Source organism: Telopea speciosissima, chromosome 9, assembly GCF_018873765.1.
Source record: "Telopea speciosissima isolate NSW1024214 ecotype Mountain lineage chromosome 9, Tspe_v1, whole genome shotgun sequence".
Taxonomy (NCBI): domain Eukaryota; kingdom Viridiplantae; phylum Streptophyta; class Magnoliopsida; order Proteales; family Proteaceae; genus Telopea; species Telopea speciosissima.
This window is the reverse complement of record NC_057924.1, coordinates 40978601-41050689: the sequence shown is the minus strand read 5'-3', so window position 1 is coordinate 41050689 and position 72089 is coordinate 40978601. Positions and strand designations below refer to the sequence as shown.

Genomic DNA, 72089 nt, shown 5'->3' with positions numbered 1-72089 from the left:
GGGAATAATGACCTAACCACCCAACTTGGTCATATCCATTCTAACTCACTGGGGCATGTTCTACCCATTCGACCTTGGCTCCTCAATGTTTGACGAGCCTACACATGTAACAGGGATGTGAATAATACGCTTAGGTGGAATTAAGCAATAGGGTTTCAAAATAAATGTTTTTGCAAAATAAAATGTTTTTTCAAAAAAAAAAAAAAAAAAAAAAAAAGAGGAATAGAGAAAAGAAAAAAAATAAAAAAGTGTAAATCACAATCATGGAGAATGTTTGAGTGACTCCCAGATTGTCTAGGTTTTTGATGATGCCATCACAATTGTTCACTAACCTTTTGTGAAGAACATGTGTTGTGTAGTACAAAATGAAGGATATTTGGTAAGCATCTCTGATTGTATGTGATTGCATTTTCATTTGTCCATGTTTGCATCTGTAGACGTTGAATTTTGTCACCACCCACAGCGATGATGACAACCGGACAAGAAAGACTAGCAATGCCCGCTAAAACCCATCTTTTCCAAAGTATCCTCGGACGCTCCCTTTTTTTCTGCAAAAATTCCATCTTTAGTGCAACCCTGCACAGAAGTCACCTTTTCAGCAAAAAAAAAAAAATTCAAAAAAACCCTGAACTCGTTCCATAGCCCCGCGCACAGGGCCGTGGCGCCACACTGCAGCGGCCCCAGACGGTAGCGCCAAGTACAAGGCCGCAGCGCCCATGGCAGTGTCGCACGGCCACGACACTGCATGGTAGCATCGCACCCTGGAGAAAACCCTACTTGGTGGTGCCGCGTGGCAGCGCTGCCACACAAATTTTTTTTTCCTTGTTTGCGTCTCGCAACGCCATTAGACACAGATTTTGCCTATAAATACCCCCCTTCACCCCCTCATTTGCATAAGCTCCAGGTTGAGGAGAGGGGTCATCCCCAGAGCACCTCTGCCAAGTTTTTTGCTTTTTTCCTTGTTTTGGGATCTTTCTCCACCCGATTTTGGGTTTTCGAGCCTTCTAACCTTGTCCCCCTGTCCGAAGGCCGAGTCCCCACAACCCGCCTTCCAGCACTCATTTTGACCCAAAACCTAAAGTTTCCCATGGCCTGGCCACCTTGCCCGACATTCCTATACCATTATTCTGTCTGAGGTCCTAGTGCCCGACATTCCTACGTCGTTATTCTGTCTGAGGTCCTAGTGCCCGACACTCCTACGTTGTTATTCTGCCCGACATCTGGGTGATTATCATTCCGACGCAGTTACTCTGCCCGACATTTGGGTGACTACCCTATTGACACCATTATTCTGCCCATCGTAGGGCATAGCCAGTCTTTTGCTTCCACCTAAGCTGGGGGATGCGATCTGTCCCATATAATTGCATTGGATTGAATTATTCAAGTATTTATTTCTTTCATCGCATTTCAATTTAGCAAAAATGTAGACTTTAAATTGTTTCCGTATAGTGTACCGCATAATAGTTAATTTAAATTAGTTTACTTTCAAATTGTGTGTGCATCAATTTAGCCTTACATGTGGAAATAGGACATTTATGAAGGGAGAATATTCAAAAATCAACATCTAGTAGAAAGACTAGTTCATCCGGGCGAGGTGGGTGCCTAATACCTTCCCACTCTTGTAACCTGACCGCTTACCCCGAATCTCTAACCAGACCAAACAAAGTCTCGTAGCCCTTCACGGGGCTACACTAATGGGTTCCAAGCCCTAATCCTAGGTGGCGACTTCATTTCATTTAACTGTATGGCCCCCATCCCCTGATAGACATATCAACAACTGTTTTGGGAAGAGGTAATACTCTCTCCCATTTTTCTCCGAGTGAGGAGACCATTAACCCTCCGACCCGTGGGAAACCCCTCCCCCTAGGTTCCAGAATGGATCCTCACAGTGGCGACTTCACTGGGGAATAATGGTCAAGCTTTCAATAGTAGGTGCTACCATTGAACGCAAGAATATTCTCCCTCTGCATTGTGTGATTGATGACATGTTTGGCTAACCCCCTGTAATGTACTCACGGCATCATGCATCGTGTTCAAAGTGAAGTCAAACGATGAGGGTACTCCCTGTTGCGCCTCTACCCTCAGGGAGGTGAGGCACATCTTATGAAGTACACTGAGATCGGATGATACCCGCTTCTGCCACCACTATCATGCACACACCACTTCATGGAAACACACAGCCCCATGGTTAGTTATTCGCGATGAAGCCACAACTCTTGATATTTACTATACAAGTTTAGAAAGTCACCGACGAGGGTATTCACTAGTGTGCCATGGGGTACTCCGCTACTCAAAAAGGGCACTAGTTTCATTACTCTGAGATTGTGTGACCTCACTGACAAGGGTATTCACTAGTGTGCCGTGGGGTACTCCGCTACTAAAAAAGGGCACTAGTTTGAGTACTCTGAGATCGTGTGACCTATTCTCTAGGTACCTCAAAAGAACCACGTACTAACAATTCGAGCCCACGAGCGATAGGTATATTGGTTCTATTAAGGGTAGCCTTTTCTGTCCTATCAGCCCACCCTTTGCATGCATCATGTAGGAAAATAGACCATATATGATAAGGATACGCCACAAGCTAACATAGCAACCCTTTGGGGGGTCAAAAATGAGGTTCTTGGTAGTATATCCTTCTTAATGTAGTTTACCTGGCATGGGAAAGAGCTCCATTTGTCCCTCGATTGTCCCTTGATAGTCCCTCGGTAAAAGCAGCATCATTACCTGGGATAGTGTATCAAAAAAAATGTAGCTCGATAGTCCCTCGAAAAATGATGCACTACTTAGGATATTGTGTCAATAATGGAGTTTCGATCATCCCAAAATGAAAGGTACCCTATATTAATAGAAGGTAGACCATCAGAAATCCTTAATTAGGCCTCCCCGTAATGACTTGTAATTGACCTCCCAGAACCGTCAAATGACGGAGGATCTGTGGGAAGATTATATCGACTGTAGGGATCGTCTCGAAACTATCCCAGGTTCAGATATGTACCTTACCACCGACCACCTGAGTAAGATGGGACTAAGAGGTCAGAAGTGGATTGTTACGTTACCCAACCACTGTTTGTATATTTGATTTGTAAACCAATCCATAAATGTGTACGTATATATATAAAGAAAAGATAAAAAACATAAAAAAAGATAAAAAATGAAAATTTTGTTTGTTAATCAAAATTCTAAAATAATCTTTTGCCTTTGCAAGGCACAATTCCGAGACCGAAGAACTCCCCGTTGCCCGCTTGGGACCTTCAGGCAGGCCGATTGACTCTGGACGACCTCCGCCAGTCTCCATCTTCTTCGTTAATCAGAAGTCCTAGGCCATCGTCTAATCTAGAAAGGCATAGTCCAGTAAGGTCACCCCCTCTGACAAGCAACATAGATCCACCAGAGGTCGGTTCTTCAGAAGGAGCCTTGAGTCAAGAAATAATCAACATGCGTAGAGAGGTGGCTGAGATGAAGCAGTTAGTTACACAGATGGTTCAAGGGATGCGAGGTCATTCGCAAGAGGATTGCACATAAATCACTGGAGAACCTGGGGTGATACCAACCCCCAAAGTACAACCTAGAGTTATGCTAGAGGAGGAAGAGGTTGTAGTCATCAACACCCCACATGATCCCCCTAAAACTAAAAGAGAAAGACAGATGAGAGAGAAGGTTGAAAAATTGGAGGTTGCCGTGAAAGGAAAGGCTGTAACAAAGCCAGAGGATGATTTGATTTTCTTCCCAACTGGGAGGATACCCGAAGATTTCAAATGGAAACTTGACAAGTTCGACGAGACAGGGGACCCCAAAGCCCATCTAAAGATCTTCATTACTGTAGCCAAGTCATGGGACCTTACAAAAAATCAAATGGTTCAATCCTTCCTTTATTCATTAGATGGATCAGCCCTGAGGTGGTTCACTCAATTGGATCAGACTCAAACTCAAACCTAGTTGGCAGTGGTGAAGGAGTTCACCCAGCAGTATTCTTACAACACTGAGGTAGACATCACTCGGCGTGAGTTGGAAACCTTAAGGCAAGGAGCCGACGAAGGATTTTCTAACTTCATCATGAGGTTCCGTGAGAAGGCATCGAGGATGTGGAAGCGCCCAAACGAAGCGGAGCAAGTGGAAATGATATTGGAGAGTCTACATGGAGAGTACCATGATCGCCTCTATTGTCAGCACATCAAAACCTTCAAAGCACTCATAGCTATGGGTAGGCGGATTGAGGACAAGCTTTTCAAGGGAAAGCAAGCCCAAGATTTGACTAAGGAGACCTCCGGATCTTATCCTACTAGGAACAATAAAGTAGGAAGAGGGAAGGGTACCAAAGTGAACGCGGTCACCACTGTCCAGTACACCGAGAAGAAGACTTCACCAGTAGCCTCTACGCCGTTGGTCATCTAGACAGAACCGTCACCTCCTCCTAGATAGTTTACTTTTGGCAATATTACCCCTGCTCATCTTTTCTTCAAGCTCAAGAAGGAGGGACTGTTGGATGTTGTGCCACCAAGACATCTAGATTTGGCTAATCCACCTCCATGGTATAGGCTAGAATGGGACTGCTACAATCACAATCAGAAAGGTCATCAGACCAACAGATGCATACACCTCAATCATGCCATACAAGACTTGATCGACGCAGGGAAGATAGCATTGAATGAGGGACCATAGCCCAATGTGACTACTAATCCATTGCCGAATCATGGAGTGAACATGATACAAGAGGATGTTTCCTTTAAGGATCCAACCATCTTGATTGAACCCGTGAAGCAAGGACGGGGGCTAATGGACGCTCGAGTTTATAGGGCTACCCTAACAACTCAGGCTAAGGAGAGTGAAAAGAAGAGGAAAGAATTGGAGGCATTGAGACAGAAGCCGAATGAAGGATTCTCCGACTTTGTCATAAGATTCTGTGAAGAAGCTGAGCACGTACAACCCCACTTAACGGATGAGGAGCAAGTAGGGATAATCCTAGAGAACCTACATGGAATGTATCATGAATATCTTCACCCTCAGCGGCATGAGATACTGGAAGCATTCGCCACCCTGAACGGGTTGCTTGATGAAGATGAACTTGGTTCCCCAAGATCATCCTTAGAATCTGTGAATGTTTTGGAAGAGGGACAACGGGATTGAACCCAACAACTCTAATTCGACCCACAAGAGGTCACTTGAAGGAATTGAAGGAAATTTGGAGGGTCAAGGTGCGTCTCATGTGGCAGATGGATCTCCCAGCAGAAGCCAGGACCAATGTTTGAGTTAAAATAATACCGCAAGCGTATGGGTCAATCATAGCTACGGGTCGAACATGAGGAGATATACGCCACTCTATTTAACTAACTTAAAAGTAATGCAAAGTGAACCAAATTAAAGTGTTAAATTAAACTAATTAAATTAATGAAAATTAATGCATCCTAACTCATAAGCATCTAACAAAATTAAGGGATTAAATTGGCGTCCTAACACATGAGCATCTAACCTATCAAACTAAAGCGAATTGAAAGAAATAACAAAAACGCAGCCACACTTTATAATCACATAAAAAGAAATAAGGGAATAAAAGTGTATCCACATACCACAACCATATAAAAAAAATAAAAGAAATAGAGGGAGAAGAAGAAGAAGATAGAGAGAGATAGAGGAAAGGGAGAATGAGATTGAGAGTTTAGATAGTAAAACCTAGATGTGCTTGCATGAATGTAATTGAAAAGCTTGAATACTTGCATAAACTTACCATGGCCTCCTCTTCTAAATCTTCAAGTCTTGTCATCAACTTAAGAACTTAGACTAGAAGGCTTAAAACCTAAACTAGAATTAAGAAATTACAACCCAATTGAAGACTTAAATTGAAATTAAAGCATAAACTAAACCTATTACAACCATAAAATAAAAATAAAAAAGCAAACTAGAACTTATAAAAGCCAAAAATCACAACTTAGAAGGAGAAGAAGAAAAGAAGTTTTACTAAGTGAATGAACTAAAAATTACACTAAAAACTGAATTAAAATTGAACTAGAAACTAACTAAAAACTGAACTAAAAAACTAACTTCTTACAACCCAAAGGGCAAGGGGTATTTATAGGGGGAAGAGAAGAGAAGGGAGAAGAGGGAAGTGTAGGAGAAATATTCCCTAAGAAAAGAGAATATTCTCTTCTCCTTCCTCTTTTACGATGCCTTGAATCCTAAGAAAAAAGAAAAAAATAGAAAGAAGAAGAAGAGAAGATTGTTTACATAGACCTTCTATTTCTAGAAAAGTAAACTTTCAATTCTAACAAGTGCTTCCTTTTCTTTGTAGATATCTTCTCCAAGTAATAAAATCAAAGCATCTTTGATTTTTCAACTTTCCATAGGTGAGAGAATATCTTTCAAAATAAGTCTATCCCAAGTAGAATACCAGAAGTGCCCTTGAGAAGTTGGAGGAAAGAGAGTAAGGGTGATGACTAGGATTCCTTCAAGAATAAATAAAATACCCATTCTGTCTTTCAGGAAACGTGGAGCATGGGGTGCTTATATAGGCCTCACTATTGTGTTCCTTGCAAAAAATCACCCAAAATAGACCCAAATTTCGTCCAATTTGGAGTTCGGGAGCCCAAGATATCTCAAGTTGAAGTTGGACTGTCCAGAGCCCTCCAAATGGAATCTTTCGGGTACAAGAAATGTAACTTCTAATAATTCTGTTAAGGCCCCTGCAATCTGAACTTTCGCTTCACTTTGTCCCCAGCCGACTGTCAATAATTACAAATAAACCCCTATAGACTAGGGGTGTCAATGTCAGCCCGCACCGGCAGACCCGACCGCACCCGACCGCTTAAAGACCGAACCGGCCCGACCTGATTAATAAACGTGTCGGGCTTCAGCCCGACCTGTTTATAAACGGTCGTTCCCGGTGCTGGAGGTGGCACCATCGGGTGCCCGACTGACCCGCCCGTTTAAAGCCCCGACCTAGCCCGAACCCTTTTGCCCCGTTTAAACCCGACCCCCTAAGCCCGATAATTATTACCTATTCTACCCCCAACCCCAAGGCACAGCCATGTTCAAACGGCCAAAAGAGAAAAGACCCAAACGCAAACGTTCCAACTTCCAACTCCCTAACGACCTAGGTAACCTAACCCTCCTAAATGACTAAGTAACCATTAACCTTAATTATTTACCAAAAAAAAAACCATTAACCCTAATTAACCTTCCAAATTCCACCTCTTTTTTTTCTTTTTTCTATTCAGTCTCGCAAAATCAAAATTTTAGTCTTTGAGTAATTGTTTGTGGATTCAATCTAACACGTTTCCTCATAGGATTTGTTTTATGATGGGGTCTTATAATCTAATGAGGATTACATTTGGAATTAAGGTGGCTTCTTTAATTAACTTCTACCAGAATCTAACAAGTGAATGAACCCAGACAGATTGGTATTTACGCTCGTGTTCAAGGCAGTTGTGCATTTTATTGCATTTGTAATATTTAAATTTGAGCAATGCTAGGAGGACATTATCTGCCCACACCGTTTAGTACCCGTTTAGTGCCCGTTTAGAGTTAAATAGGTCACTAGCCCGACCGAGGCCCGTTTAAGACCCGTTTACCTTGAATAAGGCTGCCCCGATTAAAGACCGAACACCGACCGACCGAAATTAAACAGTACCATGTCCGCCCAATGCAAGCCCGAACACCTAAACGGTCGGACATGGTGCAGCCTATAAAATTGGTGAGGCCCGTCTAGGCCCGACCGAGACCGACCGAACCCGACCGGTTGACACCCCTACTATAGACCATTTTCGTGCTTCGTTACGGAAACGGCCGTAACTTCTTCGTTTCAACTCGGAATCATGTGCCGTTTAAATCATTACGAAGCTGACTCGATGGGCTACGCATCCAAGCCATTAACACCTTTAAACACCTTAAAAAAATTTTCTTAGCATCATCTCCTCCATTTTCACAAGAATTCACCTAAAACCTGAAAAGCACAAGAAAGCACCGAGTAACTCTGTCCAATATGGTAAAATGTATGCTTTATGCCCTAAGATTTCACACATAAATGTGCTCATCAACCAACATTAGTAACTTCTTAAAAGATATGTACAAAGTGGAAATGATAGTAAGTTAACTGACACCATTTCGTGGCCGAAGCCAATACACTCGAAAAAGGAGAGCGAAAAGGATGATGGTATGTGCCTATTGTGCAAGAACCAACTGCAATGAAAAGTTCAGAGACGGTGGGCAACGATGCGATAGAGGCAAGGGTCTGATGTCTGACAATTGAATGATGAAATTGGAATATCTAGAGAATGGGCTAGATAGCCTTGAGCCTGATGCACAGCTGAGGAAGTTCGGGTTCACTGATTATGAGATCAACCATATGGCATATGTGGAGAATTCAGAGAATGAAGAAGAATGCACTGATTCAGTGGTCCACATCCAACCTATTGGGGAAGAGCCACCTGAGGATAACAAGGAAATCATTAAAGAGGTCACACCAGGTCTGATTCAAGCCATATCTGCACTAGCCATTGGTGAGACTCTCTCTGGAGATACTTTCCTTATTTAAATGGGAGGGAATACCGATGACATCGAAGAAGAGGACTTTGAGCCACAATCTGAAGATGAGTTCTCCGTTGAAGCTGAGATCAACAACATTGAAGCAGACAACGATGGGATAGACCCATCTAACTTCATTCATCCTATCTCTCCCAGGGATGAGGGAAATGATAATGGAGGACAAGGATCCCCTGAAAATTCGAGAAGAGCATGGTTCATCAAAGAAGAGGAATTCGACAGATGGGGCATGAGTGTCTTCTACCAAGTGCAACACATCCTTGAGCTAATATCCACTGCCCATGACGCCATGTACAAGGCTACTTCTAGCTTCCCGAACATGGCGTGCGGTCATTTGGTAAACTAAGCAGAAAAGATAGAGTTACCAACAAAAGAGGATATGCTTCAGAGAATGTTGCATGAGTTGACAAACATGGCTTGGCTAAATCTAGCCTTAACCAAGGACTTCTTTGGGAACCCTCCTCAAGATCCTATGTTACACTCAGATAACTTCCCTTATGCGGAACCGCCAAAGGAATGGGAAAATTGGGTCGGTAACATCAACACTAGAGATCCATATTTTGATTCAACAAGAGGAATTCGCCCTATTGATAGCAGTGGGGGAGAAGAGAGTGATCCAAGTAAGGAGACTACCGAAGCATAGTCAGATGAAGAAGCATCAGGAGAAGATCTGAATAATGAAGAGATGGGCAAAGGCGTTGACAGCGAAGAATCTGAGATGGAGGAAGAACCTATTGTCAACCAGTATGAGGAAATCAGTAGGCCAAGGGCTTGGTCTCTTCGGTTTGAAGCAAGGGGGATCCTTAGAATGGTCGATAAGATTCATCAAATGCTCCTCAAGTTGGTACCTTCAGACAAACGATACCAAGAGGAACTGAAATGACAATAGCCAGTGAATGAAAAATAGTCGTCACCTCAGGTCATGTAGGAGTTAGAAGAAGTGATCACCCTTATGTTCACTCTGGCAAGTGATTTGTGTGGAAGTCCTCTAGCATCTTCAGACCGTGGATGTCACACCCCAGATCGCCCCCTAGGAGGATTGGGTAGGTGACCCGAATTGCATAACAGCAATCCACCAAATCCCACGGATCTAGAAGCAGTGCTTACGATCATGGAACCACAACCATCTCTTTACTATAGGCAAGATCAGAGTGCAACAGATAAACTACAGTTAAATAATAAAAGGAAGCATAGCGATACGGGGAAACAGTGATAATATATACATATAAAATTTTTACATTTCCCATCAACCCACACATAAAGAAAACAAGGAAACAAAGCTGATAAGTACAGTACTATATACAAAGACATGTATAGGGCGAGCACACTCAACCCCAAAAAGGAAAAAGGAAAAACTACAACAACCAAGTCAGAACGGGGATAACTCCAAATAACCCAAAAGGAGTCCCTAAGTCAAAAAGCTATCACGAACACCCTTTAATGGTCTTCATCAATAACCATCGAAAATGTGCGTAGGATCGGTATGACCTCCGTTGGGGTCCACATCAATATCACCGTAACAACCACAAGTCTCCTCCTCAAAATGACCCGCCATGCCACAGTGGCATCCACCTGCAAAATCATCTAAGAAAAACATTGCATAACAGAGTGTGAGCCCCACTGAGTTCGTGAGCAAATAACATCAATCATGTATGCACATGCAATCATAATTCACAATTCATATGGTCCTACATGATATGCAATTCTAGTTTAATTATTAGCCACCTAGCAATACAACTAAGTCGGGTCTGTGCTACTACAATCCCCAATACATGTATCCCTGGTGCGGGCTTCTAACCCCTTCCCGCGATACACCCATTGAGTTGTCGGAGAGGACCAGTCAGCTCCTGTATTCGTTCACCAAGGTCAGCCCGGCCAGCCCTCTGTGATTAACCCGTGGGACAATCCCTTTCTTTCTTTCTTTTCTTTTTCTGGCTTAAAGCCCATGTGCACCATTCCAGTGTTCTATACATTCATGCACCATTCCGGTGTTCTATTCATTTCTTTTTCTCTTTTCTCTTTTTTTGATGGTCGCCCCCACAGGCATCCAACACCTTAACCCCTGTTGGTAAGGGTGCGTAACACGGGTAATGAAGCTCTAGCCCCATGTCTATACGACATCGTATGAGTCAGGTGGTGCCAACTGCATCCCATACTATGGGCTACCATGGGCCTCATTTCCAAGCCGACTACGACATCTAGTCTAACATTCACAATCATCATAGAAGAATTCATAGTGTTGATCAACAGACAGTCATTATGTAGTGATTTGAGTAATTGAACAGAAGTAAATAACACAGCAATTATATTCAATTTTTATTAGCCGGCATCAGATCATGATTACATTTTCACATATGATCGAATTATTTACTCACCTGCACTTGGCTCTAGGTATTCAGTCACAATCTCAGTTCCAGCAGTTGTCTGGTCATTGACCTCAAGCACGGAATCAGGTCTTAAATGTAAATCAAAAGTTGTTATGTTAAGTTATCAGCCTATCACTGGAAGTCCTAGGATTACCCTAAACTTACTGGATTGACCCGGCGTTTAGTTGGTTACACTTGGAATCACTGGGCCTTGCACTGGGCCTTAGGTTATGTCCCAGTGCATCAATCAATGTCAGTGGCTCAAAGGGGTAAAATAGTCATTTCAATGGTCATACCTGACCCTAGGCTAGGATATGCTTACAGTGCTGTCTACAGCTTGTCTGTGTTGTAGGACCTAGCACAGCAGGGTTACCTTTACCTGCGGGGCCCACTTGTGTTCGAAAACATTTCCATATAAGGACAGATGTGGGGAAGGGCTTTTTGGTAATTTTCTAGCCTTCCCACAGTGTCCAGGGGCCAATAGGTGAGAAACCCTAAGTTTTTCCATCAATATAGCAGGTTTTCAATGATTGGGCAATGGCTCTGGGCGTTGGGTGCATCGCCTAGTGTATCGCCCAGAGGCTGCAATCGACAACAGGGCTGAGATCCCAAGGTGGGGCTTATTAGGCTGGGCTTACACTTGATTCTTTGCATGTCAAGGGGGTTAGGTAGCCCCTGAGATGGTCTACCTATGGGTCCAAATGGATCATCCATCAAGTTCACCATCAGGCTGCCAGAGGCTGCCCAAACAACCCTAGTGAATAGTGTCATAGGGTTTTACCAAGCTTGGGAACCTGGTTTCAGCCACATGCAAGGCTGGAAACACCTGAGATTTGTTGTTCCATGGCTGCAAACATCAATGATTAGGGCTGTGCAACTAGGGTTCACATCCAGGGTTCCAAATCACAGGGTAATAAAGCCAACTGGCAGTGTAGGTGGGCACAGCCAGGTTTCGGCCACAAGAACAGTACAGCAGCCTTTTAAAATTCAACCAAAATTACAAATCTTCCATGCACAAGGTCTGCATGGCAGATCTGGACCAATGTTGGGCAAACCCTAACTGTTCAGGGCTGCCTAGAGAGCATAAACACAAAAAATCAGAGAAAAGAATAGAAACAACAGGCATATAGGGTGTCTTTGTACCTGCACAGGGCCAGGGAGTGCTCGGTTCCAGCTTAGATGGGTGGTGGCAGCGGCCCTTCTTCCTCCTTCCTTCTTCCTGCTTCTCCTTCTTCCTCTTTCTTTCTTCTTTCTCTCCTTTCTCTCCTACGGATTCTCCTAGAGCTGAAATCTCTAAATGAGTCCTAAGCCTCCCCTATTTATAGACCAAGACCAACTAAGGTCTGTTTGGTCACTAAGTCCCTTTTTAAAGATCAATTTTGAATTGATTTCGACTGATTCTGGGCTCACCGGTGGAGACCACAGTGAACTGAGGTCATGAGGTGGTCCCTCAGACTCCCCTCTATCAGTGGAGGGTACCCATGTTCATATTGGGTGGTCCTCATAAATAAAATCCATTAAAATATTCAAAATCAGTCACTAGGCAATGTGTCTGGGCCTTGCTGCATCGCCCAGAGAATTCCAGCAAGCTGAAATTCAATGGGGCTTGCATAGGGTTTGACCCTAAGTTAGGGTATTGTCCCCACAGCCCACTAGGGGATTTTACACACTTTTTCAAAGGTGCGTCCCACCATTATAAGGAGGAGAGAGATTACCTGGGATCCAAGTCATACATCAGGCTGTGAGCTGCACAGTTGCAGGGGTCTGCTATCCATCTTCTGACAGGTATATAGGGAAACCTGTTCAAAGTATTCTCATTAATCTTAGTGAGTGGAGTGATGCTCCACAGTGATCCTGGTTGCCTGGTCAGGGGTTCCTGCCCTTCAATAAAAAATCCAACTAGTTAGGAGCAGGGTTTGACATTTCTCCCCACCTTACAAAAATTTCATCCTCAAAATTTGCTTACCATGTAATCCAAAACTTGGGGATACTTCTCCTTCATTTCTTCTTCACGTTTCCATGAAGCTTCTTCTACTGGATTGTTTCCCCATCAAACTTTCACGAAAGCGACAGTGCGGTTACGAAGGTTATGCTCCTTTTTGTCCAATATCTCCGTGGGGTGTTCTTCATAGGTCATATCCACATCCAACTGTTCAGGTTCTGTTGACAGTACATGTGTCAGGTTGTTAATATACTTCCTCAGCATCGACATATGACAAACATCGTGGATGCCTAACAAGGATGGTGGTAGAGCCCGTCGGTATGCTACGGGTCCCACTTTGTTAAGAATTTCATATGGACCGATGAATCTTGGGCTCAACTTGCCTTTCTTGTTAAAACGTAGCAATCCCTTGGTTGGAGATACTCGAAGGAATACTTTTTCTCCGACCTCAAACTCAATATCTTTCCTTCGATTATCCGTATAACTTTTCTATCTTGACTGGGCTGTCTTGATCCTTTCTCTTATAATATCCACCTTGTCGCAGGTCGCTTGTATCATCTCAGGTCCGAGATATTTCCGCTTGCCAACTTCATCCCAATAAAGCGGAGTTCGGCACTTCCTGCCATAGAGTGCTTCGAACGGTGCCATGCCAATGGTGGAGTGGTAGCTATTATTGTATGCAAATTCCACCAGAGGTATGTGAGCATCCAACTGTCATTCATTTCCAAAACACAGGCTCGGAGCATGTCCTCCAAAGTCTGAATGGTTCTTTCTGATTGTCCGTCTATCTGCGGATGGAAAGTCGTCCTAAGATTTAGTTGAGATCCCAATGCCTTTTGCAAACTCCTCCAAAACCTTGAGGTGAATCGAGGGTCTATATCAGACACATTACTGATAGGCACGCCGTGTAAGCGGACTATGTTTTCAATGTATATCTGGGCAAGCTTCTCCATTGGATAACTTATTTTGATCGGTATAAAGTGTGCCGCCTTTGTTAGTCCGTCTATAATCACGTAAATTGTGTTCATGCCCTTCCTGGTGTTGGGCAAGTTTGTCACGAAATCCATAGTGATTCTTTCTCACTTCTACTCAGGTATGGGAAGTAGCTGTGACAATCCGTACGGTCGGTGTCTCTCTACTTTTATTTGTTGACAGGTGAGGCACTTGGACACGTATATTGCTATGGTTGCTTTCATCCCATCCACCAGTAATACTTCTTCAAATCTTTGTACATCTTTGTACTTCCGGGGTGGATTGTGTAGGGTGAGTTGTGCACCTCTTTAAGAATTCGATCTTGGATATTATAGTCATCTGGCACGCATAATCTATCTCAAAACTTCAATGTGCCATCTTGGGCCAAGGAAAAATTTGGGTCCTTATGGACACCTTGTTGAACTTCCCAAATTATTTTGGCCAGCTCGGGATCCAATGGTTATTTTGCAATTATTTCCTCTCGTATCGACGGCTGCAGGTTTATAGCTGCAAATTGCATAGCCATTCCTTCAATCACGAGTTCTAAATCAAACTTTCGAGCTTCCTCTATTAATTGCTCACTTACTACCAAAGATGCAAGGGACGCAGTCTGAGATTTCCTGCTTAATGCATCCGCAACAACGTTGGCCTTGCTGGGGTGGTACTGGATTTCACAGTCGTAGTCTTTCACCAATTCCAGCCATCACCTCTGTCTCATATTCAGTTCCTTTTGGGTGAAGAAATACTTCAGACTTTCGTGATCGTTGAAGATCTCGGTCTTTTCACCATATAGGTAATGTTGCCAGATTTTTAATGCAAAAACTACCGCTGCCAATGCTAAGTCATGAGTGGGGTAGTTTTTCTCGTGTTCTTTTAACTGCCTGGAGGCATAGGCGACCACCTTTCCTCTTTGCATCAAGATGCCACCCAATCCTATCCTGGATGCGTCGGTATATACTACCATTCCTCCATTTTCATCTGGGATGGTTAGGACTGGAGCTGATATTAATCGGTTCTTCAACTCCTGAAAGCTTTTCTCACACTCTTCATTCCATTCGAATTTGGTGCCTTGGATACCGGTGCTACTCCAGGAATCAAATCAATCGCGAATTCTATATCGCGGTCAAGTGGTAGCTGCGTCAGATCTTCTGGAAAAACATCAGGAAATTCTCTGACGACTTCTAGTTCCTCCAAGGGTTTTATCTTCGCCTTCATGTTTATCACAGTGGTCAAAAAGCCTTGGCATCCATCATCAAGCAACATTCACGCTCGGAGGGCTGATAAGGTTACTCTCCTGGATTTCTTCTTGGGTTCACTTTGATAAGTGAAAGTTGACCCATCTTTCAAATTGAACCTGATCTTCTTCTCCGCACACAAGATGTTTGCACTATAGGCCAACAACCAGTCCATTCCTAGGATTACGTCAAAATCATTTATATCCATCTTTATCAGTCGTGCGGTTAGTTTCTTCCCACAAATTTCAATCTGACAAGGGTTGTAGACCTTCTTCAAACTCACGACACTCCCTGTCGGTGTGCTAACTACTAGCTTGTGCCCGATGTCCCTTGGTTGATCTTTCATCTTGCTCGCAAAGGTTGAGGAGACGAAAGAGTGGGTCGCACCCAAGTCAAATAGTACTCATGCGGGTATGGTTGAGACACTCAGGGTACCTAGGGTTCTTAGGTAATTTAGATTACATGTAGTAAGCCAATTATTCCCTATAGTTAAGTAGTGTTCAGCAAATTACCTGTCAATACGTCGGGGTTTGCCTCAGCTTCTCCATTTGTTAAGGCATACACCTTTCCTTGCATCCAATTGTCCCATGGCTGAAATGGCCTAGAGTAGGGCTGGTTTGATGAGTTGTTGCCATACCCACGCGATCTGCAATCTCTAGCCATATGTCCTTCCTTGTTGTACAGATAGCACTTAAAGGGTGGAGCTCTAGGTGTTGAAGCTTTGCTCGCTTGATTTGTTGCTGGTTGAGCTGGCGAGGCTGCTGTCGTCGCTTGACCCATAGTAGGTTGAGCAGGTCGAGTAGATGTAGGGTGGAAAGAATTCTGACCCACGTTCGGCCTACGATATGGAGTCGAGACGGAGCCTGAGTTGGTTCTGCGGTAAGCTTTATTTGGCCAGCCAAAAGTTTGAAAATTATTTGACCTTCTGTTCCAACCAGTCGACGTCACAGTCTTTTCTTTCTCCTTTTCCTTAAACCTATCCTCCATTGTCTTCGCTTTCTCGACCATTTGAGCATAATCCCGAATATCCATGATTGACAGTATAGACCCAATTTCAATTTTGAGTCCCTTCTCAAATTTCTTGGCCTTACTAACTTCCCCTTTCAGGTGTTCTGGGGCAAAATGGAACAGATCTTCAAATCACTGTTGATAGTCTAGCACTGATTTAGTTCCTTGCACCAGTGTAATAAATTCTGCTTCTTTCCTGTCCTTAAAACTCTCAGGGAAATAGTTCTTGAAGAAAATCTCCTTGAACTGCGCCCACGTAGGATTTGGGTGAGCAACTTCCAAATTAGGCCTAGTTGCCTTCCACCAAGCTTTGGCTTCATTCTGCAACTGATAACCCGCACAAATAATCTTTTGTGCATCCGTGCACTTAAGTACTTCAAATGCCTTTTCTATGGCACTGATCCATCGTTCCTACTGCATTGCCTCAGAGGTTATTTTCAAAAATGCAGGCGGTTAAAGTTTCTTGAATCTCTCCATAACCTTGGCGATGGAATTTTCTGCTAAATGCTGAGGCACAGGTGGTGGAAACAGTACGGGTCGATTAGGTGGTGGTGCTGGTGCAGCGTGCTCATGCATCGTGGTTGCAAATTGAGTTGACATTTGACCAAGCAGTTCTTGTTGTTGTTGCATGATCCGCATCATCGTGGTCATGAATACAGTCACGTCGTCGGCTGCCACATTTGGCTGAGGTGCTGCTGCAGTAGCTTGTGCAGCTGCTGGTGCTCCTGATGAAGCAACCGATGCCTCAGAGTTTTGAGCCTCAATTTCATTAGGCAGCTCAACCTCCGGTACAACTCTAGGTTGTTTACTTTTACGACCTCCACGAGAACTTCTAGTGTTGACCATTGTCGCTTTTTTGAAAAGAGGAGCGTGTTCAATATTCCAATTTCATCTATATGGATCAACAACTGGTTTCTAGCTAAGCAGGTACAAATCCAGTCCACAGTTCCAATGAGTATCACGAGTCACACCAGTGAGGTGGATTGTTAGATTCACTGTCTTGGTTTATTTGGTGACGTGTCTTATTAATTGCTTTATGTTCCTCTTTCTTATGCATTTTATGTGTCAATATGCTATGGATGACACTAATAAAAAATTTCAGATTTTAAATAAAGACCTTTAATTATTTACCTGATCTAGCAGGCAAGCATGTCTAGCTTCTTCTCAGTCACAAACTCTATTGCCAGTAGAAATTCTATGTCAGCTCTTACCCCTCCAGCTAATCTCATTAAATATTCTCGTTCCTCGGGTCCACTAATGGCAGCGATGGCCAAGTAAAAGTCTAGTCGATTCTCAGCTCGGGGTAACACTAACTGTATCCGTCTCAGTCTCTCTCGTAGATGTCTAATATAAAGCATGATGCTGGGGTCTCCAGCCTTAGTCAAGATAGTGGGTCCTGTCACATAGAATGGTTCTAGACATTAGAGCATACTGAATTAAAACAAATTAAATACACAACTACTGAAACTGAAATAACTAAAGATCAATGAAACAAATTCTTAGGTTGGCTCGAGGTACCTTAGCGTCTAGGTGTTTGATTTACTACAAACCCTATTAGGTCTTATTCTCAGCTATCCTAGGCCTTGGTTAGGATGAGATCTACGCTCCCTGTACTTACTAATCCCTTATTACAACATACCTACATATCTAAGTTCTGTTTGCATAGCAGCACTCCAAGCAGTTCGTACATCACAATATTCAAACATGTGGTAATTAGATAGTACACACCAATCATTATACACATTTATCTATATATATTAAATATGTATCATAAGCACAACAACAAAGGTTTTTTTTGTCAAGCCCTATGTGCTCTATTCAACCCTCAAATAGAAATTTCACCCCTTTGGGTTTAAGAAGGTTGTGTCTGCATAATACCTAATTAATTTATTATTTTATTATTATTATTTATATTATTATTAGTTTATATATATATATATATATATTTTTAACCATCTGTGAAAGTTCATATTTTATGTTCATTAAGGATAATACGGCCAAAGCTTGAGTCCTTGTATGTAAATAACCCAAAAACAGCAAATCTGCACACACTGGGCAATGTCTCTGGGCGTTGCCACATCGCCCAGTGCCATCGCCCAGAGAATCGGGCGCAAGGTTTTTATATCCGAGAGGGGCCCATTTCTTTTCTATTCTCTTCTAAACTCTTGGGAAAGGTTCTTGCAAGGTGAGGGGACCACTTTTACACCAAATCTTTGCGATTCTCTGGGGTTTTCGCACATCTACACGTGTTTAGGTATGCTTTCTTGACACTTACCCTATTTTATCTCTTCCCTTTTGTTTCCTACTGTTTTGGTTAGGGTTTCTATTGTTTTCCTTGCCCTAACTCAGTTCTTCTTGCCATTCCTTGTAGGAAATGTCTACTAGTCGTCGCACTACATGGAAATCGGTATCCCAAAAGAGGCTTCGAGTCTAATTCGAGGAATCATCCTATTCTTTAGTACCACCATCGTCCCCTAGAGAAGATTCGCCTTCGAGGAACCAGATTTCGACCGCCATCTTTTCTCCAGGTATGAGTACGCTAAGGAGTGGAAGAATTTCATTTTCGTAAAGATAGTGAATGGCCGGTTGGTGCGAGTAGAGGACTTCCACCAATACAACCTCTTTGCCAGATTCAATGCCCTAGGTTGGGCATCGATGTTATCTCCTATCAAGCCTTGTTATCCCAACTTGGTTCGATACTTTTACTGTAACCTGGGGCCTTCTAGTACCCAGGAGTTTGGGGTGGAGAGTAAGGTGAAGGGAGTGGATATCAGGCTGACCACTACCCTATTAGCGGAGATCCTGGGTTTACCTGACACAGGAGAGAGGATTTACTATCAGCCTCGTATGGATATTTCGGATATGTTTTCTTTGGAGACCAGGAGGGCAGTCTTCGAGGCTTTGACAAGTTCTCCGAACACTCCCAAGTCCGAGACTTCTTACAAGCCCAGTGCTAGGGTGATTAGTAGGTGTGTAACCTACAATATTTACCCAAAGGGTGGGAACAAGGGCAGTATATCCATGATGAGAGCATACATTACCTACTACCTTTTGGGAGCTGGTCAGGGGGGTTTAGTCATCAACCTCCCATATCTGTTACTTCAGGTGATGCTTTATCGCGCTCGAAACCCAGCCGATGGGAACCTTCCCTATGGGAGATTTCTCACCTTGGCCTTTCGATATTTTGGGGTGCCATTGGAGGGCGAGTACATTGATAAGACCAGATCCAGGCCCATAGATAAGACTTCCATTCTGAAGATGAAATTGCCTGAAGAGGAACCACTAGAGGATGAGGGGCAGATGGGGATACAGTAGGGAGAGGAGCATGGAGTGGAGCATGGTGATGATGTACGCGATGAGGAGGTACAGGGGATGGAGCAGGGAGACACTCAGGGAGATACCCAGGGCATACATGTAGAGGAGCAGGGTATAGGTCCAGATGATCTCGAGGGCTTTGGTACTCAGTTTACAGACTTACCCATTTACGAGACGACCGGTGCTACTAGCTCACAGGTTCCAGGTCCTTTTGATTGGGCACAGATGATGACACACTTCCAGAGTCTTGGCACTCAGCTCTCTAGCTTGGCGACTAGAGTGGATCAAGGCTTTACTTCCTTAGAGACGAGAGTGGGGTTTGTGGAGCAGTGTCTAGATTTCTGGGATAGGTTCTACAGAGTTGACTCTTACCAGACTCAGCCTCCGCCTAGTGACGTACCTCCTTCTGAGTATTTCCAGCAGTTCCAGACCTTCTCTTGCTACGTGGTCATGATCATCTTAGTTATTTTTTTTTCTATGCTTATGTATTTTTCTTTCTTTGTTTTTAGTTTATGTACTTGTTGAATTGCAGTTATGCAATTAAACTTTTGTAATTATTGCTGAGTTAATGAAAATCTTGCATCTTTGCTTATTTGCATCTACCTCCCCTGTGGTTTTTAATTATTACATGTTTTACTGTTTAAGCTTCTTAGTCCTAGTCTGCAATCCATAATCGTAAGAAGAGCCTCACACCCTGATACCAAGCCTTGTCACACCCCAAACCGCCCCCTAGGAGGATTGGGTAGGTGACCCGAATTGCATAACAGCAATCCGCCAAATCCCACGGATCTAGAAGCAGTGCTTACGATCATGGAACCACAACCATCTCTTTACCATAAGCATGATCAGAGTGCAGCAGATAAACTATAGTTCAATAATAAAAGGAAGCATAGCGATACGAGGAAACAGTGATAATATATACATATAAAAGTTTTATATTTCCCATCAACCCACACATAAAGAAAACAAGGAAACAAAGATGATAAGTACAGTACTACATACAAAGACATGTACAGGGTGAGCATAATCAACCCCAAAAAGGAAAAAGGAAAAACTACAACAACCAAGTCAGAACGGGGATAACTCCAAATAATCCAAAAGGAGTCCCCAAGTCAAAAAGCTATCACGAACACACTTCAATGGTCTTCATCAACAACCACCGAAAATGTGTGCAGGATCGGTATGACCTCCATCGGGGTCCACACCAATATCATCCTAACAACCAAAAGTCTCCTCCTTGAAATGACCCACCATGCCACACTGGCATCCACTTGCAAAATCATCTAAGAAAAACATTGCATAACAGAGTGTGAGCCCCACTGAGCTCGTGAGCAAATAACATCAATCATGCATGCACATGCAATCACAATTCACAATTCATATGGTCCTACATGATATGCAAGTCCAGTTTAATTATTAGCCACCTAGCAATACAACTAAGTCGGGTCTATGCTACTACAATCCCCAATACATATATCCCTGGTGCGGGCTTCTAACCCCTTCCTGCATTACACCCATTGAGTTGTCGGAGAGGACCAGTCATCTCCCACATTCGTTCACCAAGGTCAGCCCGACCAGCCCTCTGTGATTAACCCATGGGACAATCCATTTCTTTCTTTCTTTTTTTTTTCTGGCTTAAAGCCCATGTGCACCATTCCGGTGTTGTATTCATTTCTTATTCTCTTTTCTCTTTTTCTGATGGTCGCCTCCACAGGCATCCAACACCTTAACCCCTGTTGGCAAGGGTGCGTAGCACGGGTGATGAAGCTCTAGCCCCATGTCTATATGGCATCATATGAGTCAGGTGGTGTCAATCGCATCCCATACTACGGGCTACCACGGGCCTCATTTCCAAGCCGACTACAGCATCTAGTCTAACATTCACAATCATCATAGAAGAATTCACAGTGTTGATCAATAGACAATCATTATGCAGTGATTTGAGTAATTGAACAGAAGTAAATAACACAGCAATTATATTCAATTCCTATTAGCTGGCATCAGATCATGATTACATTTACACATATGATAGAATTATTCACTCACCTGCACTTGGCTCTAGGTATTCAATCACAATCTCAGTTCCAGCAGTTGTCTGGTCGTTGACCTTGAGCACGGAATTAGGTCCTAAATGTATATCAAAAGTTGTTATGTTAAGTTATCAGTCTGTCACTGGAAGTCCTAGGGTTACCCTAAACTTACTGGGTTGACCCGGGGTTTAGTTGGTTACACTTGGAATCACTGGGCCTTGCACTAGGCCTTAGGTCATGTCCCGGTGCATCAACCAATGTCAGTGGCTCAAAGGGGTAAAATAGTCATTTCAATGGTTGTACCTGACCCTAGGCTAGGATATGCTTACAGTGCTGTCCACAGCTTGTCTGTGATGTAGGACCTAGCACAACAGGGTTACCTTTGCCTGCGGGGCCCATTAGGGTTCCAAAACATTTCTATATAAGGATAGATGTGGGGAAGGGCTTTTTGGTAATTTCCAGCCTTCCCACAGTGTCCAGGGGCCAATAGGTGAGAAACCCTAAGTTTTCCCACCAATACAGTAGGTTTTCAATCACTGGGCGATGGCTCTGGGCGTTGAGTGCATCGCCCAGAGGCTACAATCGACAGCAGGGCTGAGATCCCAAGGTGGGGCTTTTTAGGTTGGGCTTACACTTGATCCTTTGCGTGTCAAGGGGGTTAGGTAGCCCTTGAGATGGTCTACCTATGGGTCCAAATGGATAATCCATCAAGTTCACCATTAGGCTGCCAGAGGCTGCCTAAATAACCCTAGTGAATAGTGTCACAGGGTTTTACCAAGCTTGGTAACTTGGTTTCAGCCACATGCAAGGCTGGAAACACCTGAGATTTGATGTTCCATGGCTGCAAACATCGAGGTTTAGGGCTGTGCAGCCAGGGTTCACATCCAGGGTTCCAAATCATAGGGTAATAGAGCCAACTGGCAGTGCAGGTGGGCACAGCCAGGTTTCGGCCACAAGAATAGTACAACAGCCTTCTAAAATTCAACCAAAATTATAGATCTTCCATGCACAAGGTCTGCATGGCTGATCTGGACCAATACTGGGCAAACCCTAGTTGTTCAGGGCTGCCTAGAGAGCATAAACATAGAAAATCAGAGAAAAGAATAGAAAAAGCAGGCATATAGGGTGTCCTTATACCTGCATAGAGCTAGGGAGTGCTCGGTTCCAACCTAGATGGGTGGTGGCAGCAGCCCTTCTTCTTCCTTCCTTCTTCCTTCTTCTCCTTCTTCCTCTTACTTTCTTCTTTCTCTCCTTTCTCTCCTATGGATTGTCCTAGAGCTGAAATCTCTAAATGAGTCCTATGCCTCCCCTATTTATAGACCAAGACCAACTAAGGTCTGTTTGGTCACTAAGTCCCTTTTTAAAAATCAGTTTTTGAACTGATTGCGACTGATTCTGGGCTCACCGGTGGGGTCCACAGTGAACTGAGGTCATGAGGTGGTCCCTTAGACTCCCCTCTATCAGTGGAGGGTGCCCATGTTCATATTGGGTGGTTCCCATAAATAAAATCCATTAAAATTTTCAAAATCAGTCACTGGGCGATGTCTCTGGGCCTTGCTGCATCGTCCAGTGCCATCGCCCAGAGAATTCTAGCAAGCTGAAATTCAATGGGGCTTGCATAGGGTTTGACCCTAAGTCAGGCTATTATCCCCACATGCCCACTAGGGGATTTTACACACTTTTCAAAGGTGGGTCCCACCATTATAAGGAGGAGAGAGATTACTTGGGATCCAAGTCATACATCAGGCTGTGAGCTACACAGTTGGAGGGGTCTGCTATCCATCTTCTGACAGGTATATAGGGAAACCTATTCAAAGTATTCTCATTGATCTCAGTGAGTGGAGTGATGCTCCATAATGATCATGGTTGCCTGGTCAGGTGCTCTTGCCCTTCAATCAAAAATCCAACCAGTCAGGAGCAGGGTTTGACAGTGGAAGTGAAGAATATCATGAATGGGCACAAGCACATGATAGATTCTATCTTTACAACATCAATGAGAGTAACCAGATGGGAGATCCCACAAGGAACATTCATCCAATGATCTCTAGTGATGAAGAAACATCAGAAGATGAGGAGCATTTCGGATCCTTAGATGAGGCCATGAGGTTCCAAAATTTAGCTAGTGAAATCTTTGAGGTGTTCTAGCAGATGCTGCCGGTGGGACTGAGAAAACCAGAACATGGCCAACTTGTCAAGCATCTTTGTGGGAAGCAAGAAGCCTTATCCAAGATTCTTCGGAAGGCCCGAGGGACGATCACTACCTTGAAGGCGGAAAGCGAAGTCACTTGTCCAAGGAGGAAGAACCCGATAATAGGGACCCTTGTGATAACTGAAAGTGATCTGGAGGATGACGAGTTATGTCCGGTAGAACTCAATGTCAAAGGGAACGAATTTGACATACCAAAGACCCAGAGTGGGAGAAACTTCAAAGACAATGGTCTGATTATAGAGAAGACTTGTACGCCTGCCTTACCCCAGAGTAAGTATGAGCCGGAGATTCAAGTGTTGAATCAACTGAAGAAGATGCAGGCTAACATCTCTATCTGGGGGTTGTTGATGGCTTCTCTGCCACATCAGGAAGCAGTCCTGAAAGCACTCTGCAGGTGCCAATAGAAATGGGTCCAGAGGAACTATCTAACATCATGGGGGCCACCTATGCCACACATTCGCTCTCATTCTCTGACGATGATCTGCTGCCTGGAGGGAAGAATCATAATCGGGCTTTGCACATTATAGTGGAATGCAATGGAAACCGGGTCCCCCAAGTCTTGATAGATAACGAATTAGCTCTCAATGTCATACCTTTCAAGGCCACAAGTTACATAGGACTAGACCTCACCCGCATAAAGCCATCTGTTCAGATGATCCGAGCATGTGACAACACAAGAAGGAAGGTTCTGGGAGTTTTGACCATCGATATCTAAGTCAGACCTATCCAATTCATGGTAGAGTGTCAAGTGATTGACATTCAAGCATCATTCAACATACTGTTGGGATGACCTTGGCTTCATGTTGTGGGGGCAATGCCCTCAAGCCTACATCAGAAGATGAAGTTTATCCACAAAGGGAAGATGGTCACCATCTTTGGGGATCCAGAAGTAGTTCACACCTTGGAAAGCATTAAGCCAGGGGCAGAAATGCCAGAAGACACCTAGCTAGGGGGATTTGAGATTTGGGTAATCAGTGTGATGACCTCAGAGGTGAGTGGGGTAATCCCGCCTGGATATCCATCCACATGGGGTAAGATAACCCTAAAGATGATGAACAACATGGATTATTTCCCAAGATTTATTGGATACTACTGGATTTAGAGAAAAATAGGCCATGATCACGAGTGCCCTTGAGATACTATAAGATGCGCTTGACCATGGTCTAGTGAATCTCAGATGGAGTGTGCATGTATTGGCAAACCCGATTGACAGAGAAAGAGAAATTGGGGCGCGTGAGTGTCATATACTGTAGAGCGCCAACAATTAATCGATACAGGGTGAGGTCGGTCATGAGAGCACCCCCTAAAGCAGATGCTGAAGGTGTGGTGGCCATGGGAGTAGAGATGGGTTTGCAATCTGTTATGCCAGCGTGTTGTAAGAGATCAGATATATATCGGGACTGTGATAAGGGAACACCACCAAGTTGATATATAGTTTCAACACCAAGGAAGAAGCTGAGAGGGCCAAGATCTTTGATTGAGAATTCGGTGGCCAGCTTAGAGAGAAGAGTCATGACATGTGTCCCCTGGTTACCTGTAACCAAAATGTCATCAACATAAACTAATACATAAGTTGTAATGGCTCCTTGCACATAAATAAATAGGGAAGGGTAGGTTTGGGAGGACCGAAAACCAGAGGAAACGAGGAACTCCGATAGCCTTTAGAACCAAGCCCGAGGGGACTACTTAAGCCCATAAAGAGATTTATAAAGGCGAGAAACATGATTGGGGAGGGTTAAATCAGTGAAACCCTGTGGTTGAGTCATGTAAACCACTTCATCAAGTACACCATGCAAGAAAGCATTCTGAACATCCAGTTGACGAACCGACCACCCATTAGAAATCGCTAGTGATAGAACGGGGGCGAATGGTGGTAGGTTTAAGACAGGGCTAAAGGTTTCAGTATAGTTCAACCTAGGTTGTTGATGGAAGCCCTTTGCAATAAGATGGGCTTTATGTCGCTCAATCAAGCCATCAGCCTTGCGTTTGACTCTATAGACCCATTTATAGCCAATTAAATTCATAGATGCCTGATAGGGCACAATTGACCAAGTACCATTTCGTAACAAAGCATTAAACTTAGCAGCCATGGCCTAACGCCAGTGAGGGTACTTATTTTCCTGGGAGAAGCAGGTGGGCTCAATGGTGAGGTCAATGGGGGTAGAGGTGGTGTGAAGGACATTAGGCTGGGTAAGGGAGTTGGGGTCAGCACAAAGATCAAGGAGGGACCTAGTCTTCATGGGAAGGCTCGGTGGGGTTTCCAAGGGAGCCGTGGGGGAAGTGTTAGGGTTAGGGGAGTTGGGAAGAGGAGTTGGGGGTGTTGGGCGGGTGGGGGAAAGTTTTGGCTGGGAGGTGGAGATGTAGGATTCGGTGGGGGGTAATATTGGGTGCCATAGTCTAAGGAACAAGGGTAGCCATGTGGGGGGGGAGAGGAGGGAGGAGGGGGTTGTTGAGAAAAGGGGAGGACATTCTCATCAAAACGGACATGGCGGGAGATGTAGATATGATGGGTGAGGAGATCTGATGAGCACATTTATGTGTGAAATCTTAGGGCATAAATCATACATTTTACCACATTGGACAGAGTTACTCGGTGCTTTCTTGTGCTTTTCAGGTTTTAGGTGAATTCTTGTAAAAATGGAGGAGATGATGCTAAGAAAATGTTTTTAATCTTCTTAGAGGTGTTACTGGCTTGGATGCGTAGTCCATTGAGTCAGCTTCGCAACTGTTCAAACGGCACATGATTCCGAGTTGAAATGAAGAAGTTACGGACGTTTTCGTAATGAAGCACGAAATGGTCTATAGGGGTTTATTTATAATTATTGACAGTCGGCCGGAGACAAAGTGAAGCAAAAGTTCAGATTCTAGGGGCCTTAACGCAATAACCAGAAGTTATATTTCCTGTACCCGAAAGATTCTATTTGGAGGGCTCTGGACAGTGCAACATCAACTTGAGATATCTTAGGCTCCCGAACTCCAAATTGGACGAAATTTGGGTCTATTTTGGGTGATTTTTCGCAAAGAACACAATGGTGAGGCCTATATAACATCCCATGTTCCACGTTTTCTGAAGGATAGAATGGGTATTTTATTTATTCTTGAAGGAATCCTAGTCATCACCCTTACTCTCTCTCTCCTCCAACTTCTCAAAGGCACTTCTGGAATTCTACTTGGGATAGATTTATTTTGAAAGATATTCTCTCACCTATGGAAAGTTGAAAAGTCAAAGATGCTTTGATTTTATTGCTTGGAGAAGATATCTACAAAGAAAATGAAGCACTTGTTAGAATTGGAAGTTACTTTTCTAGAAATAGAAGGTCTATGTAAACAATCTTCTCTTCTTCTTCTTTCTATTTTTTTTCTTTTTTTCTTAGGATTTAAGGCATTGTAAAAGAGGAAGGAGAAGAGAATATTCTTTTTTCTTAGGGAATATTTCTCTTACACTTCCCTCTTCTCTCTTCTCCTCTCTTCCCCCTATAAATACCCCTTGCCCTTTAGGTTATAAGAAATTAGTTTTTTAGTTCAGTTTTTAGTTAGTTTCTAGTTCAATTTTAATTCAGTTTTTAGTGTAATTTTTAGTTCATTTCCTTAGTAAAATTTCTTTTCTTCTTCTCCTTCTAAATTGTGATTTTTGGCTTTTCTAAGTTCTAGTTTGCTTTTTGATTTTCATTTAATGGTTGTAATAGGTTTAGTTTATGCTTTAATTTCAATTTAAGTCTTCAATTGGGTTGTAATTTCTTAATTCTAGTTTAGGTTTTAAGCCGTCTAGTCCAAATTCTTAAATTGATGACAAGACTTGAAGATTTAGAAGAGGAGGCCATGGTAAGTTTATGAAGTATTCAAGCTTTTCAGTTACATTCATGCAAGCACATCCAGGTTTTACTATCTAAACTCTCAATCTCATTCTCCCTCTCCTCTATCTCTCTCTATCTTCTTCTTCTTCTCCCTCTATTTCTTTTATTTTTTTTATATGGTTGTGGTATGTGGATGCACTTTTATTCCCCTATTTCTTTTTATGTGATTATGAAGTGTGGCTGCATTTTTGTTATTCCTTTCAATTTGCTTTAGTTTGATAGGTTAGATGCTCATGTGTTAGGACGCCAATTTAATCCCTTAATTTTGTTAGATGCTTATGAGTTAGGATGCATTAATTTTCATTAGTTTAATTAGTTTAATTTAACACTTTAATTTGGTTCACTTTGCATTACTTTTAAGTTAATTAAATAGAGTGGCGAATATCTCCTCGTGTTCGACCCGTAGCTACGATTGACCCGTACGTTTGCGGTATTATTTTAACTCAAACAAGTTTTTGGCGTCGTTGCCAGGGAGATTATTGACCACTTTATTTTTTTGATTTTTAAGTAATTCGAAGTACTTTAGTTTCTTCTCTTTCTCTTCTTTCTTTTAAAAAAAAAAAAAAAATTTTGAAAACCTCCTCTTGTTTCTCTTCTGTTTCAAATAGTGTGCGCCCAATCTAAAGTCCTTCATATGCCCAAACCCAGCCAATCTTGGTGGCCCTTGATTCATTGGGTGGTTTGGATTGGCATGTGACTTATCTTTGGAGGTGACCACTCTTGATAATAGGAAAGTGACATAGTGAGAGCGTTGGAAACATAAACATATAGTAGTCCTCCACCCTACATCAGAATCCATTTGGAGTCGCCCGTAGGTGGCTCGTGAAGACTATACGGGTTCCCTTGCTGTCAACATATATGGCAACCTTATAGCTTTGGAACCATTGTTTCGATTTCTGAGGGATAGATGTACTATCTACCTTGGGCTCCCTCTTGTTTTTAGTATTTTTTTTTCTAGTCTTTTATTTTTCTTTAAATTTTTTTTTATGGGAGACCTCAATTTGGGATAGGTGGTTAATTTAGAATAATGGGAGATACACTTCCTTATAAGACTTTGGGGGAAAGATGGACCTATGCTAAGGCAACCATGATTTTGGAGGAAATATTTAAACAGGTTAGGGAAGCCAAAAGTAGCGAGATAGAGAACACTTTTGCACCACCCCAATACAATTTTGCTCCCCCCCCCCCCAACCCAACTATGGGCTTTCGGGAAATTTTGATTGGTCACATCCCCAGACTATCCATGTTATGGAAGGATGCCCTAATCTTTATGCGGGTAGCAATGGTGATGAGAATGTGAGTCCTCAATTTCAATATAATTCTTTTGGCACTTACAATCACGGGTGGAGTGATCATCCCTATTTCTCATGGGATCAATGGAATAACCAAGCTGGACCACCCAATTTCCAATATCATGGTCAGTATGGTCCTCCAATGCCCAACCCTCCATTGAATCTCAATGGGCCACCTCTCCTTGAACCATACCACCAACCCCCTGAATTTCAAAACATGGGTGAGGAGGCCAGACTGAATGAACTTGAGAAATACATAGATCTTCTCACAAAAAGTCAAAATACCATGGAGAAGCAACTCTCTCAACTGATCACCATGGTGCAGGAGGAGGAAATGGGTACATTACCTAGTCAGCCTGAACCTAGTCTATGTTACCAGATTTCTGTTCAGAATGAACCACTCCATCCCCAATTTAATGATATTGAAAGTCCACCACCCCAATTTGAGGTTAATGAGAGTCACTCCCAACAAGATGCTTTTCATGACAATTTATTTGTTGAGATTGAGTCTCCTAAAGATATTAGTGAAGCGAGGTTTGATGAGCTACCTGGGGAAGTCCACCTTTTGCCTGAAATTTTTGATTTTAGTGAGCCTAGTGAATTTATTGATTTAGAATCAGATTTTCATGATAACATAGAAAGCCAGGAAATTTGATCTCCCCCTCTCTCTTTGGAAAACTTAGATAATTGTCATTTTGAGGATTTCATTGTCTCACATATTGATTTATCCAAACCTCCTAGGTTTGACGATTTTATTGAGGAGGACAATGTCAGTCATAATGCCTTTCATGCATATTTCTATGATCCTTATTTGGCAAACCAAGTTATGCAAAGAGCGGATAGTTGTATTGCTAGGATTGATTTGAGTAAACCTCCAATTTTTTATGATTATTTAGATGAGGTTATTCATAATCCTTTTTATGCTTATTGTGATCCATTTTTGATTGATTTTTCAAAGAATGATAGGTGTTCTACATTGCAAACGAGAGAGGAGGGACGGATTTATGGCCTGAGTTTTAAGGCCTTTATTTTTCACTGTCCCATGAGGATAGATTCTCAGTTGTGCTTAACTTCCATATTATTTCTCACTTTACTAAAATTCATGGTCGAGTGTTTTCTGAGTCTGAAGCTATTTTTCCATTTACTGGCCATGGATTGAGATTTCTGTTGCTGCTCCTAGCACTTTTTGTAGAGCTCATCATTCTTCATGACCCTTTTTTTTTTATTATATCTGGTAAGCGCCTTCATCTACTCCCTTGTCCTTATTTTTTTCTTTTATGCATGCATTGAGGACACTGCATGAATTAAGTGTGGGGGGGGATGTTGGGCTTAATTGGTGAATTTTGATTGTGGTAATAGTTTGATTTTGTGCATATGTCTCTTTGATTGTAGAACGAGAGAGAGAGAGAATTAGGTGTCCTAGCATGCGAAATAATAAAAAATCCCTTTTCAAGGACGGTGGTTGGTTTGTATCTGGTGAGAGTGATTGAATTGGAAAATATGAACATTATTTCATTTGCTGGTTAGATTTCTCTATGTATTTTATGGACCCTTTGATCTTTTGGCTAGTAGTTGAGACCAATTTGTTTGTGGCAAGGCAAGGCATGAAAGTGAATGAAAGAAAAAAAAAGGAAGGTGAAATTCCTTGGGACTAGACAGGGCACTGTGCCTCATGAAGCAGAGTGACTTGATCGAAATTCCTTAGAAGGAAACTCAAAAAAAAAAACTCTTGCATCAATGTCTCAATGTCTTATGAATATATGTAAAAAACAAAACTACCAAGTATTTGGGTGTCTGGTGTATGCTCCACTATGTCATTCAGAGAACAGTAGTGGAGTAGAAATAGAGTTTGTGGTTGAGAAAAAAAAAACTTTTGCCTTAATGCCTGAAAAAAAAGAAAGTATGGTCAACAATACTCAATGCCTAAGTCTTTGGTTCCATCGATGCTATGGGGGGTTTACTTGAAGCTGAGTAGTGTTCAGAAAATATGAGGAGATCCCTTGAACTTGATGCATGCTTGTTACTTGAATTGATGTGGGGTGATAAAATTCAAGTGTGGAGGAACCTTTAGCTCCTTGATCTTTAGTTGAACACTTTTTGGGATTATGTGCACTGTCCTACTTATGCCATGATTAAAATTTACATCATTCATTTACAATTGAATTTTGGATGTATATTCACTACAAATACTCACGAGACACAACTCGTCCACTAGGAGTAACCTAGGGGTTTAAAGGCTTGTTGCACATACTAAGTGCAACCGTGATTCTTACGAAAGTGAGTTAGGATTTTCTGCATTCTGGGTTAGTTTTTTATTTTGCTTTACTTGAGAACACGTAACGTTCAAGTGTGGGGGAATCTGATGAGCATATTTATTTGTGAAATCTTAGGGCATAAAACATACATTTTACTACATTGGATAGAGTTCCTCGATGCTTTCTTGTGCTTTTCAGGTTTTAGGTGAATTCTTGTGAAAATGGAGGAGATGATGTTAAGGAAATGTTTTTAATTTGTTTAGAGGTGTTAATGGCTTAGATGCGTAGCCCATCGAGTCAGCTTCGCAACGGTTCAAACGGCACATGATTCCGAGTTGAAACGAAGAAGTTACGGCCGTTTCCGTAATGAAGCACGAAAATGGTCTATAGGGGTTTATTTATAATTATTGACAGTCGGCCGGGGACAAAGTGAAGCAAAAGTTTGGATTTCAGGGGCTTTAACGCAATAACTAGAAGTTATATTTCCTGTACCCGAAAGATTCCATTTGGAGGGCTCTGGACAGTCCAACTTCAACTTGAGATATCTTGGGCTCCCGAACTCCAAATTGGACGAAATTTGGGTCTATTTTGGGTGATTTTTCGCAAGAAACACAATGGTGAGGCCTATATAACATCCCATACTCCACGTTTTCTGAAGGACAGAATGGGTATTTTATTTATTCTTGAAGGAATCTTAGTCATCACCCTTACTCTCTCTCTCCTCCAACTTCTCAAAGGCACTTCTGCAATTCTACTTAGGATAGATTTATTTTGAAAGATATTCTCTCACCTATGGAAAATTGAAGAGTCAAAGATGCTTTGATTTTATTGCTTGGAGAAGATATCTACAAAGAAAAGGAAGCACTTGTTAAAATTGGAAGTTACTTTTTTAGAAATAGAAGGTCTATGTAAACAATCTTTTCTTCTTCTTCTTTCTATTCTTTTTCTTTTTTTCTTAGGATTCAAGGCATTGTAAAAGAGGAAGGAGAAGAGAATATTCTCTTTTCTTAGGGAATATTTTTCCTACACTTCCCTCTTCTCTCTTCTCCTCTCTTCCCCTTATAAATACCCCTTGCCCTTTAGGTTATAAGAAGTTAGTTTTTTAGTTCAGTTTTAGTTTCTAGTTCAATTTTAATTCAATTTTTAGTGTAATTTTTAGTTCATTCACTTAATAAAATTTCTTTTCTTCTTCTCCTTATAAGTTGTGCTTTTTGGCTTTTCTAAGTTCTAGTTTGCTTTTTGATTTTCATTTAATGGTTGTAATAGGTTTAGTTTATGCTTTAATTTCAATTTAAGTCTTCAATTGGGTTGTAATTTCTTAATTCTAGTTTAAGTTTTAAGCCTTCTAATCTAAGTTCTTAAGTTGATGACAAGACTTGAAGATTTAGAAGAGGAGGCCATGGTAAGTTTATGAAGTATTCAAGCTTTTCAGTTACATTCATGCAAGCACATCCAGGTTTTACTATCTAAACTCTCAATCTCATTCTCCCTCTCCTCTATCTCTCTCTATCTTATTTTTCTTCTCCCTCTATTTCTTTTATTTTTTTTATATGGTTGTGGTACGTGGATGAACTTTTATTCCCTTGTTTCATTTTATGTGATTATGAAGTGTGGCTGCATTTTTGTTATTCCTTTCAATTCGCTTTAGTTTGATAGGTTAGATGCTCATGTGTTAGGACGCCAATTTAATCCCTTAATTTTGTTAGATGCTTATGAGTTAGAATGCATTAATTTTCATTAGTTTAATTAGTTTAATTTAACACTTTAATTTGGTTCACTTTGCATTACTTTTAAGTTAATTAAATAGAGTGGCGTATATCTTCTCGTGTTCGACCCGTAGCTACGATTGACCCGTACGCTTGCGGTATTATTTTAACTCAAACAAGTTTTTGACGCCGTTGCCGGGGAGATTATTGACCACTTTATTTTTTTGATTTTTAAGTAATTCGAAGTGCTTTAGTTTCTTCTCTTTCTCCTCTTTCTTTTTTTTAAAAAAAAAAAAAAATTTTGAAAACCTCCTCTTGTTTCTCTTCTGTTTCAAATAATGTGTGCCCAATCTAAAGTCCTTCATATGCCCAAACCCAGCCAATCTTGGTGCCCCTTGATTCGTTGGATGGTTTGGATTGGCATGTGACTTATCTTTGGAGGTGACCACTCTTGATAACAGGAAAGCGACATAGTGAGAGCGTTGGAAACATAAACGTATAGTAGTCCTCCACCCTACATCAGAATCCATTTGGAGTCACCCGTAGGTGGCTCGTGAAGACTATACGGGTTCCCTTGCTGTCAACATATATGGCAACCTTATAGCTTTGGAACCATTGTTTCGATTTCTGAGGGATAGATGTACTATCTACCTTGGGCTCCCTCTTGTTTTTAGTATTTTTTTTTCTAGTCTTTTATTTTTCTTTAAATTTTTTTTATGGGAAACCTCAATTTGGGATAGGTGGTTAATTTAGAATAATGGGAGATACAATTCCTTATAAGACTTTGGGGGAAAGATGGACCTATGCTAAGGCAACCATGATTTTGGAGGAAATATTTAAACAGGTTAGGGAAGCCAAAAGTAGCGAGATAGAGAACAATTTTGCACCACCCCAGTACAATTTTGCTCCCCAACCCAACTATGGGCTTTCGGGAAATTTTGATTGGTCACATCCCCAGACTATCCATGTTATGGAAGGATGCCCTAATCTTTATGCGGGTAGCAATGGTGATGAGAATGTGAGTCCTCAATTTCAATATAATTCTTTTGGCACTTACAATCACGGGTGGAGTGATCATCCCTATTTCTCGTGGGATCAATGGAATAACCAAGCTGGACCACCCAATTTCCAATATCATGGTCAGTATGGTCCTCCAATGCCCAATCCTCCATTGAATCTCAATGGGCCACCTCTCCTTGAACCATACCACCAACCCCCTGAATTTCAGAACATGGGTGAGGAGGCCAGACTGAATGAACTTGAGAAATACATAGATCTTCTCACAATAAGTCAAAATACCATGTAGAAGCAACTCTCTCAACTAATCACCATGGTGCAGGAGGAGGAAATGGGTACATTACCTAGTCAGCCGAACCTAGTCTATGTTACCAGATTTCTGTTTAGAATGAACCACTCCATCCCCAATTTAATGATATTGAAAGTCCACCACCCCAATTTGAGGTTAATGAGAGCCACTCCCAACAAGATGCTTTTCATGACAATTTATTTGTTGAGATTGAGTCTCCTAAAGATATTAGTGAAGCGAGGTTTGATGAGCTACCTGGGGAAGTCCACCTTTTGCCTAAAATTTCTGATTTTAGTAAGCCTAGTGAATTTATTGATTTAGAATCAGATTTTCATGATAATATAGAAAGCCAGAAAATTCGATCTCCCCCTCTCTCTTTGGAAAACTTAGATAATTGTCATTTTGAGGATTTCATTGTCTCACATGTTGATTTGTCCAAACCTCCTAGGTTTAACGATTTTATTAAGGAGGATAATGTCAGTCATAATGCCTTTCAAGCATATTTCCATGATCCTTATTTGGCAAACCAAGTTATGCAAAGAGCGGATAGTTGTATTGCTAGGATTGATTTGAGTAAACCTCCAATTTTTTATGATTATTTAGATGAGGTTATTCATAATCCTTTTTATGCTTATTGTGATCCATTTTTGATTGGTTTTTCAAAGAATGATAGGTGTTCTACATTGCAAACGGGAGAGGAGGGACGGATTTATGGCCTGAGTTTTAATGCCTTCATTTTCCACTGTCCTATGAGGATAGATTTTTCTATTGGATATTTCTCAGTTGTGCTTAACTTCCATATTATTTCTCGCCTTACTAAAATTCATGGTCGAGTGTTTTCTGGGTCTGAAGCTATTTCTCCATTTACTGGCCATGGATTGAGATTTCTGTTGCTGCTCCTAGCACTTTTTGTAGAGCTCATCATTCTTCATGACCCTTTTTTTTTATTATATCTGGTAAGCTCCTTCATCTCCTCCCTTGTCCGTATTTTTTTCTTTTATGCATGCATTGAGGACACTGCATGAATTAAGTGTGGGGGGGGGATGTTGGGCTTAATTGGTGAATTTTGATTGTGGTAATAGTTTGGTTTTGTGCATATGTCTCTTTGATTGATTAATGAGAGAGAAAGAGAATTAGGTATCCTAGCATGCAAAATAATAAAAAATCCCTTTTCAAGGGCGGTGGTCGATTTGTATCTGGTGAGAGTGATTGAATTGGAAAATATGAGCATTATTTCATTTGATGGTTAGATTTCTCTATGTATTTTATGGACCCTTTGATCTTTTGGCTAATAGTTGAGACCAATTTGTTTGTGGCAAGGCAAGGCATGAAAGTGAATGAAAGAAAAAAAAAAAAGGAAGGTGGAATTCCTTGGGACTAGACAGGGCACTGTGCCTCATGAAGCAGAGTGACTTGATAGAAATTCCTTAGAAGGAAACTCAAAAAAAAAAACTCTTGCATCAATGTCTCAATGTCTTATGGATATATGCAAAAAACGAAGCTACCAAGTATTTGGGTGTCTGGTGTATGCTCCACTATGTCATTCAGAGAACAGTAGTGGAGTAGAAATAGAGTTTGTGGTTGAGAAAAAAAAAACTTTTGCCTTAATGCCTGAAAAAAAAGAAAGTATGGTCAACAATACTCAATTCCTAAGTCTTTGGTTCCATCGATGCTATGGGGGGGTTTACTTGAAGCTGAGTAGTGTTCAGAAAATATGAGGAGATCCCTTGAACTTGATGCATGCTTGTTACTTGAATTGATGTGGGGTGATAAAATTCAAGTGTGGAGGAACCTTTGGCTCCTTGATCTTTAGTTGAACACTTTTTGGGATTATGTGCACTGTCCTACTTATGTCATGATTAAAATTTACATCATTCATTTACAATTGAATTTTGGATGTATATTCACTACAAACACTCACGAGACACAACTCGTCCACTAGGGGTAACCTAGGGGTTTAAAGGCTTGTTGCACATGCTAAGTGCAACCGTGATTCCTACGAAAGTGAGTTAGGATTTTCTGCATTCTAGGTTAGTTTTTTATTTTGCTTTACTTGAGAACAAGTAACGTTCAAGTGTGGGGGAATCTGATGAGTACATTTATGTGTGAAATCTTAGGGCATAAAGCATACATTTTACCACATTGGACAGAGTTACTCGGTGCTTTCTTGTGCTTTTCAGGTTTTAGGTTAATTCTTGTGAAAATGGAGGAGATGATGCTAAGGAAATGTTTTTAATCTGTTTAGAGGTGTTAATGGCTTGGATGTGTAGCCCATCGAGTCAACTCCGCAACGGTTCAAACGGCACATGATTTCGAGTTGAAACGAAGAAGTTACGACCGTTTTCGTAATGAAGCACGAAAATGGTCTATAAGGGTTTATTTGTAATTATTGATAATTGGCCGGGGACAAAGTGAAGCAAAAGTTCGGATTCCAGGGGCCTTAACGCAATAACCAGAAGTTATATTTCCTGTACTCGAAAGATTCCATTTGGAGGGCTCTGGACAGTCCAACTTCAACTTGAGAAATCTTGGGCTCCCGAACTCCAAATTGGACGAAATTTGGGTCTATTTTGGGTGATTTTTCACAAGGAACACAATGGTGAGGCCTATATAACATCCCATGCTCCTCGTTTTCTGAAGGACAGAATGGATATTTTATTTATTCTTGAAGGAATCCTAGTCATCACCCTTACTCTCTCTCTCCTCCAACTTCTCAAAGGCACTTCTAGAATTCTACTTGGGATAGATTCATTTTGAAAGATATTCTCTCACCTATAGAAAGTTGAAAAGTCAAAGATGCTTTGATTTTATTGCTTGGAGAAGATATCTACAAAGAAAATGAAGCACTTGTTAGAATTGGAAGTTACTTTTCTAGAAATAGAAGGTCTATGTAAACAATCTTCTCTTCTTCTTTTTTTCTTAGGATTCAAGGCATTGTAAAAGAGGAAGGAGAAGAGAATATTCTATTTTCTTAGGGAATATTTCTCCTACACTTCCCTCTTCTCTCTTCTCCTCTCTTCGCCCTATAAATACCCCTTGCCCTTTAGGTTAGAAGAAGTTAGTTTTTTAGTTCAATTTTTAGTTAGTTTCTAGTTCAATTTTAATTCAGTTTTTAGTGTAATTTTTAGTTCATTCACTTAGTAAAATTTCTTTTCTTCTTCTCCTTCTAAGTTGTGATTTTTGGCTTTTCTAAGTTTTAGTTTGCTTTTTGATTTTCATTTAATGGTTGTAATAGGTTTAGTTTATGCTTTAATTTCAATTTAAGTCTTCAATTGGGTTGTAATTTCTTAATTCTAGCTTAGGTTTTAAGCCTTCTAGTCTAAGTTCTTAAGTTGATGACAAGACTTGAAGATTTAGAAGAGGAGGCCATAGTAAGTTTACGAAGTATTCAAGCATTTCGATTACATTCATGCAGGCACATCCAGGTTTTACTATCTAAACTCTCAATCTCATTCTCCCTCTCCTCTATCTCTCTCTATCTTCTTCTTCTTCTCCCTCTATTTCTTTTATTTTTTTTATGTAGTTGTGGTATGTGGATGCACTTTTATTCCCTTATTTCTTTTTATGTGATTATGAAGTGTGGCTGCGTTTTTGTTATTCCTTTCAATTCGCTTTAGTTTGATAGGTTAGATGCTCATGTGTTAGGATGCCAATTTAATCCCTTTCAATTCGCTTTAATTTTGTTAGGATGCATTAATTTACATTAGTTTAATTAGTTTAATTTAACACTTTAATTTGGTTCACTTTGCATTACTTTTAAGTTAATTAAATAGAGTGGCGTATATCTTCTCGTGTTAGACCCGTAGCTACGATTGACCAGTACGCTTGCGATATTATTTTAACTCAAACAAGATCCATACGGCGTTAACTAACGTGGGATGGACTGTATCCTAGAAAAACACATGGAGAAGATCTAGGGTCCATCTTATGGGCATGGTAAGGCCTAAGCCATGGAAAACAAAGGCAACCAAAGACACGGAGGAAAGAGTAGTCAGGAACTCGTTGTGTCACAAGTTGATAGGGCAAAATATTACCAGTGACAAGAGAGGGCATTGGATTGATTAAGTAAACCGTAGTCTCAAAGGCATAATCCCCGTAAATAAGGAGGAATAGATCCTTGAGAGAGGAGAGTAAGGCCAATTTCGGCAATATACCGGTGGCATCATTCAACGGAGCCCTGTTGTTCATGAGTGTGCAGGCAGGATACATAGTGTTGGATGCCATAGGTGACAAAAAAAGAAGAGAGGGAACGGAATTCACTGCCCCAATTAGTTTGAAAGCCTTGATGGGATGAGAAAATTGTTTTTCCACTAAGACTTTAAATTTAAGGAAAGTAGAGAACACATTAGATTTTAATTTTAAAGAGTAAAATCAAATGAACTTGCTAAAATCGTCAACGAAAATTAAAAAATAATGATGGCCTTCAGAAGAGGCAGTTGGGTGAGGTCCCCATACATCACTGAAAATTAAATCTAATGGGAAATTACTACGGGAATCAGTTGCTGGTAAAGATAAATGATGGGCCTTGCCCATTTGACAAGTAGAACAAAGATGAGGGGTCCATGGAAGTCGCTGATCCAAAATGATGAGGCGAAGAACACGATCATGTGGGTGTCCCAAACGATGGTGCCAACGATCATAGGAAGAAGCAGATGCCAAGTATGCAGAAGGAAGTGAGGTAGTGGACATGGTATATAAACCATCTTTATTGGGTCGTAAAAAGATAGTCTCCTTGGTGACCAGATCCTTCACAAGAAAAAAAGGAGTAAAACTCAAAATAAACATGGTTATCATAGCAAAATTGTTGAACAAAAAGTAAAGAGTTAGTAAGGGAGGGGACATGAAGAACATTAGATAGAAAAAACGAAAGAGTAGGAGAGGAAAGAGACCCATAACCAGTGTTTGAGATGGGTAGACCATTACCATTACCTACATGAAGCTAATTGGTATTTGCATATGGATCATATGTAGAGAAGGATTGGAGATCAGGGGTAGCGTGATGAGTGACACCTGTATTGGGAATCCAAAGGGTGGAGGCATGGGGCTGTGGTAGGGGGACGTTGGTGGTGAGATGGTTTTGGATGTATGGTTGGGGATTATAGGTGTAGTAGGCGGTGGGATGGGGTAGTGGGTGAGGATAATGGGGAGAGGGCAAAGGGGTGGGTAGAAGGGGGGTTTGATGGTTGTTGTTCGATGAGGGCTGACGGTAATAGCATGAAGGTGACTGATTGGTGTGGCCACAGATGGTGCAGGGGCTGTGAGCAAAGGCATTGGACCAACCGAAACAACGGCCACGACCATGGCCTCTAGGGGCACCACGACTAGCAGAGGGAGAACCAGAACCTCGGCCATGCTGAGTGAGGTTGCAGATGTGACTGCTGAGGGATCGATCATTGCGCAGCAAGATGTAATGAGAGATTCATGACTCATCAAGAGTCCATGAAGCTCAGAATAAGACAGTGGTGGCTGGCGATACATCATAGTAGGGACAACAGTTTGGTACTCGTCGTGAAGAGATCAGAAGATGTGAATATTAAAATCCTCTGTGGGGAGCGGCTTTTCGGTGGCCGCAAGTTCATCGGAAAGTTCCTTTGCTCGATGAAGAAATTGAGAAATTGTTTCATCATGTTTATGCACCAAGTTTTGGAGTGCAAAATTGAGAGTGAGCAGATGCGGGGTATTAGGGTTACTAAAGGCTGCAGTGAGGGCATCCCAGATTTCTTTGCTGGTACGACAACCAACAGCCAAGGGCAGAGCCTCCTTGTCAAGAGAAGTGATGAGAAGACTCATGAGGGCGGCATCTTGAACACGCCATTCCGCTGCTTGCACGGGATCATCAGGACATGGTTTATCGCTGGTGACATAGTCATAGATGCGTTGTCTTATCAAATAAGGGACAACCTGCGTTTTCCAGTAGATGTAATTGGTGGAGTTCAACTTGATAGAAAGATAGTGATAAGCACTGGAACCAGGTGTGGGAGGTGCGGTAGAGGTTGTAGTAGGTGCGGTGGAGGGGACAACGGGGCTGGTGGGAATGGCCATAGGTTCCACTCATTTGAGCATATGGCTCTGAATACCATGATAGAACTTGATTATATTATTGACCTTAATTATCTCTACACAATAGTATAGTTTATATACAAGATATTACAATTGGTCTTATGAGATCTTCAGAGATCCATATGCAATAGGAAACTAGGGATTACAAATACTCTAGGAAAGATATTCCCACATGGGATAATGGAGAGAATGGTAAGTCTTCTTAGCAAAGGAACCGCACATGTGATAATGATGACAATGGTAAGTATGGCTAGTTCTTGGTTGTTAGAGAGAAAATATAGGGAGAGAGTATATCTCTCGGTTGATAATCTTTAACGGGTTCAAGACCGGCAAGGGGAGGAAGTCAGGCCATGGAGGAGAAGATATGTGGGATGATGCAGTGAACCTGAGAAGGGTACAACATAACGACGAAGACAAAGACCTATGGGTTGAATAACCTGACATTGACAGGAAGGCCTCCGCTTTCGTCGCCAGATTCTACAAGTCTCGTGTCTCCGAATCTGACATCTAAACTATTAAGATATAACAGTTGGAGACAGAGAAAATTTTAAGTTCTCATCGTATTAGTCATTAATCAAATTTCATCACCCAATTTCATTCTTCTTCCATTTTCAAATTTATTAGAGATGTAATTACTTGTGCATTATTCAGTACTTAGTGGTAGAAATTGATTAGGTACTTAGTGTTAATACATGTATGTAATTCCTTGAAGCCTGTATACATTCTTAATTTTCTTTTTCCATATGTTCTTAATTTTCTCTAATTTTGTTGTTGTGAGTTGTGACTTGTTATTTTTGTTTAAAAGGAGCTTGAACAGTGGATCAATGTTAGGAATTTTCCAAATTGCGACGAGTGTGCTTAATTAATTATCGGGTCGATCATTGACGGGGATCAAGAAATACAAGGGCTGACATGGCTTGCTACTATTTTATTGAGATGGACCGGACCGGCCTGGCCCATTGTGGAAGTGGGTTAGGGTTTTGGGGAGTATTATAAATACTAATGATGGGGTCCCTGCAGTCACTATTCTATTCTCTTTTCTCTTTTCTCCACAAGAGAGAAAACTCAGTGGGAGAGTCTAGGAGACTGTAGAAGATCCCCATCGCGGTTATTTACAAACATCAACTGATGAATTACTGCTGTTCGTGGGTTCTTATCTCTTCTACATCAACAAACGTGGTGCAAGGTACGCCTGATTTTCCCTGCTCTTTTTGATTCAATCGTGTTCTAGATCTTTGTATGGGGATGGATTCGGATTTGATAAAACCCATGCTTGTTTTAACAAGTGGCATCAGAGCCATCCATATAGACCTAGGATCTATTGATTGTTAGTTTAAGAACGTGAATCGAGTATTTTTTACAGTGAAAAATGGATTTTTTGACAGGATTTTTGGCAAAATCGTACGTTTTGGCTGTTGTCGGATTTTTCCATCCGCAAAAATCAAATATTTTTATATGGGTACGAAGGGCTCGGAGAGACGAGAATTTTGGTGGGTGGATCGTCACCGTCGGGGGCCGGACGAGCCGGTATGCGTCGGCCAAAGGCACGAGTGAGATCCACGTGCTAACAACGGTTATTCAAATAAAAAAATTTAATCGTAGTGATTATGACTTCATAGGGCTGATGTCATGATGATGTCAGCAGTTGCTTGCAAGTCACGTTTGACCCAGTCAGAGCTGACCCGACCCGGGTCAAACTTGACCCTGACCCGATCAATTGAGACTAGGTCAAAGATTCCTAACCCGATCAACGTTGACCCGACCCGTATATATGGCCCAACCCGAGACCCGATTTTTTGGCCCGGTGACCCAGTTGGGTGGATCGGTGGTCCAGTTCAAGCGAATCGGGTTCAGCCCGATTTGGTTTGTTTCGTCTCTGTTCAGATTGGTTCAAAACGTTTCGGTTCGACTTTAAAACAAAAAAAAAAAAAAAAAAAAGAAGGGAAATGATCTGAAAACTTCAAATGGATTGTGTGGGTTCGTTTGGATGAATTTTGAGACGCGGTTTTTTGTGGTGTGTCTGTTTTTTTGTGCTCTTCATTTTGATATGCAATTCAACATATCTTGTGTAAAAAAAGACCACAGTTTTGGCAGTTTTTGTGTTTTCTAATAATCTTGAATGCATGGTTTAATAGGCGTGGGGCATCAATTTAGGCTCCGGTTGGTCTTGTCTTGTTCAATTTTTAAAACCAATCTGTTGGTACCTAGTATCGGGACATTTAATACTTCCAGGGACCTATTTTGGATGATTATGCTACTTTGAGTATATTTGGACTATTTTGGGTTGACCACTGCCACTTGGACGATGAATGTGCATGTTACAACACATTATGGACGATCTATGTGTTTACTTCCACATAAATTGCTACATATTAGATTGAGGAATTATGAGAGGGTAAAATGGTAATCCACCAAAATAGCCCATTGAATACTTTTATGGTTCTGTCAAGGCAACGGAATAGGTGACATTAGCCCAAAGGCGATGTTACCTAAGATTGACGAGGTGATATGCACATAGATTGGAAGGGAGAGTGGTCTAAGGGTTCCAGTTGCCCAAAGGTGCAGGGATTTCTAAAAACTACTGGTCTTTTCATGGTAAGGCAGTGTGTCCATCCAAAGATAGTGTACTCAAAGAATTTGGGATGCGTGGCCTAGGGGTTTTCTTACCGCCTAAAGGTGAAGGGAAATTTTTGAAAGTCGTCAACATCTCGAGGTAATTGCAGTGCGATAAATTATTATGATATTGAGGTGCATAACATAGGGGTTTCTCTATCACCCAAAGGTGGAGGGAGATTTCTGAAAGTTGTTGCTATCTCACGGTACTTTCGGTGTGATAAAGACGTGTGCATTTGATCCGAGAGGGCAAAATGCAATGTGATGATGATCATTGTTTATGTTTGCTAGTAGTTTATGTGAATTGCTTGCATTTGCTAGCTGATTTAATATGATCATGTTGTTGTTGGAATGTATATATATCCTTGTTTATTTGCATGAATGAATTTTCTCCCATAAGATGTCGCTCCCAAATAGTCTTTTGGCATCTATTCCTGTTCTTTCTGGGAACAATTACAAGAGGTGGGTAGAGGACCTAGAAATTAATCTGGGACTGCTTGACCTTGATACGGCTCTTCAAGAACCAAAATCTACTGATCTGACGGATGCGAGTATGAATGCTGAGAGAGTTAAGATGGAAAAGTGGATGACAGCTAATTGGAAGTGTATACTGGTTATGAAGAAATCCATTCCTGAGTCGTTGCGTGACAGTGTTGAAGGAAAGATACTGCCACAAAGTTTCTGAGTGAGATAAATGCTATTTTTTAGGTGTCTCAGAAGGCTGAGAAAGGGGATCTGATGAATCAGATTACGTCAACTGTATTCAATGGTACTGAGAGTATCAGAGAACATTTACTGAAGATGGCTTCCACTGGGAACAAGTTGAGGGATCTTAGGATGCCTATAGAAGAAGAACTTTTGGTACATCTTGCACTTAAATCTCTCCCAGATGTGTATGCGAATACAAAGTCTGCGAATGCTGCTCAGAAGGACAATGGATCATGAAAGAACTGATATCTATCTGCGTACAAGAAGAAGGAAACACGAAGAAGATGACTACTGAGAGTGCGAACTTGACTGACAACAAAGGAGCGTCTGGAAGTGGAACAAAGAAAGGGAATCCAAGATTTTTCAAGAAAGGTAAGTATCATCCATACAATAAAGCAAGGAGGAGCGTTGGTGAAATTTCATGCTACTGGTGTGATCAGAAGGGACACATAAAAAGAGATTGTAGTGCAAGGAAGGCCTGGCTGGAAAAGGACGGTGCAGAAGATGGCAAAAAAAGGGGAATGAATTTTAGTTGAATTAAATTATTTCATGCAAGTACTTTTAGTTGAATGCTTGTTTTCACACTTTTGATGATTTGGCTGTTTCTGCTTGATCAGTGGGAGTTTCATATTATTTTATTTGATATACTTGTTTAGTGGGAGTGCTTGAAATGATATATGTTTCGTTTTAATTATAATCCTCCTGGTTGATGTGATGAATAGCACTTGCATGCATGTATATGTTGTTTGATGTGTTGAAGGCCTTTTGATCTAAGGATGTTCGATTGACAACGAGCCAAGTCGTTCGGCTATTTCTAGCCATGGATGTTCGATTGGTGATAATCCAAGTCGATCGATTATCAGCGAATATGACGATATTTAAAGGTAATCTATGAGTCGTACGATGCTCATGATGCATTCTAGGACCCACAAGGAATGATGACGATATTTATGTGATCACAGACGTGTACGACATTCCTTGTACAAAATTATCTCAAGGGGGTTCATGTTAATAAGTAAATCCTTGTTTGTAGCTGACAGAAAGTGATATGCCGTATGTTGAGGTGTATTTTCTGCTATTGCTCGACATCGATATATTTGCTAACTAGATCACGATTTAGTAGCATTATTGTTGTATTGAGATTCCATGGTCACATCTGATAATGATGACCTTATAATTAATCTAGCCCAAGTGGGAGATTGTTAGGAACTTTCCAAATTACGACAAGTGGGCTTAATTAATTATTGGGTCGATCATTGATGGGGATCAAGAAATACAAGGGCTGACGTGGCTTGCTACTATTTTATTGAGATGGACCAGACCGGCTTGGCCCATTGTGGAAGTGGGTTAGGATTTTGGGGAGTATTATAAATACTAATGATGGGGTCCCTACAGTCACTATTCTATTCTCTTTTCTCTTTTCTCCACAGGAGAGAAAACTCAGTGGGAGAGTCTAGGAGAATGTAGAAGATCCCCATCGCGGTTATTTACAAACATCAACTGACAGATTGCTGCTGTTCGTGGGTTCTTTTCTCTTCTACATCAACAAACGTGGTGCAAGGTACGCCTGATTTTCCCTGCTCTTTTTTATTCAATCGTGTTCTAGATCTCTGTATGGGGATGAATTCGGGTTTGACAAAACCCTTGCTTGTTCTAACACACAACTCACTAAGAGGAGTAGAGGGTGCAAAGTACTTTGTTTGAATGCCAAAATAAATTAGATATGCCATATAGTGACATGATCAATGGTCTGGATCTCTGGATAGTTTTCATTTTCTCTTTCTAAAAATACGTAATTACATGAAAGATTAGTTGAACTATTTTCAAGGCTTACATTGTAGCAATGGTGAAGATAAGGAGATAATTGGATAAGCATGTAAATTCCTGTGGGTTATTGATGAGGAATTCAAATTCCTCAATAGTTATATAATCCCATACAGGATTGTTTTTTGCTTTTTCTTCCAAGTTCCAATTCTTCCTTGTAAGCAATTCATAATTCATTCTAGCTTAATATAAGAATGCCATACTCTATTGCTCTGCCAATTAATAAATTAGTTGTTGGTCCATAACAAAAACCATTAGTCATTGTAATAGTCATGCATGACCTTTTGACGCATCCTCATTGATTTAGTTCACAGAATTGTGATGGTATCAATTGCCACTGTTATCGCCACCGATAATGATACGTATCAGGTTGTAGTCAGTCGATTTCAGATCAAAACATTGTTTTCTCATAAAAAAAAAAGTCACATCTGTATATTATATATGCCAATTAGTATTAGTCATGACCAATACCGGTAAGATCAGCCGATCCATTATCGATTACTAAAACCAAGCGCATCCACCTCGTCCTCTTAATTTGAAAAAAGTTAGAGGGGAAAATGGAGGATGGATTCATGGGGTTGTGTCGTTCTCTCGTTAGGGAGTAAAGATAGAGATATGTATCCAGATCATCTAAGGCCTGCCTACCAGTAGCAGCTATAGCAGTGCACTAATGAGGCGCGGTGCATTGACCTCCTTACCCCTGCTCGAGCACCTTGCCCAAGCAGGGGTAAGGCAGTCGTTGCACCGTGCCTCATTAGTGCGCTGCTATGACTGCTACGGGCAGCAGGCCGTACACGATCACGATCCCAGAGATATGACAAAATATGGTCAATGGTCAATAATCCTAAAGTACTAAACAAGCATTAATGTTTTAATGGTATATGTTGTACCTTTTTTCTTTTTCTTCTATTTTGTTTAGAGAATACTTTTAATTGCCTTTCTTTCCCGTTTCCGTCCTTGTCATTTGGTTTGGGCTGGCATTCACATTTTAATGGTATACATTGTATTTTTTTGCCTTTCTTTTGCTATGTTTGGATAATATTTTTTTTTGCCTTTTTTTCCATTTTTGTCTGTCTTTTGGTTTGGGCTGGTTTAAATGTAAGTGAAATGGTTCCTCACACACCGTTTGTGTGTAGTTCCAGTGTATGTATAACTTGTATATTTGTTATAAGAGTTGAGGATGCCATTCGGGTCGCGTCACTGATATTTCTTTCACAGAATCTCCTCGTGGGTCCCGTGGGTATCTGTCTCTATGGGTAGACCCAGGCATGGTAGGGATCTACCACCGGGTGTACTCGTTCTGTTGTTTCAGATGGGGTAGGTTATCTGGTGTCGAATTCCACCTCCATGCATGCTTTTTGGCATAGTCCATGGGAGGTCATGCTCCCCTTGTATGCATGGTTGGCTGGCCATGGCGTTCAATGGCAGCCAAGCATGTTTGATCCTCTCTTTTTTCTGTTAGGATCCTAGTTTGTATTTCTATATTGTAAAATGTTGTTCATTTTGAGCTTGTAAATTGTATCAATCTTCAATAAAGAACAGATACTGTCTTCCTGTTGTGTGTGTTCCCTATGTCATGAATATTCTCAGGTGTTTGTGTTGCTATTTCAATTTGAGGTATCTCTTCCCTGTAGCATCATTCTGTAATAATATAGAAAGAGCTACAGGGAGAGAGTCTATACAAAGAGAGATCTCCTGATCACAATCCAAAAAATTTGCCAAGAAATCAACACGGGACATGCCATAACAACTATTGTAATTGCATTTCTTCACACAGGTCACAACTAAGACAAAGAAAATCAACTGATTTCTACAAGCCCAATCCAACACTGCTCTATGTTTGTCAGGGTCATTCATCCCCTTAATATTCCAAGCGCCAAACTTCATCATTGAGACTTTGGGAAGGTAGAGTGATGCAAAGGTTTGCTCCTGCTTGGGCTTCGTTCACACTCACGCAGAGGTGTCGAGGCATCTTCCCTTCCATCCACACACTCACCATTCACCATTTCTCGTAAGGTTGCAAAACGATTACCATGAGTAGGCAAATCCTCCTTAGGAAGTGGCATAACAAAAGAAGAACTGTTAGGCATAGGAGAAGCATAAGTCACCACAGATCTAATAGGGTTCAATGGGTTAGAGCCAGAACCACCTGCCTCATTAGAACGAACCTAGTTGGTTCGGTTCAAACTAGCTGAACAAGAATTCAGAACTTCCAACTCAGAAGAGCCATTATTGGTAACCACCAAGCCCTTACCATGAACCCCTGATATCCCTTGTTTTTAGTTGAGTCTTGATTTTGCTCGGAAGACATCCTTGCCACATCAGCAACCACAACCGAGTTGTTCTTCCCACCATGCGGAGAATGTGGGTTCATCCTCTTTTGATTGCCAGGTGGTGAGGCTTCCTTGCCGGGGTTGGACGTCGGCAACACAAGTCTTGTTGTTGGGTTACTGAAGTCCAGCGACAAAGAACATTTGCCCATCGACCTTCGCCTGCTAGGTTTTTGCCAATCCTCTTTGATCTGCACCTCGTCTGGTGGCAAGTTGTTGTTAGGGTTTAGGGTTTAAGCACAAGGTTGCTTAAAGCATTACACCCTGAGTATCTAGTTTTGGAATACCCAGACTGCTGCCTCCAGCTAGTATTTATAGGAAACTAGGGTTTAGGTTAGATGGGCTAATTACTAGATTGCCCCTCACAGCGTGGGCATTAATACAAGTAGGATTATATTAGAACATATGAAGGGATATTACATAAATACCCTTACAATCTCCTCCTATGTTCTATATATATCCACCACACATGTATAGAAAACCATTGTTCAATCAGTAATTGAATCAATATAAATTGAATAAATTGAATATCAATAATCCAAAAAATCAAATAAGCAATAAGTAAACTTCAAGAAATAAAACTAGGATTTTAGATCAAAACTAAACCCAACAATAAATCCAAAGTTCCACATGCAAGTGGCTAAACCAAAAGAAGTAATCAAAAGAAAAAATCCTTGCAATCCATGTGACTTTACTCATCAAGTAAGTCATCCTCATCGAGATCCAGGTTCAACCGTTTTTCTCCATCTTCGCCATTCTCTGTAATTTGTCAAATATGAATTTCATAAGATAATATGAATTCAATCATTTGCACAATAGTATCTAATTCAACAATAAGAACTTAGTACATTTCATATATGGCTGAAGGTAAAGCATCATCATCAAGTTTCTTTACAAGAACTCAATCCTATATAGTCTCTATCACAAGAACCATACCATGTTTCCATTTGAAATACTGTACTTGTCATATCAGTCATAGATTTATGTTGTATCATCAAATTTGGAATGGTACACCATACTATGAAAGACATGTCATCAAATATGGAATGACATAAAGACTAGCACAATATCATTGAAACATATTAGACATTTTTCATATTCCTTTGTGGAATTACAAAGTAAGGAAATTTCACATAAAAATTTGCTACACCATTAAGTTTGGAATGGTTTCACAAACCCCCATACTTAGTAACCTAACTAAGTTATCTGAAACATGTAAACTGTCCCGAATGCTTTCCAAGGCTAGATGAGATTCGAATAATTCAAAATATTACTAGATTAGGTTAAGACCTGACTAAATGGCCTTTAACCCCATCTCCCCCGTAGTTTTGAATGTTCGATCTTTGTTCAATCCCTTTGTAAGGGCATCTGTCGTATTATCCTTCGATCTCACATCAATCAAAGTGATAATCCCTTGTTCTGTTCGATAATTCAGCTTGGCCTGTTTCAGCCTGATGTGTCTCCTTTTACTATTAAAGAGTGAGTTATTCACTATCGTCTTTGTTGCTTGATTATCACAGAATATAGATATGGAGTTTAACTTAAAACTCCTCAATGGAATATCCATGATCAGATCCTTTATCCACTTTGCTTCATCTCCCGCAGAAGCTAGAGCATAAAGTTTCGATTCTATAGATGACAGAGCAATACTAGTCTGTCTCTTGGACTTCCATGCTACAGCTGCTCCTCCTAGTGTAAATACATAACAACTGGTGGATCTGCTGTCTCCCAAATCTGAGCACCAAAATGCATCAGAATATCCTTCCAAAGTTGGAGGATGTCTAGTATAACATAGAGCATAACCTAGAGTACCCTTAAGGTATCTCATCAGCCTTGTCAGGGCATCCCAATGCTCTTTTCCAGGATTACTAGTGAAATAACTCAGTATGCCTACCGTAAAGGCTATGTCTGGCCTAGTGTAACTCATTGCAAACATGAGACTATCAATCAGTTTAGAGTATTCTGACTGATTCATGGTGTCGCCTGTGTTAGGTTTCAACCGTTTATTATAGTCATAGGGTGTCTTAATCGATTTACAATCACTGTATCCCCAACTAGAAAGTAGCCTCTCAATGTAATGAGACTGACTAAGGGTGATCCCTTGCTCATCGAAGCTTACTCTCATTCCAAGAATGGTGTCCACCACACTAAGATCTTTCATGTCGAATTCTTTAGACAAGGTTTCTTTAATGTCACTCACTATAGAGAGATCAGAACCTAGAGTCAACATGTCGTCTACATACAAGCAAATAATCGCGACCTTGTTTGACTCAGATAAAAAATAAAGACACTTATTCGAGTTACTGGTTTGAAACCAAGGCTCTTTACTATCTTGTCAAACTTCTCATGCTTCAATTTAGGTGCTTGTTTAAGACCATAGAGAGATTTGCTTAATTTACAAACTCTTTTTTTAGAACCTTCCATGACAAACCCTTCAGGTTGGTTCATATAGATTTCTTCATTAGGTCTCCATTAAGGAAAGCTGTTTTTACATCCATTTGATGCACAACATAATGCTCAATAGATGCTATGGCAAGAAGAATCCTTATCGTTGCCAAATGGCAGACCGAGGAGTAGATGTCAAAATAGTCTATCCCTCTCACCTAGGTATAGCCCTTAGTTACTAACCGTGCTTTATACCTGGCTGTAGACCCATCCGGATTAAGTTTCTTCTTCAGTACCCACTTACACCCTATTATCTTGGCCCCTCTAGGCAGATCAACAAAGTGCCCGGTCTCATTCTGCATTAAAGAGCTCATTTCCTCATCAATGGCTTCTTTCCATAGCAGTGAGTCCCTAGATCTCATCACTTCCTTATAGGTGGATGAATCAGCCTCTAAATGGTAGGTCACAAAATCCTCACCAAAATCTTTGGGTACTCTATCTTTAGTAGATACTCTTCTAGGTTCTGATTCAGGGAGCATTATAGGAGTAGTGTCAGAAACAATTGGTTCAGACTCCAAAGGTGATTCTATAACCATTTCAGTCAAACCAGGCAAGGTCAGGCCTTTATCTCTGAGGAATTTATCTTCAAAGAATATGGCATCCATAGATTCTATCACCACACTGGTTGATAGATCCAAAAATCGATCTGCAGCACTATCTTCTGCACAACCTAGATACACACAAGTGTTTGTTCTAGGTCCCACCTTAGGTCTCCTAGGGTCTTGTATCCTAACATAAGCTATACAGTCCCAAACTTTAAGAGTGTCATATCTACAGGGATGGTTCTGCCATAGTTCATTAGGTGTAGAAGTCAGTTTTGAATGTGGTAGTCTATTTAGAATGTAATTTGCAGTCAACATTGCTCCTCCCCAATAGCAAGAGAGCATGCCAGCTATCAATAACATGGAGTTTAGCATCTCTGTTAACGTCCTGTTTTTTCTTTCAGCTATGCCATTTGATTGAGTTGAGTAAGGAGCAGTAGTTTCAAAGATTATGCCTGCAGAGGCACATTCCTTAAACTCTGTCAATTTGTATTCTCCTCCCCTATCACTTCTAAATCTTTTAATTTTCAAGTTCAACTGATTTTCTACCCTATTCTTAAAATTTTTAAAATTTTTCAAATGCTTCATTTTTAGATTTTAACAGGTATAAATGATAATATCTAAAAAAATCGTCTATAACTATTATCAAATACTTTCGACCTCCTCTAGCTGTGTAGCTTTTAAAGTCACAAATGTCAGAATGTATAAGTTCAAGAAGTTGAGTGCTCCTAGAAACCGTTTTGAAAGGTTTTATAGTTATTTTGGTTTGAGCACACACTTCACATCCCTTAAATCTAATTGAAGTGTCTAATGGTAAATTATGAGTTTTAGCTAGTTTAAGCATTTTCCTATAGTTCACATGTCCTAACCTACAGTGTAATATTTTGGGATCAAGTGAAGTATGGTTAACCTGATTTATTGTCTCATTAGCTAAACTCAACCTAAATATGTCATTTAAATTATAAGCACATCCAAAATAAAAAGAGTTAATAGACAGTGTTACTCTACCACTACTAAAAGTAATAGACATGTCAGCATCAAGCAAAATTTCAATTGAAATTAAATTCTTTTCAAAATCAGGAAAGATTTTAATATTTTTCAAAGTAGATATTTTACCTGATGAAAGAACCAGGTTCGCTGTCCCTTGTTGAACCACTTCCACGACGTCTCCATTTGCAACAGTGACAGTCTCTGCTACTTGAACAACATCAGTGAGCAGGTTCTTGCTATTGCAAACATGACAAGTCGCTCCAGTGTCTAACCACCAATCTGAAGATATATTGGCCAACCCCTTACCCTTGCCAACCATTGCAACAAAGTTAGTAGGCTCAGTCTTGTCCACCAACATGTGAACTTCCTTCTGTGGCGTGTCAGTGTTCCCTTTCTTAGGACTCCTATACTCAGATGCATAGTGACCCCCCTTTCCATAGTTGCGACACTTGCCCTTCTTTTTAAAGTTAGTCTTTTTGGCCTCCAACTGTTGGGGTTCTTTCTTAGGTGGCTTCGACTGCCTAGGATTTTTCTTGAGTTGTGAAATGAAATTGGCAGATGCCTGTTGTTGTTTCACCATCTCCAAGTTTTTCCTGGCTCTGTTCTCATCTTCGATTCTAATGAACCGTTTGAGATCATCTAGCCCCACTTGTGTTTTCTTCTTATGTATCTCAGTTTTAAAGGAATGCCAGGTAGAGGGTGACTTAAAAATAATTGCACCTACTAGGAATGCGTCTACAACAGGGATATTTTCTTGGTTCAGTTTTATTTTCAAGTTCTCAAAGTTTGTTACTTGTGGAAGTATTTCCTTGTCTTCTTGAAACTTGAAATCCATAAATTTGTCAACCAAGTGAGTTTTTGATAGGTCCTCCTCCTTTTTGAATTGGGCTTTTAGGTTTTTCCAAATCTCTTTTGCAGTCTCATATTTACTATAGGTCTCTGCCAGCTTATCTGACAGGCAGTTCAATAGGTAGTCTTTGCAAAAGTCCTCATCACTTATCCATTGGGCTTCAATTAGGTCCGTACAATCAGAAAAAGTATTTACTACAATGTAGAAAATATTGAGGTACTTCCGTCCAAACTGAGTCCTCCTTTTCCAAGAACTGAACCCAGAGCCACTAAAGCTTTCCAATTTGACCATCTCAATTAGAATAGCGTGTTTCTCCATTGTTAAGTGATTTGTTTATATGCCCAAGTAAAAATTCAAATAAAAATAAATACTTCAAGGAACAATCACACCTGAGATGGAGAACCCTGGATTCAAACGACGGAGGAAAGGATGGCGGTGGTGCAGCGGCGTCCACAGTCGTGGTGTGCACCCTAGTGCTGGCAGCCATGGATCACTGACTGCTATTCGGTAATGGCTAGCATTGGTCACAGCCCGTAGGTAGTGACCGATCTCAAAAACAAATTAAAAGCTAAAGCTTTTGTCTTCTTCTACTTTTCCTTTACTTTTTTTTTTTTTTTTATTCAAAATCAAAAGCAAAGTTTGACTTCTCAATCAAAAGCTTAGACCTTTCTCTCTTCAACGAATTTTGAATTCCTTTTTTTTTTTTCCAAACAAATTAAAGCAATTCCTTGAAGAGATGGCTCTCTGCCTCTTTGCCAACGTGATGTGACCTCTATTTTTTTGTTTTTTTTGTTTTCCTAATAGTCAAATAAAAAAATCAGAGGAAGCTTTGATTAGCTTACGGACAAAACGGGTTTCGGCCAACAGCAATTCCTTCGAACTTCTGTCGCACGATCGGGACAACTTCTTCTGGTTTAAAATAATCAAGAGAAACTTGATTGAAAATCTGCAGATGGCCACGTCTGAAATAGTGATTCAAAAGTCAAAGCCGTACGAACACAATAGAGTAATTCTGAAGGTGTATTTCATGCTCCTCTTCTAAGATCGATTCGATACCACCGAAGCCGATTGGAGAAAAACCACTGAAGCCGAACGTGAATCCGAAAATCCAAAGCCGATCTTGATCACAGAGAAACTAAAATCCTAATGCTTTAAGATTGTTAGGGTTTAGGGTTTAAGCACAAGGTTGCTTAAAGCATTACACCTTGAGTATCTAGTTTTGGAATACCCAGACTGCTGCCTCCAGCTAGTATTTATAGGAAACTAGGGTTTAGGTCAGATGGGCTAAATACTAGATTACCCCTCACAGCCTGGGCATTAATACAAGTAGGATTATATTAGAACATATGAAGGGATATAACATAAATACCCTTACAATTATCACCATCTTGAACACGGTTAATAGCAGCGATGGGGCATGCCTTATCAAAATGTCCAAAAAATTTTACAAGCTTTACATAAGGGTGGCATCCAATCCTAATGCCTTGATTGCTCCACTAAAGTACCATCCTCTAAGGCAATAGGAATGGTAGAAGAAAGGCCATCGACTGCTTTGATGGAGACGCAAAAACGTGCATAAGAGACCCGTTCCCATTGCAATGTCCTTCTATCGGCACAAATTGGGCACTCAAGAGCACTTGCAATTTGTCTCAGAGAACGAGTCCCCCAATAGTGCAGATTAAGTCCATAAAGCCTCACCCACAACGGCAACTCAGATTCCTCTTTTTTTGGAGAGTGAAACTTCAGGTGACCAAGGACGCAGAATTAAGGGGCGGGAGCCAAGGTTCCATGGTCCCTCATCCAAAATCTGTGGACTCAGTTTAGTCCCTTGAAAGTCAAAAATGAATATCCCACTCTCGAGTCTGAAGACCTCCACTACGCCAAGATGACTCCATTTTTCTTTCAAAAATCTCTTCATGGGGGAGAAAGTTGGTTTAGGACAAAAAACGTACCCAACCAGAGCAGCTTCCCATCTATCTTTCTCCTCAGCCAAGTCCTCAGCAAAGCATTGTGCAACCTTCTTCCCATGTACCACGGTAGGTTCAAAATAAGAGATTTCTCCCGCTCCATTCCTTACCGTCCCTCTAGAAAAGAGATTCGCCTACGAACGTTGTTCATCACTTCGCTGCCCATCACCATTCGCGACAATAGGGGAAGCATTAGCATCGTGGGTCACCGGTGTAAGAACTCCGGTGACCATGAACACTCAAAAAAAGAAAAACCTTCACAATAATTTTTTCAAAGTGCACTGCGAGGTGACTTCTCGTACATGCCTATAAATTTAAGGAGGGCACATTAGTTGGTCGTACCTTTCTGGCGATCGCATTGGAGCCTTTATAAGGGGGCATTGGTGACCCCTGCCTTTGGAGAGGTGCAGTTAATGACATTTCGCACTAAGATTGTCGTAGAGATTGGGTTCGAGGGCTTCGTAAGAAACTTTCTTTTGAGAAATAAAATATATTAACTCTTGGCGGGAGGAGATTGGGATCGAGGGCCTTGCAGGAGACTTTCTTTTGAGAAATAAAATATATTAACCCCAATAGTGTACGAACGGCTCCATTGCTTTGCTTGTAAGTCACACTCAATAAATGAAAACATCTTAATTAGAAAAATAACACTGTTAATAATTAAACATTAATATTATAAGAAGAATGAAATTAATAATAAAAACTAATTATAATATGAGAAAGTGCCATGATGTACTTAGACTTGAATAATACAACTGTATTCCCCTTTTGTGAATGAATGAATTAATCTAATGGTGATATTTTATTGTTGTTGTTGATGCCCAGGAACAAGTAAGATAGCTCAAAGTTCAAGCAACCATTACCAACCATCAGTTGAGGTCTAAGGCTTGTCTTGTCTCTAGCTATAGACTTTCTGCAATGAATGATAGAAAAGTTTAAAGATACCACCCAAAAACTTTGCAAATTGGGGATGTCACTTTTCTTCTGCCGTGCTTTCACCCTCCCTCTTGTTCTCTTTACCATTAACTAAGAATTCTTAGAATCTTACAAAGTGTTTCCTAGTCCATTTTGTGTTGTTTCTTTCCTTTTCAAATTTTACTCTTTCTTTTATTATTTTTTACTAATTGTTAGTTATGCATGTCTGGGTGCTCTCGAGGTGAATCATACTAAATAGGGTAAATTACATATGCCTCCCTTGTACTTTGCCCTAATTACACGTTCCACCCCTTGATTTTTCCACCTTACATTTTGACCCCTTATGGTGACGGTGGTGTTAGTTTGCAGTAAGTTAATGATTTGAAAAGACAATATTACCCTTGTTCTAAAACAACACAAGTTGAATTACAATGACACCCTTTTCATCATCTTCAACCTTAAAACACTCATTTCTTTCCTCCTCCACCGCCGCCACCACCACCACCACCACAGCCTGCCTCCTTCTTCTCCACCGCCACCACTTTCCGCTGCCTCCTCCTCCTCCTCGAACTCTTATTCCCTAAAACTTTAAATTCACGCACTTGCAAAGACTCGAACAGCAGATGGGTTCATCATCATAGCTTCCATTACCGCGTGAAGAGCACAGCAGAAGGTGTTGATTTCAATCTTCCAGTTTCTCTGCTTGAACACGCTGGAGCATCTCTTGTTCTATCACATAGGAATCACGAATAACAAATTAAAACTGCTTTTTCAATTCTACCTTTCTCATCATCTTCAACCTAAAACACTCATATCTTTCCTACTCCATTGCCAGCACCACCACCACCGCCACCACTGCGCCGCCGCTGCCTCCATCACCGCCACCACTGCAGCCGCCGTCGCCTCCACCACAAACAAATAAGAAGAGATTAGAGGAGAAAGAAGGGATACCGATTGGTAAAAGATCACCAAAGGTTGCTGCGGTAGGACTAAAACATTAGAAACCGAACCAGTGCGCAACCTCTCGTCCCGCTCACATAAGAAAAAACACCGTGAACCTCTGGTTCGCCACGTTGTATATTTATGTCTTTCATCTAAATCATCTTCTCCATAATTGCCGGAGAAAAATAAGAAAGAAGAAGAAACAGAGAGGCGGAAGGAGCCCTTTGGTTTCTCCCACCCAGGGCAATCAATTTCGGGAAGGAGAGACTAGAGAGAAAGAGAGAGATTGAAGGAGAAGACGGAATTCAATGCGATTGCAGAGATTCGTATTTAAATTTTCTTTTGTTTTATTTGTTTATCACTTTTGAATTTTTATCTGTCAATAGATGAGATAAGATGAAAGATCTGATTATTTTCTTTCTGCTTCTTATTTCGGCAAGGCTTTTATGTCTTTCCTTCTTGAATTCTAACAGCATTTTCGCTTGTTTGATTCCCTTCTCACCCAAAATAGCACCAAAGATTCACTTCCACCAACATAATTGGTAGTTTTTTTATCACTCTTTTCAATGGAATTTTTGTTTCCTTTATCCTGGTAATTCATAAATCCAGGCTTTTTCAAGGTGTACAAATCACACACAAAGAGAGCATACCTTGTAGCAGAACCGTATGGAATGAAGAGAAGTTGGTGAAATTGAGGCCTGAAGGTGGGAATGGGTTTCGATAGCGAGAAGAAGAAGAAGTAACTCCATTCTCTCTCTCTCTCTCTCTCTCTCTCTCTCTCTCTCTCTCTCGTTAACAAGCCACAAATACAAGAATGGGGGCTGGCTGCCTCGAAACTTAAAACTAGAAACTGAATCCTATAATACAAGAATGGAGAAGGGCTTCTAATAATTGTAAAAGAAAGAAAAAGAAACCGGTTTGGGAAGGAATCTGCTTTAGAACCCAGAAACAATCAATGACAAAATGGTCACTGTGAGCATAAATACTCGGCACTTGGTAGGGAGTATCGTTGCGCGATTACAAGGTTCGAGAGGTTGAAGATGAAGTTGGGAGAGGAGAAAGGGCAAATTTTTCCTTCTTATTTTGGTTTTTATCAAAAGGGTAAATGGGTCATCTCACAATGACCAAGGGTTAGTTTGGGCATTATAAAAAATCTAATTATGCCATGTCAGCACATAACAGACGGAGGGGAGGAATTAGTAATTTTTTGAAAACTATAGGGGAATCGTATGTAAGGTGGGAAAATCAAGGGGAGGAATGTGTAATTAGGACAAAGTACAGGGGAGGCATATGTAATTTACCCTACTAAATAAAGTTCAGTTATGGTTTAAATATGCACCAATGGCCCACCTCTATCAGTCAAACTCTTAATTAAGGAACCTAATGCTAGTAATTTTATTTTAGTTATTGAGGGAATCTTGTTTCATCTCTTCAAATTCCATTTTTCCTTTCTGTTTTGGAAAAAAAATCCTCTCCAATTCTCTAATCGCCGAGTGCAGTGCAGTTCGGGGTTGAGAGCTTGACACGTGGAAGATGCGACATCCAATGGTGCCGAGCTCGAGAAGAAAGAAAAAAATAACTGGGTCAATCGAGTTTGCACCATTGGATGAAGCATCTTCCTTGTATTGAGCTCTCAACCCCGAACTGAACTGCACTCGCCCCCACATGAAATAAAAAGTCACATCTATGTTGATGCCCCTGCACGCGCTCTCATTGGACCCACACTAGTGCAAGCGTTACATGACCAGATTTTGATCTCTTGGCTTTTTTGTTTTTTTAATTATTCTAGTCTATGATAACTTTTATACATCCCAATTTGATATTCACTAATTCTTCTCCCATTCCCAAGTCCAAGCAACTAAACATTAATCATAAACTCTTAATAATTATTTTACAAAAAAAAAAGACTCTTAATAATTAGCAAATGATATAGTTAAAAAGGGTTAACATACTTCCTTTCTAATTTGTTGTAATAGTACTTAGATGCTTTTTTTTTCTTGACTTTTATTTTTTCCTAAATTTGATCTTTACATTTTTGTGGTTTCTTGGTGATACAGGAGTAATATGATATATATATATATTATTAATTTTTTTTTGGGAGGGAGGGGTGGGGTAAGGGATTTTCCTCCTCTCCATTTCCAAGATCTATAATTTCTATAATTTCCACCCTGAGAATGCAACACGTGGCGGGGTGAAATCCAACGGCCCACTTTTAAAACCCTAAAAGTAACCAAGAGTTAACCACGGTTTATGTAACCATGGCCTAACCAGCTTTGGTAATTAAACTCAGCCTCCAACTCTGGTCAACTCAAATTCAAAATCAATTACACGTTCTCTTTCTTTCTCTCTCTCTCCGTTCTTTCCCGCTCATCCCTCCTCTCGATTCTATTTCCTCTCTCTACCTTTGCAACTGTGCGAGAGAGTCTGCCGGAAACAACAAATCGGAGAGGATCGCTTGCTCTGCGAGAGGGAAGAGAGCCTGCGGAAAACACAAAAATGGAGAGAGACTTTTGCTCTGCGAGAGGGAAGAGAGCCTGCCGGAAACACAAAATCTGAGAGGATCTTCGCGAGGTTTCAGATCACAGCTAGGGTTTTGGATGAAGGAGTTCTTCTTACTCCTTCTTCGTGTCTACGATGACTGACCGATTTTCAAAGCTTGCCGAGTACTCTTGGAGAGGGTCAAGAAAGACCGAAAGAAGAAGCTTGAGAAGCAAGAAGTCATCAAGTCATCCAAAGCAGAAACAGGTTTGGCTCCTCAATCCACTTTGTTTCTTTACAGAATTAGACACATTTTGACTGCAAATAGCCCCGCCCCTCCTTTTTTTTTTTTTCTTTCCTTGTGCTCAATTTGTATGTTTCCGTTATTTTTATGTATGATTGGTCAATCTGTTATACTAATTCCCAATTATGAAAGGTGTGATGCTTGATTGTAATGGATAACACCTTACAAACCGTGATTGGTACTTTAGGATTCGTCGTTTTAATGATGGAAATGCATATATAGAAATGGTCAACTGGCTCTAATTTGATTATGGTTCTTTCTTTTCCCCTCAGTTCTTCAGGGTATGTGTAAAACTTGGTCTTCTGATTCTTCTGGGGGATACTCATGCTTATTTCCTTTTATCTAAAATTCAATTTAATCACTGGATGCCCCATTGAGATGGCATTTCTCAAGTATTAACTGATTAGCCAAGCATGGTGTTTAGATTTATCTTCTGATGATGAAATTGGTTGAAAGAAAGCAATTGGGTAAAATGTGGTATCTTTCTTCCCATTTGTTGCAAATGTAAGTGATTTTGATTGGATCTTCATTACATTGTCATTGTTAGCAATTGCTATGAAACAACGAACACGAGAGGTATGCTGTCTCCCTTCTCCTTATATCCTGCTTCCTGCTTCCACTTCTGGTCGAGTTCCATTGTTGCATTTTTTATTTCTAAAGGGGGTATCTTATTCATGTTCACTGCTTCAATTTTTTATCTTTATTCTTGTTTCTCTTGAGGAACTCCTATCAAGATACATAATTTTCTTATTATGTTACATAACAGATTAACTGTTGAGGCATTGAAGCATGTTTCTCTGAGTACATCATAAGTTCTGCTTTAAATCTTTTATAAGATATACAAACGTCTTACTTCCATCATCAATTAAACTGGAATTCAGAAGCTAGAGTCAGAGCAAGAGAACCCATCGTAATAACTTTCTTATAAAAAACACCAATAGCCACTTGGATGAATTGGCATTTGCACTGCCACTCTACGAAATAGCCTCAAAGTTCGAGTCTCTTGGGCTGCATGCACAGCATGTGGCTTGAGCAGTGATACCATTTCATATACTCTAGTTTAATCCCCCACCCTGAAATGTGTAATAAACCCCACCCCCCCCCCAAAAAAAAAAAAAAAAAAAAAAAAAAATTCTGAAAAAACTAATCTTGAATCTTCTCTCCTTAGGCAGTACTTCTGAAAACTATTCTTGAATCTTCTGAAAAAAGGCCATCATTGCCTTTTAATAATTTCTCCTTCATCATAATCTTCATCTTGTTTGCAGGCTGATTTTTTTTAGCTAAATGTGTTGTTATTATTTAGTGATTTATTTGAGAGACTGTGTAGGGATATGGATAATCCAATGGCTACCCCAGATGAGAATAAGCCTCAGATCGGCATGCATTTTAATTCAGAGAACGAGGCTTATGAATTCTATAACAGTTATGGAGGAAGAGTATGCAACTAGTGGCTGAACAGTATGCAACTAGGTGATAAAAACTATGTGGTTTTCTTATTGGTAAATTCATTCCTTTGCAGTTGGCTGTTGGAGCATGGATGGTCTTGGAGTGCTGCGGGCACTTGCTTCTGATACAGGTGAGTTGCACCTATGCTAATTTACTTCTGGTCTTACTTAAATATCAGTTTAGTTTCTGTACATATATTCCCAAATTGAATCAAAAGTATGTCCAAGCATAAAGCAACTTCATCTTTTCTGATGGGTACCAAGGAGCCCCATCAGCATGTAGTAAGACTGAATTCAATTATTTTATTTTTTTCAGCGTGTGCCATGCTTTCCAGACCGGAGGAACCCAGATTGTTAAAGGGATAATAATGATTGGATATTCTTAAGAGTTCATCAACATCTTGGACGGGTTTGGCGCCATATGTTACAGGAAGTGTGGTGAAGTGAGAAGAATATTAAATGTTATTCTACTAGTGCTGTGGAACTGGTCTTGCTATTGGAGCAATGTTAATTACTCTTGTCATCATCACTGTCAGCAGTAGTTGTAGATGGCTGATATCAAGTTAGATATACCATATATAGGGTTTTAGAGCTGCCTGCCTTTGAGAAGAGCATCAAGTGCTTGATATTTGCTGGGGAGGGAGGTTGGGTTTGGTTATGGAGAAGTCCAATGGGACTTTGAATGATAAATAAGTAATGAACTACATCATAGGTAAATACTGCATTCTAGTTATGGTGTTGACTTTCTGGATGAAGTACTGTTTATGGTTTTTCTTAGTACAAGAACTCGTTCTTGATGGTAAGTCGATGCAATTAGTTGTCTTTCAAATCAGTTTGAGTTGGAACTTGGATTATTCAGAGTGCCATCTTCTTTAATTCTTCTCTTTTTTGTTTTTTTTAAAAAATAATATTCATATCTTTCTGCTTATCCTAGGTATCAAGTTTGGCATCTTTTAGATTTTACTTCTCTTCACCACTGGTATTATTGTGATAGATTTCTTACCCAGAATCTCTTTATGTATATGAAAAGAAGGCGATTGTGGCCATTGGTAATCCACGAATGAGATTTATTTTTTGTTATTTTTAGTTTAAAACTCAAGTCATTCACGATCTCATCTAATGACATCCCCTTATGGTCCTCTGTATCCTATCTACCCTTGGATTTTATTTGTAGCTTTCATCCCCTGTGGCTTTGTTGGTGTCTCTAGTCTATTAATCTGTGCAACAATAAACCAAGCCATTCCTAGGCTTCAGAAGAGGATTCTGATAATTGAGAAGACGCCAATGGTTCTAGGGCTATTCCTAGGCTTAAACATAGGATCATAGATTTTATCAAATCTTGATCTGCAATCCTTGCTTTGAATGTGGCTAAGGACCGCAGTTTACCATAGATGGGCTGAGAGTCATCATTATATATGTCCAGACTTTATGCTAGAACGCATGTCTGCTTCATGCAGGCCATGTTGTGTTCTTTGTTGTATCATCAGTTTAGCCCATTAAAAAATAAATAAGTATATTTCCCTAGTCAAGGTAAATTAATTGGATTATTTTTTTCATTATTTCTTTTTCTATTAATATTTGGACATAATAATAGAGGGGTTGGGAGAAACATGGTTGAGGTTAAACACACAGCAATGAGAATTTCAGATGAAGTAAAGGGTAATAGAAACAAACTACTAACATGAATCTCTTATCTTGATTAAAAACAGAAGGGACATTGAAAAATAAGCTAACCATATCAAGGATGGTAGGAGCTTGAATCCCTAGTCCCAAAGGTACACCAGCCTAAATTCCTTTAGATAAAGGACATGAGAAATAGGTGCCAATCAAATTCAAGTTCACAAGAACAGAAAACACAAGAAGTATACAAAGTCATAAATGTCGATAGCTTACTTGGTCAGTCTGTCAAAATAGAAGACATAAATTTACACAGTCGTTGCATAAAATACATACCTCGAAAGAAACAACACCAAAATACAAAGGAAGTGTCATTCCATAGTAGGGGTTGAGTAGTGTTTGGTCCACAAGTATTTGGTTATGCACTTGTGGGCCAGATGCTCGTTGTGGAGCAACCGAATTCAACCGTGTGTGGCTGTTGACACTTTCATATGATTGGCACACCCCTGTGTCTACATTCCCCGATTCATTCCAGGAAATCCGATCCACCTAGATAAAAGCTTTTAGATGTTTTCCACCGACTGGACATTTGTAACATCGCCGTCCAGAATTTTTTTGTATGTTGGAAGTCAACATGACCATCCTTCCTTGACCACAACTACACATCGGAGGTTGTTCATCCATCCCTGTGAAAAAATAAGCTGATAAAATCAATAGAAGAACAATTGAAATTTTGTATAAATTTTAGGGGTACAGAACCATATCAGATTTTAGGGGTTCATTCTTAATCCATTTCGGCCTCCCAAAAACCATAAAAAGCTACAGTAGAACCCATGGGCCCAAATAAAAGATCACTACTTGGTGGTATTTCCTATATGGTCCTAATGCCTCTAGTTTTTTTTTAAAAACTTGGGACTGGTTTTGCTGCAAGTTTACCCAGGTCACCTGGTCATATTTCAAGTTTCAAGCTTAATGGAGGTTGTGTAGCAGATCAGTCCAAAGATTTTTTTTAATTTTTTTTTGGTAAAAATGATAGAGCAGCAACAACCTTGCTATGGGATACCACCAAAATCTTCACCTTAGTAGACAATACGAAAAACTAAAGCTAATCCTAAAATAAGTTCAATAAATTTTCCTACAAAATGACTTGAAAATAGTAATTGAACATAAAAAAATCACATACAAATTGTTATGGAGACACACAAGAGCCAAACAAAATAAGCTATAAAGTAGTAAATCAGTGAGCCAGCTATTTAAATTAAGCAAGCAATTCTCAGTTTCACCATCACACTGCATCTTGTTACTATGTATGCTATAAAGTAGTAAACCAGTGACCAAGTTAATATAAAACTGAAACATAAAACTGATTTGAGGTGATGTAGAGACTGGAAAGATCAAGAAATCAGCCCTGCGGAATTGGGATGTAAGATAATTGCTTTTTAATTTGTTTAATTTCTTCCCAACATTTCATAGATGCCCACTGTTTAATTGGGTTTAAATCATAGTTTAATATTATGTATGCAAATAATATTATGGGCCTTCAGTTTGAAGTGATGATCAAGTTATAAAGTTAATAAACATCCACTGGATCATGCTAATTTAGTAATCACTTAGAATCGGTCTTAAGGGCCATTGACTCTTCTGGTAACCCAAATCAATACAGTGGTTTTAATCAGGATTATTGAACTGGTAGGTCTAAGACACTAATCTTTTCCTGTTTAAGATCAGCCTCTTTGTGGATCCTCACAAAATATGTCAAATATGTGAACCCTTCATAAAGAAATTAAAGAAAGCATTTAAATATTATTCTGGGCTACTAAGAAGCACACCAAAACAACCATAACAACTAACAAAAACTGGAGTCACAATGATTCTCAGCCCTCAGACCAATAAGGGAACTTTAGGGGCTAAAGGATAAACCTAATTGAAGAATCTATCTACCCAAAATCAAACGGCATCTATATGTTTGGTTTAAATCTTGAATAAAGTACTAGAAACACCTTTGAATTTTTAAAAGCTTCTATGATAGAATGTGGCAGCATGGACAAGCAACTATTTCTTAATGCAATTGTGGTGATTGAAGAGCTGTAATCATTTGAAAAAATTAATTGCCAGTCATTTTTCAACTGAAAAAAAGCCCTTGGATGAAGTTAATGTCAACAAGCAGATGCTTTAGAAAAATGGAACTAAAGCTAGCTCTTTGAATGAAGTTAATGTCAACAAGCCGAGAAGACATCTTCTTACCACAGGGTGGAGTGTGTTAGTCCGTGCAAAATAACTGATTTTTAAAAGTTGTGTTCATTACAAAAAAAAAATTAACATCACCTGAAGTTACCTGAAGAAACAGAGGACGCCGTCGCCTGAAGTCGCAGCGGCAAGAAGAGGTGGGCTCCTGCGAAGTTGTAACTCCTGGCTTCCGGCGGCAGCTTCTTTCGTCTCTCAATGGGTACTGCAAAGATGTGAATGGAAAAATTATATCGGAAAAGAAATGTCTTATGCCGATTTAAAGTTGCAGAAACGAGATCGTGAAGCAACGGAAACAGGGAGAGAGAGCTCGAACCTGACTTCCGTTGGGTCCTCCGCCAAGGCGCAAACTAAGAGAGCGAGGTTGCAAAGGTTTTCCCTCTCGTAGAGCAAAAGATCCTCTCCGATTTGTTGTTTCCGGCAGACTCTCTCGCACAGTTGCAGAGAAAGAAAGAGAACGCGCAACTCTCCAAGAGTACTCGACAAGCTTTGAAAATCGGTCAGTCATCGTAGACACGAAGAAGGAGTAAGAAGAACTCCTTCATCGAAAACCCTAGTTGTGATCTAAAACCTCGCGAAGATCCTCTTTGTTTTTGTGTTTTCGGCAGGCTCTCTTCCCTCTCGCAGAGCAAGCGATCCTCTCCAATTTGTTGTTTCCGGCAGACTCTCTCGCACAGTTGCAGAGGTAGAGAGAGGAGATAGAATCGAGAGGAGAGATGAGCAGCAAAGAACGGACAGAGAGAGAAAGAAAGAGAATGTGTAATTAATTTTTAATTTGAGTTGACCACAGTTTGAGGTTGAGTTTAGTTACCAAAGCTGGTTAGGCCATGGGTTACATAAACCGTGGTTAACTCTTGGTTACTTTTAGGGTTTTAAAAGTGGACCGTTGGATTTCACCCCGCCATGTGTCGCATTCTCAGGGTGGAAATTATAGAAATTATAGATCTTGGAAATGGAGACGAGTAAAATCCGTGGGGTAAGGGGTAAGAGGCCTAAGGGGATGCTCATATTAGTTATAGTATTGAGGAAGTACAGAAATATGAAGTTAGAAAAACGGAAAACAAAGAAAAGGAGAGGACCAAAACATTTGTGCTTTTTCAAAAGTTTTTGTCTCTAAAGGTATATAAGACCATATAACGTATCCAAGTCATTTTGAAGAATCTAGACCATTCAACTCGATTCGAATGGTACAGGATCAAGCTGGTAGGGATCCTCTTCCTCCTTCGTAGTATATATGAGAGGGAACTTTGTGCAATTGGAAACCAAAGCCAACAGCGAAGCCAAACAAGAGTAGTAGCTAGCTAGTACAGCTTGAGTGAGGTAAAGTCGTAGAGAAGGGAGAGATGGGTGAAAAGAGCAGCAGGCATGGGCAAGGAAGGGAGAGAAAGTCATCCTTCTTCTCCATCTTTAACGGGTTCAAGACAGGCAAGGGGAGGAAGTCGGGCGATGGAGGAGAAGATATGTGGGACGATGCAGTGAACCTGAGAAGGGTACAACACAGCGACGAAGACAAGGACCATTGGGTTGCTGAACCTGACATTGACAGGAAGGCCTCCGCTTTCATCGCTAGATTCTACGAGTCTCGTGTCTCCGAATCTGAAATCCAAACTATTAAGATATGAAAGGAGAGGGAGAAGATTTTAAGTTCTCATCGCATCAGTCGATCAAATTTCAACACCCAATTTCATTCTTCTTCCATTTTCAAATTCATTAGAGATGTAATTACTTGTGTATTATGCAGTACTCAGTGGTAGAAATTGATTAGGTACTTAGTCTGAATACATTTATGTAATTCCTTGCATCAATCTTGTAGCCTGTACGTATACATTTTTCTCGAATCCTTGTACAGAGACTACGTTTTTCCATTTGTTCTTAATTTTTTTTCATTTGTTGTTGTGAATTGTGACTAGTTATTTTTTTAAATTAATGTATTCATTAATAAATGAATCAAAATGTAAAATAACATCTGACAAAGATCATGGTGATTTTATCCAACGGTTAGCACCGTAGCAGAAATGAAAAATTGGACTGTGATTTACAGATTAGAGATCCTGTGAGATAAAATGAAATAGAATAGGTCCTTAGGTTTTAATTTGACAATATTTGACTCTTTTTCGGTCTATTGTTTGATCAGTCAATCGTAATGACTGATATATGATAGAAAGCACAGGCGTGCCAAAGTCACCAAGACTCAAAATTGAGAGAAATGGTATGACTGACTTCTAACCAGGAAATGTGGATCCTCCTTTTGCCTCGATTGCTCCAAGGACTTTAAAAGATAAAGGCCAAATTGCACTGCTTGAAGAAAAAGATCACATAACCAAATAGTGGTTTGAAAGAGAATCAAGAATCTATTGACTTCGATACTAGTACATTTACTGAACATACCACTGAGGGAAATCAAAGGAAGAACTTGATGGATAGGATGCCCGAAACGGTCCAAATAAGAGTTACACTACGGAAAAGTAAAAGATTATAATAAGAAAAATAAAGATAAATAAATTGTGGTTGCTTGATTGATCAAGAGATCTCCTTCGCTTCTTGAATTATGATGTTTATACTTACGAGGGTAATGTCTCTGAGGGAGTTAGCCAACAACGCTGCCTTGGAAGTTACAGAAGCTGCCTATCTCCACATGTCTTTTTATAACCACTACCCATAGTGGTGTTGGTTATCAGACACCTTGCAATTGTAACCATCCCGGTCCCACTACTTCATTCCACAATCAAAATATAGAGATTCAGACCGATTTTACGAAATACTTCACTTTCGTCAGTCAGAAATTACGGACTAATTGGTAATTTTAGGGTGTAAACAATGCCCCTTGTAACCCTTGTGGATGATGCTTATAAAGTCCATATGGGGTTACAAAGCAATCTGTTTGAATCGGTCTTCCGGTTTTTTTGTGCACCATACCCGTGGGATCTCTTTACCCCATCTTTCGGCTTATATATATATTTAAAAAAAAAACTTTGTTAGAAGTGACAGTTGACGGGGTGCGTCATGCGCTCATTTAATGCCACCTGTCTTCATTCTACCTTGCATAACGGCACTTCCCGATTCTTGAGGGATACGTTTAACTAAACCCTTAAGCAATTTTGCAAAGAGAAGATCTCTTTTATTGAGAGAAACTCTCTTTGCATATTGCTGATTTGTTTCCATCTTCTTCTTATTTTCTCTATCGACAATGTCCAATGGCTCTTCGTATCTGTTCCTGTTGTCCTCTGCATGAACTATAATGAACTCTACTCCCACTTCATTCGATATCCCACCTACCACGTCTCTAGCAGGTCCTTTGTTTCTCGCTGAGGACCAACTCCATTCTTATCTTGATCAGTTGAAGAAAGAAAGAGGACCTGATCCAAATGACCCAATGTGCTATTATACTTTGTTTCCTCTCCGGTCCTACTTTGTGGTAGGTTGTTGTTTCTCGTCTCCCTCTCAAGCGCATCATATCACATCCCAGTTGATAAGTGAAACAAAGCTTTTCCGCCAAGGAATTCCCTCTTTCCCAAATCGGGCTCCCAGAGCTTTTTCTCGTTTTTGGCCTTCACATTTGCAAGCTTGGAATAGTTGGGTCAATAGAATGGCTGAACATAAATTGGATTCATGGAAAAATCTTGGTATAGCTAAGGCCATTAATTTATCTAAAGTCTCTATCCCTATTAACAAACCCCTTTTATCAGCTGCTTTATGGTTTTGGCCCCAATCAACACACTTTTCATTTTTGTTTTGGTGCGCTGAGTTTGACCCTACTAGACATTGGTGCTCTCCTAGGGCTTCGCTCAGGCGGGGAAGAGATCTATGGTGAGTCCTTAGCATCTACTGAAGAATATGGTATCATCTTTTCCAAAGGCAGGCTATATTTCTCATCTTAATCAGCACCAACGTACTAGTGGTTTAGTTACAAAGAAAGAGTATGTTGCCTTCCTTCTTTATTGGATTTGTCATTTCTTAATTTGTATTCGAGCCAATAAAGCTATAATGACCTTTCTTCGTTTGGCTAATATCTTGGCCGAGGATCACCCTATTGATAGTGCGGCCTTCGTTCTTTTCTCCCTTTATCGGGGGTGTAATGAACTTGTCAAGGTAGGTCTAACATTAGGGGGAGGCCCTTTTTTGGCTCTTATAGCTCTAGTTATATGCTTACTTCCCAGAGCTCAGCCTACTACCATCATCTGATTATTTTCTAATAGTCGGCTTCAAGTTCTTGGGTGAAGTACCAATCAAACCTCTGGATGAATACTTTTACTTTTTTAAAAAACATTTCTCTTCACTGTGCCCCTAAATTAGTCACCACTTTTCACTTTAGTAATAGCCTTCCTGAAAGGCTTTCTTTTGCTTTGACAAATCCTTCACCTGACCGAACGTTATAGGCCAGATTTTTGGTTTCTCGTGACCTTCACTTTGGTATTACATTCGAGCGGACAGGAAATAATGTGTGTGGCATTGAGCCTTATAACTCACAATATTGTGCCCATCAATTCAGCCTTGGCCAGGCTATTCCTGATTTTCCTACTTACCCATTGGAAAATGGTCACCCAGACTGGGGGATTTTCTTTAACCCAGAAAGATTTCATGTGGTTGATTATGCAAAGCTAGTGTGCTTGACTGAATATGAGTCCCAAGATTTCTATAATCAACAAAATCTAATTTCATAGAATCATGATTCTGAATATTTAAAACTATGTGGTTGAAATGGAACATGATTCTTCAGAATATAGGTAATTCCATATTTCAACGTGATATTGATTCATTTTGTAATTCACTTCATGAGGTGAATTCCAAATTGAATTCCACAAATGAGGTCCCCATCAAGGTGCAGATAACCTGAACTTGCGAATCTTCACAAGCTCTGAAGATTGAACCCTAGGAAGAGCTCTCATTACCGAGTTATGCTTCTCCCTTTGTCGCTCTCTCTCTCTCTCTCTCTCTCTCTCTTTCGCTCTATCCCTTTCTGCTCTCTCTCACTCTCCCTCATTCAAGCTCTTCTCCCACTCTCTCCTCTGTGATCTAATTTTTTCACATATATATGCTTCTCTGTCCGATTTAGGGTTCCTCGAATGATTTTTTTTCCAAGCGGTTTTCCGGCTACTAGAGCATTTGGTTCAAGTGGTCAACAATGTTGATGGAATTTTGATCTAGTTTTTATGGTTAATATCCCTAGATCATAACCTTGTTGATTAGTGCTCTCATTTGCAATTGGAGTAAAACCCTGAGGATTCGCTCCCTGATGAAGACATAGACCTGATTGATTTAGATTCTGATCGCCATGTCAAGATAAGTGATTTACTTGAAGGCCAGAGGTAGTATAATTCTATCATTCATTTGATTCAGGTTGATGATGGAGGATTTGGAGAGGATCAGGTCGAAGTACCAGATTCTGACCTTTTTCAAGTTGTCTAAGCCAGAGAGGAATGAGACAACGATGTCTCGGAGACCTGGGGCTTGTATTTTTTAGTTGGTGTGTGGCTTCCTCTCCATTCATCGTTCGTCGACATCCTTTGCCGCTACTCGATTGCTCCCATTAAGCTTTCTCCAAAGCCTGGAAGTACATTACGGGTTTTGTCATGGTGGGCCGACATAGTGGCGTTGTTCCTTCGATCAAGATTTTCCCCCATTGTTTATTTTGAAGTCATAGGGTGAGGCACTATTGTGGTTCTATGTTTCTCATATCAGGAAGGAGGTCAAGATAGTTCAGCTCCAGAATAGGGTGCCCGATGGTTGGAGGAACAAGTTCTTTTGGGTGGAGGAGCCTTTTGGTTTTGCCATGCATTGAGTGGAGGGAGTGTTAGTGAATCAGGTGAATAAGGCCGGTCCGCTGACTAAATCCGAGGAGGAGAACATGAAGGTCATTTGCACGGTGAAGGTGGTGTTTTCCACTTGTTTGTCCGACCATCGTGTGTTGGTCGAGGCTTGTCAGATTAGAGGATAGGTGTAGTTCGGTTCCTGGAGTAGCTTTCTTCTTCTTTTCTTTTTTTTTTTTTTTTTTATGGTGTTTCTTATTCTTGAAAGCTTGGTGTCTTGCTCTTGATAAGGGGAGTGGCTGAGGGCAGCGATGGAGTAGGGCCATCCGCCAATAGGAAAGGGAAGGCGATTCTCGTTGGCGGTAGTAAGGGCAAGAGGCTCGCTGTCCGGAGGAGCGAAGCTTGCCTCGCGCTTATGGCTGATGCCTTTGTTGATGGGGGGGAAGAAGAGGGGTGGTTCTGGTCCCCCCGAAGTTGAGGCAAAGAAGAGTAAGAGAAGGAGGTCGGTGCAGGCTCACGAGGTGGTTCGGTCATCTATTGCGCGTATTGGGCCACATTCGATGGGAGTGGACGTGGAGTTGTGGACCTCACCACCAAGGTCTCTTGGTGGTGTCCACAACTCCACGTCCATGAATGTGGAGACCAGTGTTGCAACACTGTTGAGCTTGACTGAAGAGTTCGGCGAGGTTGTTACATTCATGCCATATTTTGATGGCGAGCTGGCCCCTACGAGGCATGAGGGTAGGCTCGTCAAACCAGGTTCTACGCCTGCGAGGTCCAGGACCGAGCTCGACGGCTTGGATTCTCTCATTATGGGGTTGGTAAAGAATGAGTCCCCCAGGGAGATGTAATTCTTAACGTTGGTCTCGGTAGGGAGCATACGGGGCCAGCTAGGGTGTTGTATCAGAGGCTCGGGGGGAGTTAATAGGAGGCTGGTCCATCGCATTTCATCCCGAATTGGAACAAAGCCGTAGAGGACTCTGTTCTGGGTGGCAGTCCCATTACGGGGAGATATTGAGCCGTGCACTGTCGATGACTAATGCTTGGCTCATAGCAGAGTGGTGCTTGGAGTCCTTTGCTTGTTCGGCCATATCTCAGCTTGGTTCTGTACGTGGCGCTGATTATTTTTTATCTTTTTGTTGTATGTTGTTGTGGTCCTTATACTTTTTTGTTGATGACAGTGTTCTCTTTCGTCGTGTTGGTTGTTTTAGGGTGCGTTACTTGTTGCTGAGGTGGTCAGGATCCAGCAGGAGGAAATAAAAGATCTGTGTTAATCGTTGGAGAAGTCAAATTCTAAGATTCACGACTGGGTGGTAGTGGATAGGGCAGACAAAAATGAGGTTGTGGAGATGAAAAAGAAAGTGTTAAAATTACCATGATACCCTTATGTAATCACGATAGAGGGAGTCCCTCTATCGTGGATATGTTTCCTATTTTAGCTTCCTCTCTTTTAGTAGTTTTCTTTCTTATTCTAATTAGGAAAGTTATTATATTCTTTTCTACTTCTGAAATTATAAATAAAGTTTTATGGGAGAGGAGTGGGTATCGATTGTAGTTCTCACAACAGCCTCCCTCCCTCCTTCTTCATCTCTTCTTTCTCTCTTCTACTGGTTCTTATTTTCTGATATTGTAACATGGCATCAGAGCAATAAAACCAGTAGCTTCTTCTCTCCACAATTCTGGTTAATTGGTGTTCTTCTTCAAGGACTATCTCCTCTGGCGGCAATAGCCTGTGCTGCATACTTTCTACCCTAGTTGTGGATGATATGAAGTAAACTAGGGTCTCCTTCTATTGTTGATAACTACTATCTCCAATTCATGAAGTTAGATTGATCAAGAGATCAATTTTTTGTTGATATGGTACTTACGGCTTCTCTATTCTGGGTTTTTCTTCAAGGACAAGATATCTACACTACTCACTGATCCATCATCTGATGGGATCGATTTTTTCAAAGGACAATCTCTACGACCATTGCTGCACTTGACCCATGTTTGACAGAATTTCTCTGGTCTGATTTTTCTCCATCAAGTCGCTCAATATAGCTG

General features: G+C 40.7%; 1 protein-coding gene and 1 long non-coding RNA gene across 2 annotated transcripts; both read left to right on the top strand.

The window, feature by feature from the left end:
* Nucleotides 1-43095: 43095 nt before the first annotated feature.
* On the top strand, nt 43096-43640 carry LOC122638892. The gene is made up of 2 exons (XM_043831744.1): nt 43096-43308; nt 43404-43640. The coding sequence occupies exons 1-2, from the start codon at nt 43096-43098 to the stop codon at nt 43638-43640; spliced, it is 450 nt and encodes a 149-aa protein (XP_043687679.1).
* An 11822-nt stretch (nt 43641-55462) lies between these two features.
* LOC122640724 lies at nt 55463-60966 on the top strand. The gene is made up of 3 exons (XR_006329733.1): nt 55463-55477; nt 60510-60566; nt 60752-60966. It is a non-coding gene; the product is annotated as an uncharacterized LOC122640724 (long non-coding RNA).
* Nucleotides 60967-72089: the final 11123 nt, after the last annotated feature.

Bases quoted from the DNA above. Each gene is read 5' to 3' on its own strand.
- LOC122638892 (XM_043831744.1), top strand. From the start codon at position 43,096: ATGTCGCTCCCAAATAGTCTTTTGGCATCTATTCCTGTTCTTTCTGGG. The intron at 43,309-43,403 runs GTTATGAAGAAA...GCTATTTTTTAG, and splicing joins CTAATTGGAAGTGTATACTG to GTGTCTCAGAAGGCTGAGAA.